Source organism: Balearica regulorum, chromosome 3 (genome assembly GCF_011004875.1).
Source record: "Balearica regulorum gibbericeps isolate bBalReg1 chromosome 3, bBalReg1.pri, whole genome shotgun sequence".
Classification (NCBI taxonomy): Eukaryota; Metazoa; Chordata; class Aves; order Gruiformes; family Gruidae; genus Balearica; species Balearica regulorum.
This window is the reverse complement of record NC_046186.1, coordinates 35,995,644-36,067,732: the sequence shown is the minus strand read 5'-3', so window position 1 is coordinate 36,067,732 and position 72,089 is coordinate 35,995,644. Positions and strand designations below refer to the sequence as shown.

General features: G+C 42.1%; 1 protein-coding gene and 1 long non-coding RNA gene across 2 annotated transcripts; one reads left to right on the top strand and one right to left on the bottom strand.

Annotated features, from left to right (window-relative positions):
- The first annotated feature begins 7,631 nt into the window (after positions 1 to 7,631).
- HTR1B (5-hydroxytryptamine receptor 1B) lies at positions 7,632 to 11,778 on the top strand. The gene is made up of 2 exons (XM_075747542.1): positions 7,632 to 9,610; positions 10,661 to 11,778. The coding sequence occupies exon 1, from the start codon at positions 8,408 to 8,410 to the stop codon at positions 9,545 to 9,547; it is 1,140 nt and encodes a 379-aa protein (XP_075603657.1). The 5' UTR covers positions 7,632 to 8,407; the 3' UTR covers positions 9,548 to 9,610; positions 10,661 to 11,778.
- Positions 11,779 to 33,045: 21,267 nt separating this feature from the next.
- Positions 33,046 to 65,515, bottom strand: LOC142601259 (uncharacterized). Its single transcript, XR_012834862.1, has 7 exons — positions 65,416 to 65,515; positions 59,570 to 59,704; positions 49,661 to 49,705; positions 45,468 to 45,693; positions 40,319 to 40,427; positions 38,706 to 38,881; positions 33,046 to 33,563 (listed from the first exon to the last, which is right to left on the bottom strand). It is a non-coding gene; the product is annotated as an uncharacterized LOC142601259 (long non-coding RNA).
- Positions 65,516 to 72,089: the final 6,574 nt, after the last annotated feature.

The following is a 72,089-nucleotide window of genomic DNA, read 5'->3' as shown; positions in this document are numbered from 1 at the left end:
AAGGCTCTGCAAGCACTCAGAGCACAAACGTAGTCTCTGTTCTAAAGAATTGCAGTCTGAGATTAGTGCTAGCAGAGGCACACAGGTGGGAGAACATCGGCAAACAAAATACTACCAGGAAGAATAATAGGTAGCAGTCATAGCTTAATCAACAGCCTGACTCTTGTCAAGTGTGTTTTGTAGGCATCACAGCAAAGGAGAATTTTTAGGTAAGATAATGAAGATATCCGTGCCTGTTACAGGAAGCTTCTCTCAAGCCTGAGAAGGCATGAAGATGTCTGATTGAAATCAAATAAGACTCTGGGAGGGGCCAGCATCAGAGGCTAGTGGGAGGCAGTAATTGACCTGAATATGTGATGAGAAGCGCATAAACTACCAAAGGCTTTGAAAGACATGTCAAGAAAATTTGCTTATTAGTGAGGTATTACTGGAGGAGTGAGATAAGGGAAGGGATGTGCAAAGAAAGGATGAAAAGAGAAGGGGGTCATGCCCACAACAGCAGGCTATGGAAATGTGTGGTAGCATTTGGGTAGGTATAGTGCAGCTTCCAAGGCTAGAAAAAAGTAACTGAAATATGATAGAAACTTGGCTGGTAGTTTTAGCTGCTAAACTACCCTAGCTCCACTATTAAGCAGAAGCAGCTTGGGAAGCGAGATAATTTCACCTGAGTTTTTTCCAGCATTTTACATGGGGCTTAGGGTTCTGGGGTATCAAAATCCACCATGATTTAGGGCTCTGTTTTAAACCTGAGAGGGGCTGTGAGTCTTGGAGGGATATGCAAGGACATTCTCCCTCCTCCTTGCCAGTGACAGGAGTGTAAGCAGGGTGGAGGAACAGGTTGGGCTCCCTTGCAAAGGTGTGCGCAGCTGCAGGAGCAAGAGATGGAGAAGGCAGCTTGGACATGAGGGGGGGGTGGAAAATTTGTGACTGGGATGAAAACTCATGAACTAAATGGATGTGGGGACTGATCTGGGCCAAGTCCAAAGAATGTTCAAGTGATGAGAAAGCCAAGGAAAACCCAGAGAGAACTGCAGGTTGATTTTTTTCTTTCTTTTTCTTTTTTTTTTTTTTTTAATAATAGTTGCATATTTTTCTTGTACTTGGTAAGAAGAAGACTGCTTCGGTTTGTAAGCCTTGGCTTGCTCTTAAAGAGATGAACTGTACACTTAATGTGCCTTTGCAGACCTCCTGGAGTACAGAGACAGGACTATGAGGAGATTAAGCATTGGAGAAGGGGTGTAACAAGATTTTCCCAAGGACAGAAAAGGAAACCCATGAAATTCGCAACTGAAATGTAAAGCTATAATATAAAATTGTCTGATTCTGCTTCCACAAACACAGACATGATCTTGCAAATGAGGGCAAGACCACATCTCAATTTTTAAAAATCCATTAACATTTTAAAGGCTACACCCAGAAGCAAGGTATTTTGAAGTTCAGCTCAAAACCTTTATCTGGACATGTTCTACCTGAGACCTGACTCCTTTAAGACTGACTTCTTCCTGTAATGAAAAATAAAACTTACCTTTCTAAATAGAGATAACATCTAGGTTTTACAGTTGAGTATTCCCTTCCCCAATGAACACAGATACACACTAGACATGAAGAAACATCATTTTACAGGCTTCTCGGAGACCTGTCAGTTAAACAATCTCTGGATAATGAAAAGATTGGAAAATAAAAACAGGCCACATCCTTTGATGGCATTTTCTACAGCTTCCTTAAATCATTGGTTTGATGCTGATCTGGCTCTGTAGCTTTGCTTGGTTACTTTTCTCAAAGTTAGATGAGATACAGGTCTACTTCCAGCTGGTGGAACGTACCACTGGCTCATATTTGGCAGAAGCTTAAAGTAACACAATTTTATTTATCTATCTCTTCTGAGCCTGCTGTTTCTCAGAGTCTTTGTTGTCTTCCTAAAAGAAAGAGCTATACAAGAGTAGTGGTGATACTGATGGCTTTTGCTGGCTGGTCATTCTCTAGTAGAGTGGTTTTCACACTTTGCAGCATCTAGACCAACAGTTTCGTAACAGTCTCACTCCAAGACCAGATTATGTTGGATTTAATTGGTTTGAAGAAACTCTCACTTGTCACCAGAACAAGATCTTCAGCTGTGCACTACCTTGCAAAGTGCTGCTGAGAGTAACTGCACGTATTCAGATTCCCTCAAAGGGCCTCCTGACCTTGCAAAGCTCTGGCATTTGGACGATGCCCTGGCCATTAGCTACTGCTTCAGTCTTGTTGCCCCACTCTGCTGACGAAAGTAGGCCTATGAGATCTTCGTGGCCTTCAAAATTTCCTCCTTTTCTGAATTTCAGCATGTTGTACTTGTCTCTCTCTAAGCCTCTTGCTAAGCAGAATAGACAACTAAATTTTGCAGTTAAATCTCATACTGCAGAAGAAACTGTCAACTAGTAAACACTGACATCCTAAAAGGACTCAAATTAATGGATAATGTGTTTTATTAAATTAGCAGCCCAGATCTGCATGCCAGCAAAAGCTCCTAGCTTCTGACTACCTCCGGGAACAAAGAAGACTAGAGCATGCTTATAAATAGTGGCAGTGGGCTTAGCATATGTTACCTTCTTTCCTAGATAAATATTAATTAGCCAAGCAGAAGAACCAGATCCTTAGTAGGAAGAAATCTCTGTAGCTCCCCTTAAATCAATGCTGATGTGCTGATTTCACAAGGAAAAGATTTGATTCTTAATTTTCAGCAATTTTACTTTGCTGTGATTCACTGCATTGCACAAGTTTCCACCAAGCTTTCTGTGTTAGTAGCTTGTTGCTTTAAAATGTGTGCAGACTTCTTTTTTTTTAAAACACAGAATTCAGTGTTTCATTTCTGCAAACTTGGTATTTGGGACCCGTTTGAAATCAACCCTGGATCCTGAAAGGAAACCCTTACAGATTTCATCCTCTAAAGCAGAAAGAAAGATCTGAACAGACTGAAGTGGGCCAAAGCTTTAAACCTGATATAGATCCATATCTGAAAGTGGAGGATTTATCTTCTGCCAGGTCTGAGCACAGAACATAAGACTTTTTTCATTTGAATCCCTACCGAGTCTAAACACAGGGTCCTTTGCCTTCGTGCTGAATAGGTGCTCTTCTTTTTTTTTATTTTTATGTGACAGGCAGGAGTTAAAGGTTATGCCACTGACTTTCAGTCCTGGTAGACAGCTGTACCTTGTGTCGTACTATCACAGCTATTTCCTATGGTTCATTCCCCAATAGATCTGCAGGTATTTCATCACAGAAAGATCCCGGTGGGTTAAAAACCCTTCAGGTGTACAGCTGGAGACTGCCTGAACTGTAGGGATGATTGTTCAGCTAGACCCTCTGGCAACAAAACAGACATTTGCACTGATTTTAGTGTGAGTTAGAGGTTCCAGCAGCATCAGATGGAAATCACAATCACCAGGAGGAAACAGCCCTTTTCACACAAGCAATCGTTTCTTCTGCTTTTAACTAAGCAGGAGAATAACAGGCAGTGTGGAAGGAGATGGGGCAGGATTGAAGCAGCTTCCTGTGGAGCATCTCCAGGAACATCATTAAAGGGCAAACCCCTTGTAACTGAATAAGGAACAGTCACCAAGCTCAACTGCTGCCTCCATGAACTGAAATGTGTCAGGATGGGTGCAGTGTCTGGAGATGAAATGGTAGAGACAGTTTAAGGGCAGACAGGAGTTTCTTTTTGCTTGACCTTACTCGCCTTAAAGAGTAATTGAATACTTTTCAGAGGGTATCTGAGCACATTTTTGGGCAACTGTGCCTGACCAGTAAGAAGAAGAATGAGATAACTTGATTTGGGTCAAGAAACTCTGTGTATATGTGTGCCTATTGAGCCCATGCGCTTATTTCTTTTTCTGGGTCCTTAGAGTCAAAATCAAAACCAGGCCCAGCTGTTCCTTATAATTAAATTTCTGTAACTCAAGCTGGGTGTTTTTATTTTGACTAGTGACTTAAAAGTGTTGGCATTTAAATGGCCTCAGCTATATTTCAAAGTTAACATTGAGAAACTTCACACATATATTAGCGTTATTTGTCTGTTGGCAAACTCAACAAAATACCACTGCGTTGATTTACATAGTGAAGGTTATCTTTGCTAACAGAAGGACTCAGAATTTCATTATTGAAAATATGAGGATGAATCTCATCACAGTGCAGGAGGCTACAGATGGCATTACACACAACTTGCCACCTGAGTCAAGGGCAGAGGTGAAGTTTATATTGCGCACTGAGCCTTGTGTTCAAATATACTTAAAAGATCCAAAAGCCAAAACCCACACGATGTACAACATTATCTGTGGCCAGGACAGATCTGACTGTAGGATGAGTACTTTTCCTTTCTGGTAGCTAGGTTTGTTTCTATGTGTCTGTCTTCTCTCTCTAATTTATTTATAAGTCATTGATGCCATTTATGCCATACATGGGCAGTTTGTGATGCAATAGACCAGTAATAGGCTCAGTTTTCATTGCAGTTTCTATATTTGGGTATTTTCGTACATCAAAATCTGGGTATAAGAAGTATTAACAGTTTTATGCCAGCAGAAAGAAATTAATTTTATGCCTGCCTCTGCACAGAAGCCAAAAGCTTCAGGAAATAGGATCTCTTCCCACAAGCATCTTTTCAGATCCAGTTAGGAGAGGGGAAGGTAAACAATGAAATGCAAGCTTCAGGGTGAGAGCACAGCAGTGAGATATGTTCATGTGATAATACATATGATTCACAATATGTTTCTGACTGGCACTCCAAGACTCCAGTACTTATTGATGATCAAGGTAGAACCTGGTTCCTGCTTTCATCAAGCCTTGGCCTGTGGGAGCCCAGCCATGGCACAGGGCTACATGCAGCCTGGCTGGGCAGAGAGGAAGAGTAATTTTTAAAAACCTGAACACTTCTTGCTCTGACACAACTCCTGGGAACCAGCATGCAACAGCCTAAAGAGAGCAGCAGTTCTAGTGCCTGGGTGGGGACATGTCTTCCGCATGCCCCACCAGCAGTGGTGCACAGCACCAGCTCCATGACACAGAAACTATTAGGAAGCTGGCTTTACTTTCTTGCTGCAGCTATTCCTAACCCAAGAAGGAAGCCCCAGAGAGAAGCATGGGGAATGCTTACCGAACCTGCCCAGGAGGACCAGGTGATCCTTGTGGGAAGTCAAGTGAAGTCACCACAGCTAGACCTGGGATGCCCTGGGTGAATGTTTTCCTGACCACTGGCAGCAGTACTACATAACTGAGTAAGAAACAAGTGAGCATAACAAAAGAAAACAAGGGAGGAGAAAAGCATCTTCTTGCCAAGACAGAGGGAATGATGATTACTGATGAATAATAACCCAGAATTAGTGGAGAAGGGCAACAGCAAAAGCTGTGCACAGAACACAAACAGTTTATAATAAGGGTAAACAGTGCAATTGGTAGGGTGGCCAGAACTCATCACCCATTCACATAGTACTCGTCTGCCTTACACAACATAGCTGATGGCAGTGGCTAGGGCTAGAACATTACCCTTGGAGGCTCTATAATTTTATCAGAAAAGCCTTTCCACAAGAGGAAAGCTGTTGTGAAACCAAATGAAGGACTAGGTTTTCCTTTTGTTATTATTGGTGCTTTAAATTTACATCAGTCTCGGATATGTAGCCCTATTTGGGAAGAATGTTGAGCTACAGAGGCTCGAGGGCAGCTGCACAACTAAATTAAGCCAGAAATGGCGAGCAGAAGTGGAAGCAATAGCACACTGTATTAGAAACCAGGATTATAAAATCTCTGCCCATCAAAAAGACCAGAAGTATGTAGATAGCTCTATATTAGTATTTTTAATGCAGTAAAGCCTAGAGGCTCCAACCGATTACCAGGCTCCACTGAGCCCATGGAGGCACCACAAAATAAAAACATGGAAACAGACCAAACTCTACCCCAAGCTCTTTTGGGAAAACAAAAAGGCTTATTGGCATTTTATCTTCCTATCAGTTCATTGAATGTAGGCAAACCTTGACTACCACACTTTGATTGACCCACGGCAATCCCCTCCCTACCTCACTTCTTGAGAGAGCCTAACTAAAGAGTGGATCTGGGACTGATTTTACAAAATCTTGAGCACTGTCACAGGGGACCTGTGAGTGCTTAGCACATCCCAAGACCAGGGCACCTTGCCCAGTACTGAAATAGGGAAGGAAAGGGGTGTCCAGCTTTCCCACGCTGCTGTGCAGCCCTGGCTCTCCTTCAGTTCAATGCTTCTCTTCTTAGAGTTTCCTCATCCCTCTGGGCCACAGTGGGTCCTCTCCAGCTTCCTCTTGCTGTCCTTCCTTGATCTGCATCCTCTCAGGTGTGCCCTTGATCTCAGGTGTGCCAGTCCCTCTTGCTCAAGGAGGTTTCTCACCCTGCCCAAAAGCTCCATGTCCCAGGATGAACAATGCAGTGCCTATCCCTGCGTGGTGCTGAGCATAGCCCAGGAGGAGCACAGGGGAACAGTTTACCTTCCTGCCACAGAGGAAACCAGCCGGGAGAAGACATCCGAGAGGGGAGTGCTGAGAGTTCGCAGGAGCTTAGGCAGGTAGCAGCATGTGCCTGCAAACTTAAACCCTTGCCTCTTCTTTACTGCATTTCTCTTTGGGAAATTTACTTGAGGGCTGAAGCACAGACATTTCACTGAGCTTGGAGTTACCCTGACCCAGCAAAAAGCAAGCTCACACATCCCTTTGTGTGCAAAACTTTCCTGCCGTTGCAGAGAACAAAAGCCCCGAGGAGCTGCAGGACCCGGACAAATGTGTGCTCCTGGTGCACCTCCTGCCCCCGCCTCCCGAGCACTGAAGGATCCTGCAGGGTGCGTCAGGGCTGTTCAATCGTGGATGTGCGTTTCCAAGCACACAGACAAAAAAAAAAAAAAAAAGAAAAAAGAAGAAAAAAAAAAGAAAAAAAAAAGAAAACAAAAGGAAAAAAGAAAAAAAGGGGGGGGGGGGAGAAAAAAAGAAAGAAAAAAATAGAAAAAAGGAAAAAATGTAAGAAAGCCCGAGCCCAGGAGGCGCTGGATTGCTAAAAGTTTAAGTGTAAAGCAGGCGATGTGATCCAGCGGGACGCGCAGCCCCCGCAGCAGCGTGACTCGCCGCGCAGCGCTGCAGAGCCCCTTGCCCGCCGGGCAGGGCGGGTGGAACCGAGCTGCCTGCCCGCTCCGGCTGCGCCCGTCCCGCACCGTCCTGCTCGCTGCGGCCCTTCTCCTCACGCCCGGCTCCGGCACCGAGCGGCACCTGCAACGCCGGCGTGGCATGGGGCGGCGGGGCAGCCACCTCTGCGCGGCCAGCGGGTTCCGTGGGGCGCCAGGCATCGCCCAGCCCCGAGGCGCGGCGGGCACGGTGAGAGAAGGGATGGGGCCAGGCGAAGGGCGAGGGGGGACCCGAATCCCCCGGCGCTGTGGCATCCCCCTGTCGGGCTCCAGGGAGGGGCCTGCCCCCCAAACGCGCTGCGGAGGGGCTGGGTCTGAGGGCGACCCTGGGCTCCTCCCGACGCCTGCGGGGGCAGGGGCAGGGGAACGGCGGTAGGGCGGTGCGAGGGGCCGGGGCGGGCCGGGCTCCCCCCGTCGGACCGCGGGTGGGTGCGGGAGGGAGGGAGGGACGAGAGAGGCGGCGGCTCCTCCTCCACGGCCAGGCGGGCAGCCCGCCCGGGAGCGGCACAGGTTGCTCGGTGCCGGCGGAGCCAAGCCGCGCCGCGCCGCCCGCTATATAAGGGGCGGCGGCTGCTCGCCGCTCCCTCACACCGGCCCCTGCCCGCGGCTGCCGGTGCTGGGCCGAGGCCGGGCCCCGACAGCATGGCCCGCGGCGGGGCGCCATGGGAGGTGGTCTCCCCCCCTGCCGCCCGCGGACCCTCCTCTTCTTCCTCCTCCTCCTGCTCCTCCCGCACCCGCGGCGGCGGCTGCAAAGTTGCTGCGGCGGGCTGCGTGTGAAGGCAGGGCCCGGCGAGGCGGCTCCGCTGCCCTCGCAGCCGCCGCGGCCGCGCCGTCGCGCCCGCAGCCCGGGGGGTGAGGCCGCCGCCCGCGGGCATGCGGCGCCGCCGCTGCGCCCGTCGAGACGCGGTGCGGAGCCGCGGGCGGCGGGGCTGCGCCTAGGGGCGGCCGGGGCCGGAGCCTCATGCCCGGGGTTCGCTGCGCTCCGAGGGGAAGCGGTGGGGCAATGAGCTGGCGGGGCGAGCGGGCACACCTGGCCCCCGGGTTGCCCTGCTCCCTCGCCCGCGGGGAGTGAGGCTCCGCGGAGCCCGCTCGGTGCTCCCGGAAGGGCGGGCGGGCGGGAGGTGGTGCCGGCGCAGGGATGCTGCAGCCCTCCCCCGGCGCCGACGGGGTCCTGCCGGGGTAGCGGTCCCGCCGTGCCGCGCCGCGCCGAGCCCCGCCGTCTGCGGGGGCGGCGGCCGCGGAGGGATGGAGCCGGCCGGCCCCTGCCAGGCTCCGCTGCTTCCCGCCAACGACTCTTACCACGGCCGAAACTGCACCGCCGAGGAAGGGATCTACCAAGATGCCACCCCCCTCTCCGGGAAGATCGTGCTCGCCGTCGTCCTGGCGCTCGTCACCCTGGCCACGGTGCTCTCCAACGCCTTTGTCATCGCCACGGTCTACCAGACGAGGAAACTCCACACGCCGGCCAACTATCTCATCGCCTCTCTGGCCGTCACCGACCTCCTCGTCTCCATCCTCGTCATGCCCATCAGCACCATGTACACTGTGACCGGCAAGTGGACGCTGGGCCAGATCGTCTGCGATATCTGGCTGTCCTCGGACATCACCTGTTGCACGGCGTCCATCCTGCACCTCTGTGTCATCGCCCTGGATCGCTACTGGGCGATCACCGACGCCGTCGAGTACTCCACGAAACGGACTCCCAAGCGGGCAGCGGGCATGATCGCTCTGGTATGGGTCTTCTCCATCTGCATCTCCATGCCCCCTTTGTTTTGGAGGCAGGCGAAGGCTGAGGAAGTCTCTCACTGTGTGGTGAACACGGACCACGTCCTCTACACCGTGTACTCCACTGTGGGAGCCTTCTACTTCCCCACTCTGCTGCTGATAGCTCTCTACGGGAGGATCTACGTGGAAGCCAGATCGCGGATTTTGAAGCAGACGCCAAAGAAAGCAGGTAAAAGACTAACACGGGCTCAGTTAATCACAGACTCCCCGGGGTCGTCCTCCTCCGTCACGTCCATAAACTCCAAGGCCCCCGAGGGATCCAGCGAAACGGGCTCTCCCGTGTACATGAACCAGGTGAAGGTGAAGGTCTCGGATGCCCTGCTGGAGAAAAAGAAGCTCACGGCCGCTAGAGAGCGGAAAGCTACAAAGACTTTAGGGATTATTTTAGGAGCCTTCATCGTCTGTTGGCTGCCCTTTTTCATCATCAGCCTGGTGTTGCCTATTTGCAAGAACGCTTGCTGGTTCCACATGGCCATCTTTGACTTTTTCACGTGGCTTGGATATCTCAACTCCCTCATCAACCCCATCATCTATACTATGTCTAACGAAGACTTCAAACAAGCTTTCCACAAACTCATACGTTTCCGATGCACAAGCTGAAAATTTTGAATGCGATGTGTTCTCCGGGGCTGCCCCCATGCACGCCCGTGCCCGACGCCACAGGTAGGTGCGTTCCCCCGCCGCGGCCAGCGGCGATGCTCGGGGCGGGAAGGCCTGGGGGGGAAAGGGGGCGTATCAGGGATGGGGGAAGGAGGTACCACCCCACAAATAGCTTTTCCATCCCGTCTCGGGCAGGACGGGCTGCTTTCTAGTGCGCTCGGAGGGGTAGGGGCGAGCCCCGCGGGCGAGAGGGGGGAGCGCCGTGCAAGGCTCCCTGCGAGCCGAGCCGAGCCGTGCCGTGTTTCGGGACAGCACGGTACTCCCCTGTGGCTGGTGTTCAGCCCCTTTGCAAGTAGCGGCGAACAGCGACGATGCTGCACGCTCCTGACATTTCTGTGCGTGTGTGTCGTCCCCGTCCCCCCCCGTTGTCCCCCCCCCAGCTCGCAGGGAGTGACTCACGGCAATCTGCTCTTTATTCCACCTATTAAACCAATCTGCCGCCATTTCGTATGCTAATACCCGTATTTAGATCAATTAGCGCTAAACGGCACTTGCTTTCCAACCCGGCTGCAGAGCTCCCCGGGGAGCGGCGGGCCGGGCAGGGCAGGGCCGGGCAGGGCAGGGCAGGCCCCCCCCCGCCGCGGCGGCGTTCCCCGGTGCCGCCTCCCGGCCCCCGCCGGCAGCTGGAGGTATCGCTGGGCGGGCGGGGGATGCAGGGAGTCGGATGCAACCCCGGTGCCAGCGTTGGGTTGGTTTGGGCTTTGGGTTTGGTTTTTTTTTTTGGAAAGGAAGGAAGGTGGGACGGGCCCCACATTAAGGCAGCTCTTAAAGTTCAGCCTACTTTTTGGCCTCCTTACGGCTCCGGCTGCTCCTGCTGGGAGCGGAGCGGGCTGGGAGCAGGCATCCTGAGAGGAAAGCTGCCTTTCAGCCACCGTGAAAGGAAGGACACCTTTGTGTTTCTCTTCACACGCGGAAAAGCTGTGCCTTTCTGCGCCTCTGACAAAAGTGGCTGCCAACTAATAGCTACACTCAGCGCCACGTTCTGCAGAATACATACTTGCCTTTGTTGTGATACTTTAATAATTCTGCCAATCTTTTGCTTTTTGTCTGCAGAATCAAGTTGCTATTGTAAAGACCCACTGCTTGAAACTTCCCCAAGCCCAGTTGCCAGACTCATGATGCTGCAAAAACGTCAATACATACTGCCACCAAACTGCTCAGCTCTGCATTTCAGTGTAATGACTCTGGCAGAGATGCTGTTCCAATAGTCACGCAGATCAGTTGCAAAAAAAGAGGGCAGCCTCGAATCAAGGTCTATAATTCCTCTGGACTGAAGAAAAAGTTTGAGAGTAAACTCCATTTATTTTGCAGGCTTAACTTCTTAATTTGTTCTCCGGCCGGTTGTAGGGGTGTGCACAAGAGCACAGTTGTCTCTGTCTGTGTTGGTAGCATAGTTGTACTTCTGCACACCTGTAATTTCTTTCTTTCAGTGGAAAGAGTTGCTTGCTTCCCTTATGAGGCCAGGAGGAGAAAAAAAAGCAGCATTTAAAATAGGAGCATCACAGTAAATTCTGTAAATGACTCCTTCAGCTGAACATGTGTGAGAAGTGACAGTGTGCAAAAGTTGTATTTGTATTTCAAAACAATAGCAAATGCAAATGCTGTAGAAACAAGAGTTGTAGACCTGTTCAACTGTACTGCAAATCTATAGTCTGTCTTCGTAGTTGCCTTTATACAGTAAATACTTCTTGCTTCTACTCCGTAACTCAAGAGCAGAAAACAAGAAGTCCAATGACCTTTTCCATAAACCAGCTGGGAATAGAAGTAGCAGTTTGATGTTGTAACCATGTTTTCCATTTTGTGTCAGTTGCACACCCTTACCGCATGAACCACTGCAAAATTTAGAATTCTCTAAGTAATTACATTATTTAGTGTATTTTGTAAAGAAGTGAAGCAGTTTGCTCTTTCAGAAGAGCTATATCACCTGCAAAATAAATACCCATGAATCATGAATTAACTGATGTTAGTGAAATTACTCTCCTCCCAACTTCCCCCCTACTTTTTTTCTTTTTTTTTCTTTTCCTAATCAGACCTTAAGACAGGTCTACACATATTCAGCAGTCAAAGTTTCAGGATATGGTCCACCTGCTGTGATAGAACTGCATTGATTGTTCCTCCTATGTGTAAATGAAAATGAGCATAAACAATAAAACGCTTTACTGTGTTCTCAAGAGTGTTTTGTAGCAATTGTGTGACTGAAAGGAGTATTTATTGGTTTACCTGGTTTCTCAATATTGACTTTTTAGGTAACACTGATTTGATGAGTCACTCAAGAAAGCGATTGATGAAGGCTGAAATTGCAAGCTTCAATCAGTGGTCAGATTTTTAACAGGCAGCTTTTCTTTCATCGTAACCAATACTGTTAGGTATAATTCTTACTATTTTCATACAATTGCAGATTAAATTTTTAGGTGTGTTTTTACACATATTTTTCTTACTCCATTAAAAGCAAACAAAACTTATTTTAGCACTTGGTGGATACTGTAATCAATGTCCTTTTAAAACTGTAAGTATGTATTCTAGATGGGGGCTGTTATGAAGGCTGGAAAAATCTTACATGATTTTTCTACCTCTTAGAGAGTCATTGAAGTAATAAGGATTTATTTACCTAATTGAATAGTAAAGAAAGGACCTGACCCTCTGTGCTTCTGAAATTCCCATTAACTGTAAAGAGGAAGATGTGGTCATGGGGAGGAAAGAAGTCTGAAAGATACAAGTTAAAGTAGTGGAAAATAAACATTTTCACTAATTTGAAGAAATCCAGAAGACTTGCCTCAAAATTGCATACCTCTGAAAAAGAGAACTACTATACTGTGCTTCTAGAAAGTACCCTCTTAAATTATCAAAGACAAATGTGATTAGAGGAATTTTCTGAAACATTATCTTATTTGATTAAAGTGCTTATATTCCTTTTAAATTTAATTTTTTTGCATACACAGGGTGATAAAAACAAGGAGGATAGCATCAAACAATGCTTAAACTATTCTCGTTTGTCATTTTCCAATCTTGTAGAATGAATTTTGTTTACCTCAAATTCTCAGTGTAATCACTAGGCTTCTTATAAGTCTAAAAAATGGAAAATGCGACCGTAAAATGAATATTTTCAGCATTTCCACAGAGAGTTGAGTCTTTCGTCAGTTTTACAAAGTTACGTGACTTTAGGAGCATGAGGTTCAGGAGTTGGACTTTCTTGGTCCTCACACTGCTGAAGTATACCTTCATCTGGCAGCAAATAGTCCTGGCTCCCTGTTGCGATGTGAGGATTTTGCTGAGAAGCGGTGAAGCTAATTTTTCAAGAAATTATCCTTCTAAGTTTATACCGAGGCTCTGAACTTTCTGCACAAACATTTCAGATAACCACGTTCGCTGTTGGGAAGACAGTGCGAAAGCTGCGCTGAGTGACTTGAGGCCAGAGGAGAAGAAGGTAACTGGAACCCTCTGAGATACCTGCTAGTTGAAGGCCTTGCACTAGCTGAGCAGCCTCATCTAGTTCAGGAAACCGTTCCTGCAGGGAGATAGGTAGAGTGAGGACATGCATCTGTTCGCAGTGAAAGAGAAGAAATGTAGGGCAAACATCACTCAGTGCTGGAACATATAAATATGTGAAACACTTTCCAAGATTCATGTAGTGTGTTTTAGGACAGGAAGAGTGGTGGCCCACATGAGCTTCACTTCTTTGTGACTGGCAGAGTGTGTCCTGGTTGAACCTAGGTTTTAAAAGATGTTGGGGTTCTGGGATGTGATGGTAAAGTTTTAACTCTCTGAAGAGGTCTATCCTTCTGGTTCTCCACTCCCTTGCTTGTGCCTGATCACTTGTGCTCTGCCTCTGGAAGGCTGGAGCCTCTGGCATTTTCAGTAGGAGAGGCTGTCCTTTCCATTTACTCCACGCAGTACTCCTGTGGAACAAGCTCAGAGGACCTTGCCTCTTGGCGTTATTTTGTCACGAGAGACTCTTCATGACCCTGCAGGTAAACTCCAAAGGTGCTTAAGCCCATGCTGTTTCAGTCTTTCATTACAGAAGCAGCATGCCTCCCCGTTATCTGTTTATTTGTTGCACCGGATTCAAACATTGTCAAATGATGTTGTCAAGGCAAATCTCTGGTGGGCACTAAGGTTTGAAGTTGATCACACGTTTGCAAACCCCATGCTTCCCACGTTTCATGGTAAGGGATATGTGCATGATAGTGCTGCTGACTGCAAGTGCTGTGAGATGTATGACTGTACAAGAGTAGCTGCAGTTGTCAAAGCATCTGTTTGCAGCCCCATAGCTGTACTATTTTCCTAGTATTTCTCATTTCTTAAGAGGCATTTCTCTTCCCACTAATAAAACACAGTTACAGAATATAGAAATTGAGAGGAGGAAATCCCTTGCAGTGAACCTTCATGCAGTTGTGCAGCAGCCTACCAAGTTGTACCTTTTCTGCATGCATGAGAAAAAGAAAATGACTAATGTGCCAAGGCTCCATGGGACAAAAGGGATTTCAACTAATTTTCTGGACATTTATCCCATATTCATTGCCTCATCATTTAAGGAAGACAGCCTGGCCTTCAGCTTTCAGCAGGGCCATGTAGAGTAGGGATGCCAGTTAATACCCTGTTTGGAGCAACCGATTTCCATCCTCTGCCCCTGCCTGCAAAAGGCCAATCTGCTTGCCATTAGCAGAGCACTCCAATGGCTTTCTGATTCATAGTTGCTGCTCCCCTGCTCTCTTGGTCAGAAAGGACTGGATGTTGTCAGAGGTAAGCACTTCTACATGAAAATCCAGATCAGTCTAAAGCTATCCTTTCAGCATATAAAGTGAGAAAAAAAAGAAGCAGTGGTAACATTGGAGAACAAGCATGATGATTTGTAGCGGCAAATAAGGCTGATCAGCATGGCTGAAGGCAATTCTGTATTCAAATGGTGAAATCCCATTCAAATTGAAATGCAGCAGACATTGAAGAACAGGTTTCTCCACCGAAGAGAGCCTGTAGTAAAGAAAGAGGGTAAGGAAGTCTTCCAAAATCTCCAAGCCTTGACCCTGGGGATAAGGAAAAGACCCCAGGGTTACTACTCTTGTGTCTCAGGACCCCAGCAGACAGGTGGGCAGTTTCAGAGAGAAGACCCATACCCAGAAACATGTAGGAAAATTAGAGGTGTGCACTTATTCCATAAAGTAGATGCTAACTTCTTTCCATGAGTTGGGAACATTTTTATCTTGAGGGGAACCACAGGTATTTGAGTATATCCTTAAAAAACTGTGTACATCAGGACAGAAAGGTTTGTAGTTTGTATTAAGAGGTTTTTTTTACATATTTCAACAATTAGTACCTAAACCAAAACACAGATGCAGTTTAAGTAACCTCTCCTACGGCATTGAGTCTGGCTGATAATAATAATGTGCATGAAACATTTAAGCTTAGAATGACCATATAGAAACGCAAGCAGAAAATGCAGCTTTTTAATCAATCACATATTAAGCTTGAAAGATGTAATATAACAGACAACTCAATAGGCGAGGTGAAGAGGAGATCCACAGGATATCAAATTTACAATGTAGAGATCAAAATCTCTTACTGAGTCATTTTCAAGAGCTGGAGAAAGAAAATCTTTGCTGTTCTTCTCAGAGATCAAACTCCTTGCAGTCATCCTTATAAAGGAACAAGACTCTTTTATTGTCTTTATACAAATAATACTTTGAAGGCTACAAAACAGACAGAGTTCATGGCTGCAGGGCTTTCACTGAGTAATCATATGTTCTGTCTTTTAGGCTGAATGGTCATAGAAAAATAGGAAAGACAGGAACAGGGAATGATTATGTAAAATAACCCCTTTTTGGTATTTCTTTCCTTATTCCGAACCAAGGTAAAAACTAGAATAACAGGAAAAAATGAGATCTGGAAAATTTTGTCATTAATGAGGTTACATTAGATTTCAGGAACATGTTTAGCGTAGAATGGGGCAAAAATAATAAACACGTTTCCAGAATTCAGAGAAATGGCAATTAAATTAGATGTTTCCTTCCATCCAGATACCTCAGCGGTCCCACTATCCTAATATTAGTTTCATAATATCATTTCTAAAAATTTCAATATTCCCAGATAAGTTCAAATTAACATTCATTAATATATTCATAACTGCTTTTATATTAAGGCACATACTTCCCAAGCTCATTCACTTTTTTCCCTGTAGTTTTCAAATTTCAATTACTTTGTGCCATTTTCTACCTGCGTGCTGTATTTAGGACATGAATCTCATTTGGCTCCAGCCGTCTAAAATCCAGTCCCTGAAATGATGAGAAACATTGTTTTCAAAAGCAATATTAGGATCAGTATATTTAAGAGAATTAGTGCAAAAGCAAGCAAGGTTCCTATGTACAGGAGAAGGCTGTCCTTCCATGAACTTGGTTCCTACATAAATCTGCTGTAGAGTTGAAGGACGCAGATCTAATGCAAGCCAGCCCATAAACCAGTGCAGACATACAAAACAGCCAGCTGTTTGGGCAGCAGCAGGAAAGCATCAGTGCTAAGCTCATACAGGGATGGGTGTCTCTGACCCACAAGGGACATCCCAAAAGTCTGCATTTAGTTGATTCCACGAAGATTCAAAGGATCCATCAGGAAGTGAAGGGTGGAGAGAGCTTCAGGGGTAATTAATAGGTAAGAGATGGTGAAGGAACCTGGGTGCCTATGGGCTATTTGTCCCTTGGGGCTGGGTGGCCTTGGCTCAGGGCATCCACATGGCTGCAAATTCAGCGACTGGGAGGACTGCATTAGGGGAGCCAAATCCAGCAGCCTGGTAGAGGTGAGGCTGCACAGCTCCATGCCCCAGGTCCAACCAGTAGTGAGCTGAGCATGTATTCTCAGGTACATGCCAGCCACACAGATCTAAAGCACACACACACACTCTCTCTCTCTCTCTCTCTCTCTCTCTCTGTGCTCACACTAACACACACAGCACCAGTGGCCTCATAGTGCTCATCTCTCTGGCTAACCAGGATGGAGGTCCACTAGTAAGAATATATATATGTGTGCATATATATACAGCCCCCAATGCTGTAGCCCCACTCCAGCTGCTGGTACAGACCATCACGCACACACACACACACGCACGCACGTGTGCATGTATGCACAGATAACCATTAAGGATGCCAGAATAGTGCGTGGGCACACACACACCACCCCCCCCACACACACATACCCCTGGCTCCCAGGGCACTTCACCCACTCTCCAGCTACTCTGGCTTGATCTTTGTGAGTGATCACACACTTAGTCATGCTGGTCTCTCCAGTTTTTGCACCACCAACACACAACCCCTCCCATCCATGATCCCACTGCAGTTACTGGCTCTTAGACCTCCAGCTGCACACAGGCACACAAAATAGAGACCCTCACCCAGGAAAAGAGTTAGAAACAGAGTTGAATAAGAAGATATGACAGACTGCACTGATCAGGCACAGGGTATGGCCAGGCAACCATTTATCCCTTCATCACTCCATCATGCTGTTTTTTCCTACAGTTGTTTCTCCCCAAATGACCCAAATGACTCCCTTTCCCCACTTTAGTTCCTCCACTACACATGCCACTGTAAGTCCTGCGTTATCAGCAAATGCTCTTCCTTTGCATCTCATAATGCATCCCATACTCCTAGGCAGTAATCCCCCTCAGTCCAAAAGGTGATCCTGTTGACTCATCGTGATGGGTTTCAAACCTGAACACAGGGGCTGAAACTCCTTTGGGAAGGACCCAGACAGGCTGTACGTTTCTCTGAGTCCTTAATTTGTGTCTCCTAGAACCACCTGCCATTGTGCCCCTGTTCTCTTCTGGTTGTATGGAGATGGGCCTTTGATGGCCCTTTGGCCCCTTCATGATGGGCCTGGGAGGAGCTGAGGGAGGGTATTACTCAGCTCCCCCCACCTGCCACTGTCTCTCTGTGCTCCTTTGTAGGCATGCAGATGAGCTTTTTAACATGTAACCTAACATTTTCTCTCTTTCAGGAAAAAATGAGAAGGGAAATAGCTGGCTGCCACTGTTCCAGATTATCAGAAGGCTAAGTGTCTAATATAGGTTGAACTAATTAGAATGTAAGAAACTACCTACCAGAAATATAGCAAGAGCATAAAAGAATCTGTTGTGAAGTTTAGATTGGTCACTGAGCAATCTTCAACAGCTCACAAATGATTATTTCAGACCTATTCCCTGTTTCAGGCCCTTGAAGAATAACAGTCTTTGTGTGTCAGGTCAGAGCTAGATCTTGCATATCCGAAGTTTAGATCTTACGTATCAGACAGCTAGATCTGAAGTGCCTTTGTGCAAGCTTTCTGCACTTTGATGAATTCCAGAAATGGAAAAGATAATTAAAGGAGTCATCATGATAAGTTAATCAGTCTCTTTCATTTGTATACTTGTGCTTTGGCTAAAATTTTAGCAGGACCTACCATTAGTTCCTTAGGAGATTGTCAATAAGACACTGGACTGTATTGGTGACTGGGTAATGTATTCACACACTTAAATATACTTCTGAGCAGTATATTTTCATGCAACTAAATCAAGAGACCAATAACTTCATTTTTTTTCAAATAAGAATAAGAAGTGATCTCTAAAGTCTGTGATGCAGGGCCTCACAGGAACCTTGGTGAGAGGCACTCTCCTCCTCTTGGGCAACAGCCAAGTCCCACAGATGTGTATGAGACATACACTGTTGTGGTGGGTTGACCCTGGCTGGGGGCCAGGTGCCCACCAGAGCCGCTCTGTCACTGCCCTCCTTCTCTAGACAGGGGAGAAAAAGTACAACGAAAAGCTTATGGGTCGAGATAAGGACAGGGAGAGATCACTCACTAATTATTGTCATGAGCAAAACAGACTGAACTTAGAGAGGGAATTCATCTTATTTATTACTACGCAAAACAGAGTAGAGCAATGAGAAATAAAATCAACTCTTAAAACACCTCCCCCCACCCCTCCCATCTTCCCGGGCTCAACTTCACTCCCAGCTTCAACCTCCGCCCCCCCTCAGCGGCACAGGGGGACGGGGAATGGGGGTTACGGTCAGTTCATCACACGTTGTTTCTGCCGCTTCTTCATCCTCAGGGGGAGGACTCCTCTCATCGTTCCCCTGCTCCAGCATGGAGTCCCTCTCACGGGAGACAGTCCTTCACGACCTTCTCCAACATGAGTCCTTCCCACGGGCTACAGCCCTTCACAAACTGCTCCAGCGTGGGTCTCTCCCATGGGGTGCAGACCTTCAGGAGCAAACTGCTCCAGCGTGGGTCCCCCACGGGGTCACAAGTCCTGCCAGCAAACCTGCTCTGGCGTGGGCTCCTCTCTCCACGGATCCACAGGTCCTGCCAGGAGCTTGTTCCAGCGTGGGCTCCCCACAGGGTCACAGCCTCCTTCAGGTGCCTCCACCTGCTCCGGCATGGGGTCCTCCACGGGCTGCAGGTGGAATCTCTACACCCCCTCATCCTCCCTCCATGGGCTGCAGGGGGACAGCCTGCTTCACCATGGTCTTCACCACAGGCTGCAGGGGGATCTCTGCTCCGGCGCCTGGAGCACCTCCTGCCCCTCCTTCTGCACTGACCTTGGTGTCTGCAGAGTTTCTTACATCTTCTCACTCCTCTCTCTGGCTGCAAAAACTCTCCCTAACTGTTTTTTTTTCTTCTTAAATATGTTCTCACAGAGGTGCTGATTGGCTTGGCCTTGGCCAGCGGCGGGTCCCTCTTGGAGCCGGCTGGCATTGGCTCTGTCAGACACAGGGGAAGCTTCTAGCAGCTTCTCACAGAAGCCACCCCTGTAGCCCCCCACTACCAAAACCTTGCCACGCAAACCCAACACAACTGTTCAACATTTTCACTAGAGAGGCTGCAAAATCAGTGAGCAAAGACGAGTGATGCTGAGAAGGGCAAAATAATGTAACACGGGAAAAAATAATCCTACCTATGAATGCACAGTGAAATCACAAAAAAGCTTCTTTTAGACACACTGGGGACACTGTTTTGTGCAAACAACTGCAGTCAAAAGAGCAGACAAAAGATTGCATGTAGAAAACACGGCAGAAGACAGCGTTGTTTCACCTTGTAAATGCCTGTGTCCTGTATCCTGCATACTATGAGAAGGTCAAACCTAGCTCAGAAATGATGTAGTAGAACTACAAAACATTCAGGAAAACAAAGAGTGTCATCAGGGTGTGTCTGATGGACACAAGCAATCCTGCACTCTAGCTATCAAGATAGCTGAGACTGTGCTCGAGGCTCCCTCTTTGTACCATGCAAGGACGACTCAACAGCAAGGCAAAGGAAAGCAGGCACATTCAGAGTACAACCATTATAACAGGAAACAACACATTTCTAAATGCAGTTCTGCTCAGTCTGATTCCACTGCGCCTGAAAATCTGGAGGAAGCATTTCTGACATTTGTCTCTAGCTGTACCGAGGAATGCTGATTCCCCAGCCCAGCCTGCCCTGCTTCTGCATTAGGCAGAGAGGAATTAAGACCCTTGGCTATTCTGCCAGTTTACCTGCCATGACTTGACTCCTCTATTAGGTGTTAGGTTGCAGCTAAAAATGGACACTGAATGGTACAATAAAGACTGAATTCAAAGGAAACATCACCTTGGGTCTTTCAGACTGGGAATCCAGTGAACAAGATTTCTGGAGCTGGTAGACTGCTTTGAAAATTTAGGGACCAGTTCCTGATGCTCTGAGTTATTAAGTGGGTCTCTACACGTACAGAAGAACTGAATATTTGAAAAAAAAAAATAATCCTGCAATTTCCCAGAACTGGGGACTCCAGGGTGTTATAAGGAAAGAAGGCTCATGCACACTTGTCTGTATTCTTCCTCATCTATAGACAATTAGAGGGCATTAGCTTTCATTTATGAAGGAAGGATTTTATCTCTTCTGTCTTTAATTAAGTCACAGACCTTCTCACTAGTTCATAAATTGGCACTGCTATAGCTCAGCTTCCACAGAAAACTGTTGGATGTCAACATCCTGTATGAAACTCTTGTCCAACTAGTCTTTTAAACAGCAGTGTTTATTTCAGTTAAGTAAGAGTTGGTAGTACTGGGAGTTTTACATTTTGCTATAGGAACAGTGAATTGATTTCTGTCTGAATGACAGATTTCAGTCACACTTCAGTTACAGTACACAAAATATGCTGAGTTTTGTCAGCAGATATAATTGAGTTCCTTTAATCAGGCTTAGGGTAAGATCCTAAAGGGATTCCACCAAGCTTTTTCCAAGCTGCATGGTTACTAGTTCATTTAATAGAAGGAAGTTCTTCACATTCTTTCAACTTCCTTTACATATGGGATTTTTGCCTGAGTAATGTATGGATTAAATCCTTGAATTGGCTAGAGACAATACTCCTGCTTAAAGGATAAGAATTCAGACCCATCGTTAAAAAGACAGTAGAAAGAACAACACAGTGTTTCCTATTGCATTTAATGAAGCAGTTGTTCCTAAGCAGAGGAGCAACACTGGGGTTTGTATAGCTGAAGGTTACTTTTATAAGAAAAAAAGTGGAGATTTTTAATGCTTTTAAAGTAATCATGTGTTCTCTTCAATTGTTGGAAAAGTTGAAGTTTTCAAACCCACATTTTTTCAGTCCCAAGCTTTGTGTCCTTCCCTTTCCGAATGTCTCATATATTCCTAAAAAAAAGACTTACAAACCTGAAAATGATGAGAAAGGAATAGCAAAAAGGAGCATCAATGCTAGCAAGGAAAATTATATATTCTTTAAAAGATTGCCTGAATGTGGCAGTAGCTCTTTATCTGAGGGACCTGCATTTATCAACAGGAGCACTTCTAAGTCCCAAGGAAAACTTTCAGGGCTAAAAGACTCATTTAGCTCAAGACTTCACATTCTCTGATCCACTAGATTAGTAAAATAGAGTTTTCAGTACCGTTACTCAGTTCATGTTGGCAAGTATTGATTTCCTTTAATATCTGAGATTACGGCAATTTTACTTTCACGTAATGCATGAAAGGCTGCTGGAGGCAGTGGAGGCGATACCACTCCCTTCGACTGCGGGAGCATGACTGCCAGCAGACAGTGATATTACCGCTGTAAATCGGTCAGCTCTCTGGCCAGAAAGCTGTGGACTTTCAGGAGCAAACTCCATGTCAATCAGCTATGCTTGGGCTATACATTACACACCGTGGAGGGGATGATGTGATTGCTTGGCCAGCCAGCTCGCTTTGCTGAGTGGCATTGCTGTAGTTCAGGATCTGGCCCACAGAGCCAGGCAGCCCCACGCAAGGCTGGGAAGGTCCTGCGAAATGCTGGCGGGGGCAGGAGTGGGTCTGAGGGGGCTGTTCTCCTGCCCCCTGCCATGGTAGCCCATCTCGGGTCAGCAGGGGTGCCTGAGGTGGCTCCTGCTGCTACTGGGGAAGAGGTACAACCAAGTCCCGTTTCCCAAGAGAGAGGCACAGGGATTTGGGAAAGGACTTGGCGAGCAGCCCAGGAATAAGGAAGGTAGAGAAAAATGCTTTTTCCTTCATTTAGTCAGCATCTGGCAGATGCAGGGCAGAGTGCCTGTCTGAAGGACAGCTTGAGTTTAGTACCAGCCATGTGTTTGAGTGTTTGGAGACTTTTTTCATGATGTTTTGATCAAAAGAAACAATAGATAGATAAATACATTTTTATTGCCTGACCTCTGTGAGCAGCTTAACAGCTCATTTTCCCATTCTCACTGCATATAAGAAGATATTTCATGAATTTCATTTTTCCTTGAAATGCTGAAATTCAGTGCAAGGCAATCTCTCAGCATAACTGCTGAAACCTCCTGCCCCAGAGAAAATAATTTCTGTTCTGCTCCCCATGTTTTACCACTCTTCGCCTTCACAAGGAGACCCGAGGCTTTGCTAGCCCCAGTGGTTGCCCAAGCTGTATTTCACAGTGCTCCTCCCATGCACCAAGTCCCCGTCACCCACCACAGCACCTGTCTCATGGGGATTGCCCCATGCCTTGGATGCCCTGGGCCCCTGTGGCAGTGTGCTGCCCAAGAGGGACCATCAAGTCCATGTGGGAGCAGAAGACTGGGTTGGTTTTGACCTGCTAAGTGTCCCTGAGTAACTCTGTGCCTTAGGTCCCCTCTCTTAAGGAAGACAATGATACCAGTCTTCTTCCTTTGGGGAAATAAGCGTTATTATCATCCTGTATTTTTCAGAACATGTTTGTGCCAGTCCTAGGAGAGCCGATTTCCAAGGGAGTAGGAATTCATCAGAGTACTCACATGATTTGGCCCTTAGTATTTCAGAAACAAAAGTGATGACAGCTGCAGCCTCCCACCCCCTCCACAATTGCAGAAAACGTGATATAGGATGACAGACAGGATTTTTAATCCTTTTGGCTTTGAGATGACGTTGTTTTGTGGCCTGTTGCAGACCAGACCTAAAGGTTCAGAACCCACAGTGCTCTTTTCATTTCCTGCCACATCCCTCTTCTGTGTACCTCAAAGGGAATTCTCTGCCATGAGCTACCTCTTTCTTTTGTTTCAGGATACAATGGAAAATGATGCTGAGAGCATCATTACCTTCAGTCTGCCAGAGAAACAGCAAAATACAGGTGGTATCAGAACCCAAATCTGTGCATAAATTTGTATCTTTACTGCACAAAGTGATGGAAAGTTCAGGCCTGCTTCATTACCAGGCAGAGCAGTCCACTGGTCGTGTAGATTTCATCTCCATAGCACTGCCACTGATCTTCAGGTATGAGTGCCACATTTTATCTCAGGCCTCCTGGGGTCTGTGCATGCTCTCCTCTACCTTGCTGTATGCTACAGAGCTTCCTTAACTATGTTTTCCCTGTTACCAGCACTCAAATAATTCCTAAATTGTCCCAGGATCCTGATTTTGAGGAATGTCAAAGCTGGAAGGATAAAATGTGTTGTCATTAAAGAGTTACCTTTAAGACCTTTTAAGTCAAGTTAGAATAAACGGAAGAATTGTATATATATGTCAACTTTAAACAACAGAGTGGAAGAAGCTTTACAAAAATGCATGTGTGCAGAAGTGCAAGGAAATAGCTCCACACTTACCAGTCACTTCGATTAGCTTTAACACTCTTCCTTACCCTGCATGTTTCAGCCAGGAGACTCACCACCAGCCTTGCTGAGGGCTGGGATCCACTTGCCTTTTGCCAAACTCCAGAAGTGTCAAGTCCCACTCTTCTTTGTATTCTAGATGTGGATCTGGACTTTGCAGTCAGGTCTTTGGAGTTAGATAAGTTCCTGTCATTCCAGCAGTTTTTTCATCCCCAACTCAGTCAGGAAAGAGTCCTGACTCCCTTGTTACTTCCTGACAAAACTGTTATCTGTTCCCGCTAGCTTTGGACATGCTATTCTCCTTTGAGTGCTGAGCTGGTGTAGTTCTTCACTTGGTCTAGGCAGTCAGTAGACAGTTCACTGGGATTTCTGTGCTTGACTAAACCATTAGTGAATCATGAATCCACTGAGAGTATTCCTAGTCAATAGGGCAGTCTAGAGAAGGAAGTCTTTTCATCCGCTGATCTTTATTTTTCATATATATATATACATTAACCATCATACTGTACACAGCAATACAAATACAACTTGATATGGTAGAAGAAAATGCATGCAACCAAAAGCATGCAACTGGATCTGCATTACTCAAATTTCTACCTGTTCATTCAAAATAAGATTAATAGATCTAAAAAAGAAATAGTGCCTATAATATTACCTGTATTCATTAGTTTACATATGTGTTTTAAGATGGTTGTGAAACAGGCAGGCTGAATGTGCTGATTGAGAGATATAGTGGCAAGCTTCATCATGGAAGCTTTGGGAGGAGAGGTGGGGAGAGAGTAAAGTAATTCCTTGTTCTTCAGTAGTATGTGGCATCACTTACAAGCAAAGAGGAGGAAAGCTTTCTTCCAGAGATGAGACATTCTGCTTTGAGATGAGTCAGAAAGGGGTTCTCAGCCTTTGTCCTGTGTTCTTCCATGCCCAAGCGGGTGTAAGTGTGGGGAAGGAAGCTCTGTGGCAGGCACAAGAGCCGTCACGACAAAATCATCCCATCTTAACAGCGGTAGCTAAGTTTCCAACTATATCTAAAAGAAAATGAGGTACAGCATAGCTGCTGTTGAATTCAGTCAGGGAGAACATGCATTGTTAAGTGTAATCCTAATTATGCCATTGTCATTTTATCTTTTGTAACTTTATTCCATGACGGAAAACCTATGCTTCTCAAGTAACTTTCTTTTAACTTGTAATCTTGTCTAGCAATAAATCTGGCTAGTCATCTGACATATAGTAAAGCATTCCTTGCCCCAGCTTGTTACAGTTCTTAGAACTGTGGCACTGGACACCTTGAAAAATTGCTGAGTTACCCAGTACATTACATTTCTCTAATCTAAAGAGCAGTAGGATAAATCCCCATAGATGTTACATGGCAGTTTATCATGAGGTTAAGGAGAGGAAGAAATGTCTTTTTGGGACCAGTGATGATGAGTGAAATTCTCTGACTGGCAGTAAAAGGCTAGGAGTATGACTGGTGGGCTCCTTAATGGCTTTTAATTGAGATCAGACATGACAGTAACCTGTAACTTTGGGGTAATGGTGCATTTGGGGTTAACTGTGCACCCAAACTCATCTTTGAGGAATATTGTAAGAGTCATAATGTCACCTTTGATCTCTATATGTCTTCTTTCTCTCCAACACTTTATTTATTATGACTGCAAAATCTTTTGATGTGTCCAGTCCTCTTCAGTACATTATCACAGAGGTTAGCTCAGCTGGGCATGAAATTTCAACTGGAGATTTTAAGGGCCACAGTAGCACAAGGTCAAAGTTCCATCCATGGAAATGTTGTTGATCTAGTGTGCCAGTTTTTACAGTCAGTAGTGATGACAGAGTGCTATTCCAGTGTCATATTTAGATCCCCCTGCACTGACTGCACAACCTGCATGGCCACATACCTGTTGTCAGCTGGGTGCACAGTGTGCATTCTTGGGAAGAGCCGAACTCATCAATATGGAGCCACAGAAAGAAGCCAAAAGGGCTTTCCCTTCTCATTGATAAAAAAGTAGTGTTAGTAACAATCTGTGCGGAGTATGAACGTTGAAATAAATTAAAAAAAAAAAAAAGATATTTTCTAGCTTTTGGTAAAGAAAAAAAGAATAAATGACAGTTTAAAGAGTTATCCAGGATGTTATCTGAAAATAATTACTTGGACAACAACATATTGCAGCCAGACTACAGATACACACCAAAACCAAAAGAGGAAATATTTTATTAGTGAGCAAAACATCTTGTTTTGGAATTCATTGGTAGAACTCAGATTTTGCTAGATGCTACACCACCCTCAAAAACTATGATAGAAGATCTATGGAAGATAAAAAAACTATAGTGAAGAATTCATGTTCTAGAAGAGCATGATACAGACAGGAAAGGGTGACAACGTTTGCCCGAATGTACCCCTGCCCATGAATCAAACTCTGAGTAGGTGCAGGCAACAGATGGCTTACACAATTTTGTTATTTTTTTTTAGAATCAATACTTACAGTTTACATTTTCTGATCTCTCTTTGATTTCATTTATCCCTGTCCAGTCCTTTCTTTCTGTCTTTGTATGGTCCTTAAATTAAATCTTCCCTTAAATTTATTTAAAACTATGCCTACTAATAAAGAACCCCCTTTCAGTTGAGCTCTTGCTTTTCTTATTTTTTTCCCATCCAATATAAGGTTATTTTAACTTTTTGTCTCATGTTTGCATTCACCATTTGATTTTGTAATTATCAACTAGAGAAACAGCTACTCTCACTGAGTCAATGGAAGGCTTGATTTGTATCATGGGAAAGACGCCATGTGCTTAAACCAGGGAAAATATTGAAAACTGTTAGCTGATGGAGAGAAATGGAATTCTGATGACTGGGATGAATTTGTTCCAATGAAGACAAGTAATAAGAGAAGGCTTGAAGTGTGGGACAATCTGATGGTTATTGGTTCTGGGAGAGGTCTGGACCTCTGTGCCCCAAGGAGTTGAATGTGACAGCTATTATGTGCTATATAATAGAAAATGGCAGTAGAAGAAGATTTATCACTGTCAGGAAGAACCGATTCTAGCAGAAAGGCTACCTCTTCTTGAACAATGTTCTAGGGGTATAGATTCTAATCTTAAACCAAGTTTTAAATCTATAAATCGATTGTAGTCTTCTTGAGGTCAATGGTGAAACTCTCACCCACCTGCATGGTACATAGCAGGCTCCTCAGGTAAGAATATGTCTGACTCTTCTTTAGGCAACAACAAGGAAATGCGTATCACACCTGGAAATATTGGGAATATAGGGTGATTTTTTTTGAGATTAGATCAGCAAATTTATACTGTGGCTGGCCTACTGAAGTATTCATATCATTCATTAATAAACCTCATCACAGCCTGTGGCTTGGGCAGTCTGACGTCACATGGCTTGTAGAAGAGGTGGAAAAGATGATTCCAAACCTCAGCCTGCAGAAAAGACCAAGTAAGCAATCTGGGTTTTGATGTTCAGTCGCTAGCAATCTGGCTGCAGATATCACTCGATATTTGAAATTGATATATTTAAGTGGGGTGTGTGTGGGGGAAATCTGAGCTAAGGTTGTTTACTTGAATGTGGCCTTTAAGTGTGAAAATACAGTAAATGAGAGAGGATAGATCAGTCACCAAGCCTTGAAAGCACTCTGAGTAGCTTATGTTTGTTGTTACAGAATACAAGGAGAAGAATGGCATAGTCAAAACAATGAGCTAAGAAAACTAACTTTGCAGCTGACAGGCTAGAAGCAATGCAAGATGGTATTTGTCAACGCCAGAGAAAAGAATATTGTGGGAAGCAAGTAATGAGATAGTGAGTGATGCGGTTATAAGTTTCAGCTATGAAGTGTTATGCAGAGAGAATTGCAAGGCAGACAAGGATAAGGAGGGCAAATCTAAGATGATTCCTGATCATAAGTCTTTATGGCATTTCCACAGTGGTAAAGCTAAAGGTAATGGGAAGAAAGACAGGATTTTGCTTTGGACATGTTGCACTTTAAGCTTAAAGTCTTAAGTCAAAGCACTAAGAGGAAATGTCAGTGCAACAGTCTATTAATTTAGTTCAAGTTAAATGAGAGACGTCTACGGATGGGTAATAAATCTGCTGGCCACTGACCTATAGAGGGTAGATGATTTTTTTATTTACCAGTATGGCTTATTTACAGGCAAAAAGCACAGAGGGAATAAGAGTGCAAAATTACTGCTGAGTGCTGGGTCATGGAGAAGATGAATAAGCACCTTCAGAGCTCTGCTACAGGAGCAATCATGGAGAAGATCAAGTTACAGACACCAAGTTACAGACACCAATGTCTCTTAAACGGAGATGTTAGATAGTGCTCTAATACACCTAATAGTAAGGTTACTGAAAATCTGTTTCATAACTCAAGAAACTCTCTACCTTATATCCATACGTGCTGTCATCTCACAGAGTAGCCTCAAAATTAAAAAATTACAAAGACATTTCACAGTTTTTTTTTAAATAAATATTTAATTCCTGAAGTTCTGTTATAACATTTCACCAGTGACATCTTCTAGAGGTGGCCTTAATGATGGGTGATGGACATATCGCAGTAGCACCATGGTATCAAAGGCATGGAACTTCAAGCGATACCAGAGCTGTGCGGCAATACTGCTGTGGATTTTGGTATCTGCAATGACAGCCTTGTGCCTATTCTGCACAGACAGACTTTTTCCTATCTTTGCCACTCTCCTGCCCTGTCAGAGACAGTTCAGCAGGATCTGCATGGCCTCTCTGCTCCATGAGGCTACGAGCAAGGGCTGCAAACCGGCCATGCTTCCCTTGCTCCCTGTCTGACAATGCCCCTACCTCTCCCTGCAGAGAGCCCGAGGTATTGCTGAGGAGCAGTGCGCAGAAGGGGAGCAGCTTATGCTGACACAGTGAATCCTAGGGGGATGGGAACAGCAGATTCATTTCTCCTGTTTGTGACCTTCAGCATAGGGTCAAAGGCCTGTGGGAACAGCAGTTCCTCCTACTTCCCCAGTGAGATCAGATTGGCAGGGAAGCTGTCTGAAACCCTATTGATCGCTTGTTCAGAAAGTTCAATAGTGTCAGGAAGGTTGCAATACCTTTTTCTTCTTTTTGGATTGAAGTCATGAAAGAATGAAATGCTTTTCTGCCCTGAGAGGAGTCCTAGCTCAGTGATTCTCAGCTTTTTTTTTTTTTTTCATGGAGACACTATACATTTTCTGGTTTGCGTATACTGAATTTAAACCTATTGGCAACAAGCTTGCCTTTTTTTTTTTTTTTTTTTTTTTTTTTTTGTGAAACCATCAGAAGTAATCACCACAGCTACAAGGATCTACAGCTTAGGGGCTGAACAGCACTAGCTTATCCAAAAAGGTGGTGTTCCTCTTGCAGCTCCTGCCCGTTATGCTCTCTCTTTGGGGATGACATGCATTGCCTGCCAAATGCATCTACTGGGACTGGCAGCACAGACCTACAGCATGATCACCTGGACCACAACATCAGGAGACTCAAGAGAGGTGTAAAGGGCATCATGTGGTGCCTATTTCTGTAAAGTCCCTGGGGAGGATTGCAACCTGGACTGCTGTTGTGTCTGAATGTTCACAGGGGTGAGAGCGGGATTCCTTATGCACCCGCTTCACCACAATTTCTAAACACAATCTGGCATCCCATCTGACATCCAAATGTGCTGCCAGTGCATAAGGAGAAGCAATGAAGTGAATTGGAAACTGGACATCAACTCCATATGCTATGCTAACTCTGACCCACGCTGAACTACAAAGAGCAACTGGCATCCTAAATCAATCTGTTCCCCCTTTAATAACCAATTCCCTGCACATCTCTATAGAATCAGGTCCACAGAAATATAAATGGCCCAATCCTGTTTCTGATTTAAATGAACAGGAGTTTTGTGTATCTGTTCCACTGGGACAAACCAGGTTTATAGCTTAAGTTGATAGTATTTAAAACATCATTAACAAAGATAGTAGAGCTATAAACCAGATTTAGAAGGATTAAAATACTGTTTTTGAGGAACCCACCTTTCAGGCCAAATATTTTCCCAGTACAGATTTTGAATTACTAGATTGTCTGATCCTGTGTGCTTCTGGCCATCAGGTCCTGTGTTTAAGGATCTAGACACAAGATTTTTCAGTGGGGTTTTTTTGTTTGTTTCATTGGTTTTTGCCCTTTTTTTTTTTTAACTGTGATTTTTCATTTAAACAGTGGTTTGTGAAGAGGCTATGACTTTTATCAGAGCACTCAGTGTGGCATTTCTCTTGGGGATCTTTTTGAAGCACTGTAGGAAGTTCTGCCCTCAGGTAAAGTTGACTGTCCTAAAGTCAAGATGCCACAACAGATGATGTGAGTGCCTATTTCAGCAGAAAGACATCTGGGTCAGCTTAAATCACCTAGGAAGGTTATTCTTAAACCAATTCTGTAGGAGGACACCTGCCCAGGCCCTAGGGGTCTGTTCTTAGGCTCATTTTAAATTTAAATTGTTTTCAAGGAGAGCTAATCAGAATTTGAAAATATTTGATGGTGATTTTAAATTTAGAATTCATGGATAAATAGCCTGGAGAGGAAAAAAAAAAGCTATCTGCAGATGCTGAATTCAGCATTTGTCAGTAGAGCTTCAAAAGCACATCCTTCCTATAGTCTTCAGAGCTGCTTTTCTGGGGTTGTCATGCAGTGTTTTGGAAAGACAGTGCCTGAGCACAAAGTAGGGTAGGTAAAGATAAGACAGAACATCAGGGCTCTCCTTAGAGATATCTCATTCCTCTGACCTTGTGAAGCCACCTTCACAGAGCTATTCAACTTTTCAGAAATCCATTCCCAGGTAGAAAAGAGCAGTTCCTACTGGGAGTTTTGCTGTGCTCCAAGAAACTTTTGTCTAGTTCCTGAATAGTGGGGAAGTTCCTAATTGCTTTTAACTACCTCTGTCCTCCCCCCTGCTTTGTTACCTTTTCTCTGCTTTTGACTCCTGAGATATTCTGAAGAGCCTCTCACCTCTCAGAGGAAGCACTGGAGCTTCCAGACAGCACTATTTTCAGTGTACATGCTTTATTGATCTTAACCCAAAGAACCAAGCTACATATTCTCAAGCTCTACCTCCTGGTATCTCATCTCTTAGCTATTTATATAACTACAAATAAAGAGAATTCCTGTCACAGTTCCTCTTTTTGCCCCCACTATAAATGGCTGTAATTTTATTTGGGTGGGATGCAATTCTGACCATACTGTAGTCAGCAAGCAGCAATACAGTAGCTGAAATGCTGTTCTAATGGACACTGTAACGACCTCCCTAACAGGTATAGGTGTTGTGGAGCTACCAGCCCCACTTGGAAGCTGCTGAGCCTTTACACTGCTTCGGTCTTCCCTCTGCAATCTGCTTCTATGTCTCCCTGGTGGAAGGGATCGGCAGCATTAGCTTCACCAGAAGAACCAAACAAAACCAAAAGGGTTTTTAAATAGGATACATCCATATCCCAGATTGATGTGACACTTAAGAAAGTGAGGTATCAATAAATTACCAAAATAAGCATGATTGCCCTGTCTGATACTGAAGAAAAAAGGGTTAATCCTCTTTTAAGGTGAAGGCAAAGGTTCTTTGGTTACGTGGACAGAGGCGAGACAGAGGGGCAGTAATGACCCTGTCTGCAGAATTAGTGATGCTGCTACTGGAAGACTGCCTGTGCTTCAAAAGCACGGTGAAGAACTGAAGAAAATTCAGACAAGAGCTGCATAAATGGTTTGAGATCTGCAAAAGCAGACTTTTTAATGAGAAACTAGGGATGCTTGATACATTTTCAATCACCAGCTCAAGGCTCATTAGTCGAGTAGGCAGACGTTAATTTTGACATCCCAAGGCTGAGCGAGCAGAGCCTGATTTCTTCCACTGTGGAAGTTAGGTGAAGCCTGAGCAGCAACAGCAAGAGAGCTCTGGGGTTTGGGCATGCTGGTCCTCCTGCTCCTGTGGGACAGGAGGAATGGGGCTGATGACTGCTGCTCCAGAAAGGGACCTTTTCTCACCCCACCAGCATTTGTTATCCCACAAATTATTTCTTTTCTCGGGAGAGGCAGAAACCTGGTGGGTTTACGTGGTCCTGGACATGTAAATGCTAATGTCTGTGATGCTGTTGCCTTTTTAGTGAGCTTCTCTGCACTGCCCTCAGAAAGTACTTAATCTGTTTGAGTCTAAGGGGACATCCCCACAGCTCTGAAGAGGACCAGGGTGGTACCTAGGTTTCCCAACACAGAGATGGAAGATGGCCAAGGCATACCCCGCAGAGCAGGCCTGTGGCATACCCTGAGGAGTGAGCTAGTCCTATGGCATATACTTACTTTTTCCTCCCTTGGGACAAAGTTTTATCTAAGAAATTTCTCTTTTGAAAAATTCTAGGGAGCCCAGACAGATCTAATCTTTCTTCCTGAAACTTACTCTTTTGCTTCATTATCTAAGAGACCATCTGACCATTCTTCTCAATTAAAATAGGTGTTTTTACTTCAGCTCCTTGGAGATGCAAATGTCTCTTGGTAGAGCAAAGTCCTTGACTAGCTAATTAATATTTCCCTGCTTCTATGAGTGGGGAAAGCTCACCCTATTCTTCCTCCCTTTTTGACTCTGACATTGTGAAATGTATCTTAAACTTGCTTTATATTCTCTAACACTAGGTATATGACAAACATGTCCGACACAAATATCTAACCATGATAAATAGGCTCCTGACTGAAAGCAGACACAATGGTCATTAATCACTTTGGGGTGATGAAACCCCAACAAGCTTCTACTAAGCATGTGTAGCAGTCTCCCATTGCACAGTTACATCCAAGAAAAATGGAGAGCGGTGATGGACTCAAGAGATTTTGATATTTCAGTGACTCTGTGAAGGCAGACAACTAGCTATTGCTGTGGCATGATAAACAGAGTGGAAAATTCAGAAATAAGGTTATATCATTATGTAAACCATAGCTGGTCTCAGCAAACAGCATTATAGCACCTTACCAAGCTTTGTTAGCTGAGACAATGCCAGGCAAGTATAGAAGCAACTGCTCCTCTGTAAGAGGTTTGGTGTAAACTGTGTACTTTATGTCATGTCTTTTATTCTTGTCTCATATGGATGTGTTTTTCAGAATTAGCAAGCATGCAATTCAGTAAATGTGTTACTGGAACTATCACACTGAATAGTGCTTATTGTTAATAGAGCTGCTGGTTTGTTGGGTTTTTTGTTTGTTTGTTTGTTTGTTTGTTTTTTGTGCTGGGGGTTTAGTGACATTGTTAAGAGCTTTGTACCATCATCTATGTGCTGTTTCTGTCCACGTGGTATGTCATAGGGATATTCAGATTATTAAAGGAATATTAAGATTAATTTTTTTTTTCTCCAGATATTTTTCTGACATCAACGGATAAAATAGATCTTGTCTTAATAAATTCTGTACCCTACCTCATCAGTATTCATCGGTGCTGGTTTTGGATAACAAATTGCTATCACCTCAGGTTTCTCTGGATCTTTCCTGAGCTGAAGCTTCTTAGCTTATATCTTTATAGTCTTACCAACTTCTGCAATGTAAGCAGCACAACAATAGAAATCTTAAAAGAAAGTGGAATATTTGTCTTTGTTTTTCACAGAGTACTGAAGCGATTTCTGCATGAACTAGCAGAACCATGCGGCAAGCTGCCCGGAGTCCCTGTTTGGTGGCAGGGACCACTCTCAGTATAGGCAGAGCTGGCAGTGCCGGGGTACCCAAACAGCCGTGGCCCATCTGTCCCTGTCACCTATCCTTAAGCTTTGCAAAGCCAACTGGCTCCTGCCACCAGGGAAGGGCTGGTGGTGATTTCATGGGACCTCCTTCCTGCAGCTGCAGTCACTCTCCTGTGACAGCAAGCCCAGCTCCTCGCTCTCTGCTTCTTGCAGTGAGGGTGGTCCCGTGCCCCAGCTTCAGAGAAACCAAGTTCTGGGTGCTGAGAAAGTAGAGAAGACACACAGAAAAATCATACACAAACACACAGAGATCAACTTGAAATCCATTTGTGCATATCAGCATATGAACAAATTATAGAAGTATTATACAGCTGTCTAATTATTAAGCAAGATGCATATTTTCAAAGACTGAATCTTATGAAGGTATAAAAGACCCATTGACATTTTTTGTCTTTTTTCTTTTTTTAAAGAGCAGCTAAATTCTGTTGACCTTTTTATGTGATTGAATTAAAATGTTTTAAAGCCCCAGAATTTGTTTTTTAAAGTCAATCAAAATTTTGGCATTTCAGTATATCTGGCATTTCAGTATTCTAATTTTCATCACCATGAAGATCAATATTACCATCCATCTCTGCTTATGGCATTTTATTTTCTCCAGAAGCTGACTGGAGTATCAAAGAAGGTCTCTAGATCTCTGTCAAGCAAGATTTTAATAAGTAACAGTGGAAAATATTTGTTGCGACTGATTATTGGATATCACTGCTTTTGGTGTGACATCCTGACTTCATTTCTCTCAAACCTTTCACAGCCATAGGTACGGGAGCTCATGGGCATAATAGCAAATATAAATTCTGTAGCAGACAAGTTATCTGACTTATTGAGTTTTTAGATGACATAATTCTGAGAGATAGTTTTCTGAAATAAAATGCCATCTGCTTCTACTTAATTTTCTTTGTTTCCCTCTCTAAGAAAACGCCGAGAAAACATGCTTGTTCTGAAAGGTAGTTCTTGTGAGGCCCGTTACTTTCCTCCATCTCTCTAAAAAGACAAGATATGAATTTGTTGGTGAGTTACCAGACAATTCAATATACAGTGCATTCAAGGAGCCAAATAAACACGCTTTCATTTGATACATCTTGACGTAGCTGAAAGTTTGAATTTTGAAGGCAAATTTAACAGAAGGCTTCTGGGACCAGAGCCAGGAGCAGCTAACAGTTGTATTTTCAAATGATCTTCCCTGTTTTCTCCAAGGGAGGTGTGCTCACATTTCGTCACACTACAGTGCGCACTGCAGCCCCCTTGTTAATGTGAATGGGGGGATAAGACATGTCCTGGACTAAAAGAATCAGATTAAAACAAGGCTTTCAAACTTTTCTATGTTCACACCAGAATGGGATAATTTTACAGCATTTCAACGATAGTGGCTGGCAGCCAAAAGATACATACACCAAATCAGCATCAGGGCTTTAATAGCTCATAATATTTTAATGTTTTTAATATATTAGATTATTATAAGGGTACTATAATATACCAACATTGTTCTCAATTAATATAGAAGAAAGCTATTCCCTACAACTTGCTTTTTCCATACTCAGTGGAATTTTCCAGAGTCTATCTTACTCTGAGGGGAAGATTTGATTTTCGAAGGGCATTTGCTATGTGTGCTTTTGGTTGAAAGAGACCTGTAGTATCTGCTCAGAGATCAATAGCCGTGGGACAATATTATCACACAAAGGCAAAGGGATCTGATTAGACAAGGGTTGCCTAATCTATAGTGTAGTTCGAAGTGCAGCTAACATTACAGATGGTTGCAATTTAAAAGATCTTGATTGTATGTTAAGTTCGGATAACCATAGGAAAGCTAGTAAATGGAGATTGGTTATTCATCTCAATTTACCTCTTGATTGCTGAAGTATATTTAAATAAATGCCATTATTATTGTTACTGTTATTGTTATTGTTATAATTGTTATTGAAATTTGGAGTTTTTCCCAAGGACTGAAGGGTTTGCCTTTTAAAAATCTCATGATAAAATTGAAATGAAGGCCATTATTTCAGAATTCAGAGCACAATGACAGAAAAATTTCTATATTCTGTAAAGTTGTTAAGGTCTTTTGATATTCTAATTCAAATTTACTAAAATTCAAATTTACTAAAATCAAAATTAAGGGGCAGACTGTGTGCAAATGCTAGATAATGTTCTCCTAAATGTGAGTATGAATTTCACGTCCCTTACAACTGAGACGCATGAGGTGCAGTCTTCAAGTTACAGGAGAATGAGCCTGGGAAGAAAGGTAGAGTAAGATATGCGGCACTTGTTGTGATACACTTATTTTAGAGAAGGACTGTACTCAGAGGGACATTATGAGGCACCCTGTGTGACAACAGACTTTGCAAGTCCTTGGTTGCAAAGCGTTTGCCTGATGCTGGGCATCCCTTTTGCCTGCTGCTTCATAGGAGCTGAAACCGGAGAGCACTCTGGACATGCTGGGTGAGAAACCCAAGCCTTGCAAGGAGCCCCATGGCTGCAGAAATTGTCTGGAATTTAAGAAGTGGAGGCTGAGGAAGTTCTGCCCACTTCAGGGTCATGAGCACGTGCTCCCCAGCAGCCAAGTGTGGCTGGACAGTCAGTGTCTTGGTCCTGGCTTGGTGGAGACATTCCTTTTCTTAAGAACAAGCAGCACATACTTGTTGGGTCAAAGGACACAATATGGTCTAGCCACTCCAGTGGTGTGTGGGAACTTAAGTTCCTAGCCCATAATGCTAAATATTTAATACCCACTGTCATACTTTGACATTAATGCAAACCCTTGTTGCCAGGCTCAGCAGAAAGGCTGACAGCCAAATGGACATGGAAAAGTGTCCTCTCAAGTCTACCAGTGGTCTGACCAGTTCAAGGGCAAAGAACTTCGATGGGGTTGAAAAGTTTTGTGCTGTGTCTGTGTCTATTCTGGATGCTTTGCAGACAAATAAAGAGTTCAGAATCCAGCTGCTGTCAACAAATTTTTCCAAGTACTAAATCTACAGTGCTACACTTTGAAAAGTGCATTTATCATAGACAAAACTGAGTTTCTGAACAACAACTATTAAAAAAAAGACTGACTACAGCTTTCAGTAGGCTTGACAAGATTTCATATTTCGTTTTTCAACTTTACCAAGTGCATTAATAGCTTTTAAGACTAAATGACATGAGTGCGAGGTATCTCAGCAGTGCATTAGAGATGGAGAAAACAGAATTTTGTGGCTTTGTGTATAAGCCTGATGATCAGGAGAAAAAGCATAGTGAATAGGACTGTTTGAAAAATCAGGATTTTCCCCCCATTCCAAACAGATTCATAAATAAGTTTGTGATTAAACAGCTGGAAGTCAAACTAAATTTGCATTGCCCAGCTGATATTTCTCACTATATCCTAAATATCTGAATGACTGAGTGTTCCTTAAAATATCTTCAAATCAAAAAAACTCAGGAAATCAGTTCTCAGGTTGTATTAGTTAGCATGCATTTGTCACTACCACTTTCACCAGTTCACCATTTTTGCTGTTTAGGATTATTTTTTGCCTCATTAGACAGCAGCAACATACTATGTGGGCAAATATCCAGTAGTGAGCTGCAAAAGTGAACAATCAGTGAATAACTCAAGCTCTGAAAAATCATATGTTTTCACTCACTGGCTTATGAACATTTACAAACAGCAAAACTGAACTTGAATGACTAGATCCAAACCCCTCAAAAGCCCAAAACACCAACAACACATCAAAGCAGCGAAGTAAGTGGCAAAAAAATTACAATCTTTCCTAAATGCTTTTCCACATGCAACCACTATTCAAAACTGATTAATGTTTTTCTTAGGTGAATTTACCTAATTCTAAGCAGCCACTCATGTTTTTCTGCTGTGGCTGTATGATATGATATGGCTGGTTGCCTAACACAACTAAAAGAAATAAAAATAGCTTCAAGTAAAATAATTTTTCCCAGTTGAGCTCCACATGACCTCTGACTGATTTTCTTTCACTCAAGTTAAGATAGTAATTTTAATGCACGTTACATTTTTCATTGAGACACAAGAGACTTGTTTAATGAGTTGCCCAAGGTGAAACATCTTTGCTTTGAAGCAAATTAAGTCCCTTTCTATAACAAAACATAGGGTTAGTTTTATATGTGTGCGTGTGTTTAATTTATTGCCATCATCGCACTATTTTGTGTACTTATCCCACTACAGGCTACTATTCCAAGCCCTGCACCAACATAACTACTGGTACAGGCCAGCAAGGGTGACTCACTTGCTGTAGAAGCTGAGAACATGGGAATGTGCCTGTCTTTCCATATCATCCCATTTAGGGCCAAGGAGCAGGAATTCTGGGCTGAGCATTGGGTATCTGTACACAGAAGATGAAGGACATCTGGGAGTCAGGCAGCATAACTGGTCTTCCAAGCTGAGTACAAGCAAGTTGTTTCTGGGAGGGTGAGCAAGGTATGTGGGTGAGACGGCTTTCAGGGAAAGAGGTAGCTGCTTCCTGGAGCAGCTTGCACCCGAGGTGAGTTATAATTAATTATTTTAGCAGTTTGATTGACTGAACCAGAACAGATTGCCTCCAGCATAGTCTTTAAGTGCTAACCAACAGCCATTTAGTTTCACGTTCTTCAGACCAAGCACACTGCCCCTGCAGAGAGGCAGGACTTCTCACAGCTTGGAGCTAATGTCTGCTTTTGTCCTCTTTCTATGGGAATAAGGGAAATTTGCATCTGATTTTGACAGTGAGCCCTGCCTAAAGGATATGCATAAAGACTACCGGGTTTTCATCAGTGTGCTCAAAGCAGATAAATGAGTGTGTTCTCCAATGTGGCAGATCTGGTCTCAAACAGGGATAAAAGGAGTTTGGTGGACATTCCCCGTAGGGCACGCATTCAGCTTCACAGTGACATAATCATCAATCTCAGCCCACAAGTCACACCTGGTGAGTTGTTCAGAGAGACAACACAAAGGCATTTGCTGAACAGGACTAAAAATCATTTATGCTGTAAGAGAATAAAGTGACCAGTAAGGTTGTACTTGCACATTCCAAATGCCACCTCCTCGCCAACCAGGTACGATGTATTGTGTCCTTCCTTTGTTCTCAATAACATTCTGAATGGCAACTTTTGAGAGGGCAGGCACTTTAGGCAAGCTTTGCAGATGTTTTTCCTTCCTTAAATCTTGCTGAGATAGATTAGGAATACTCTAACTTATGAGCAACTCCCTAAAATACAGGCGAAGCCACGAGACGCTACTATTAAATTAACCTCATTCCTCTCTGTGGAGCCCTTCGCTCCGACCAGTTGAGTACATTTTATTTCTATTATATTAGAATCCGCTGTAATGAGTTATGTTAGAGTGATTTCATTTTTTCAACAAACCTACTCACCATCTGCATTTGGCAAAACTCGTTGACATCAGTCTTTGTTGCTTAGCAATAAATACTTGTGCTGACTCCAGTCACAAAGAGTGTTCATTACTTTGTCATTCAGACATTTTACACAGCCTTTATGGCCTCAGAAATCGTTTATTTACGCTGGCCTTCTTGGAAGAGAGGGGGAAGAGCTGAAAAACAAATGTGTAGAATGAGAGGAAAGGCACACAGATTTTGAAAAGCATTGGACACAAATAGCAAAGAACCTGTAGTAGATCCACAAGCTTGATAAAGAGGAGGAAAATACCTAAAAGAAATCAATGCAATACTATAACTATAAAATATTAAAGCAGTTATAGAGCTTGCCAGACATCAACAATCTTGAACACTATTAAAATATATGTTTTGTAATGGCATCAATGATCATATCCCATTAATATGTGTTAATCAAGATCTACTAATCAGCAAGAATATCTGATATAAGAATGTCCTTTGTGCTTATATTTTGTGGCTGTATGTAATCAGAAGGTGTTTTAATTTGAGCAAAATATCTAAAAAAATTTACATTTCTATAGTCTATGGTAATTGTCTTGCTACTCGTAACTTCAGAATTATTTGAATTTGGGAATAACTTTTATAGTTAGTATTAGCTCAGAATTGAGCTGTATTGAAACCTTTGAGGAAAGTTTTTATTTATAGAAAGTTAGTAGAAGAAATGCTTAAAGCTGCACAATTATAATTGCTTTGCTCACTTAGCAGTCGCTATGGCCCACTTCTGTTTAGATGTCTAATTGTAAGATATTAACCTTTGGCACTCAGACTAGAAAAAAATTGGACTAGAAGACTCCAAAAGGCAAAATCAGAATTGAAAATGAAACGGGTCACTTGTTATAGAGCATGTTACATTTAATAGATGAACAAGCTAACAAATGAATATGACAATGAGTCATCTGAAGTTAGAAAACAGCATACTGTTAGAATGTCAGATGATTTATAAAACACTTAGTTTTTGTTTTTATTTGTGGACACATTATGCAAAATAAGTTGATCATTTTACATGGGTAGCAGCAAAAATGCAGAAAAATTCAGAATACGTGATAACAAATCTAGCATGGACATGGCATGCAAAACATACAAAATACTTGGCATATTTTTCAGGAAATGGCAAAGAAAAATTCCCAAAGCTGAACTTCATTCAAGCATTGAATAGGGGACTCAAAATCTCTTTTTGCTTTAAAGGTCATGACTTTGATTCTGATCTACCAATAGAATTTTTCACTCTCAGTCTTAAGCAAAATAATAATAGAAGCAGTCAAGACCTATGAACTGGGCATTGAGAGTTATGCTGGTGGTGAAGCACGGTGACCTTAATAGATATTCCAGTCACATATAGGAGAGATTGTGCCTAAACAACTGATCAGGCATGTTTAAAGACCACAGCTGCTGTGCAACCTTCAAGATCGGAATGAGAGATTGGAAAGTGAATGTTGTTACAAAAGTCACGCTCTTTCAAAATCTGCAGCAAGCTGAGAAGGAAAAGTGCCTCTTCCATGTCAGCCTCAAGTCAAGACGTAATTCAAGTTCCCCACTTGGAAGGGACAATGCCACCGCGTCAGTACAATCCCAACCTGAATTGCTTTGGAAGAGGCAACATCATGTTGCCTAGACACTGACACCAAAATCCTGACTTTGAGCCTCAAATGGCTGTTCCTTCTCACCGGGATTTGCTTTGGGAATCTGCAAGGCAGCAATGCATTGTGCTGCGTGGCCATGCTCAGTCTGCTGAAACAGGCAACCTTTATAGCCGTCTGAATGGATGTTCAGTTCAAGCATACGCAGCCGTTAAGTGCTGCAAACTTGAAAGTCTGACCCTCAGCCCTTTTGGAAATGTCTCCTATTAAATACAGCACACTGCTGAAATAGAAAGTGAAACATAAAGGGAGCTGTGCTGAAACAACAAGAGAAAACTTTTTACTTCAATATGAAGGAGAAAAATGTAAAAGCAGCTGGACAGAAGGGGAAAAAGCCTTAATCAAAAAGTCACATTCTGACAAAAAAATAATTTGAAAGATGACAGATGACACTCTGAGGAGTCAGAGGCTGGGAATAACAAGAAACCTAAGGCTTCTCTTTTGGCAAGGCTGGTAGTCTTCAATACCCAAGAGCATCTGTAAAAGTTTTCTCAAGGGAAATGCTGACTTTTCTAAAAATGCAGTCAATGTAGGAGGCACAGTCTATTCTCAGTGAATGATGGGTTAGGCTCTGCTCTCCTGACAAATCCAAGATCAAGTTGAATGACCGCTTGCCCTGATACAGGCTTGGAACAGCTCCATCTCTGCAGCGCTGATTATATTGACATTTCCCTTTCCTCCTCTGCTCCTTCCCCCTCTCTCTCTCCAGAACGTGTTTTTCTTTTTGCCTGTTTCTAGTTACTTTTTCACTATTTTTCTGTGGTAAAAGAAGACTCAAGCAGAAACATTAAACTCTCTTTTAAGGAAGAAATAAACCCCATGTCAAATTTTGAATCCTTCATCACTCTGAAATCACACAGAAAAATACCACCCAACTCAGCCTGAAGTGGGCCAGAAACTGGTTGGTTTTTTTTTTGTTTTGTTTTGTTTTGTTCAATGGCCTGAGAAAGGTCAAATTGGATAATCTAGTGGCTTGGTCTGGATTTCAAGGCTGCTAGTAAGATTAATGAAATATTAGTGGGACCCCAGGTTGCGGAGACAGGGCTAGTACAGCCCCTTTTCAGCCACCTGGAGGAAGGGGTACCATGCAGGTCCAAGAGGAGGTCAGGGAGTCACCTTTCCTTACTTCTGTGGGAAACATCACCTGCAGCGGTCCCTCTCCCTCATTGGGGGTCCTTGGTGCAAACCCATGGCACGAGGGAGCAGGTTGGGTCCTGATGTCCCCTCTTTTAGCCGTAAACTTGTCATCAGCAGGCCCACAGTTGAGCTCCTTGAGTAGGAAGCACTACCTGAGGGTAGCAGGCTGTGTTAGGGGATTCAAGTAACGGCAAGAAAAACACATAAGAAGCATCTTTGCATGCAAGCAGCAGGAAACCATGCCTATAACTTTTTATATTTCTAAAAGATAAAGTATTCAGCAAATATTTGCAGCACTCAGTGGAATGAGTCTGTGAAATCAGAAGACCATATGCTGCCTTTAGTAGTAACACCAAATCAGGCACCACAAAGATAAAGTAAAAGAGGCTATTGGGAAAATGGAGTTGATTAACTGTCATTCCTTGACTATTTGTTTTCCATCATGTACTTAAATTCATAATTTTTACAGAGGTTCACATGGTGAGGTGCAACAATAAAACTGTAGAAAAAGAAGTTTGCCCCAGATGAGGGTAAAGCTCTGAATTCAACAGTTTATTTCTTTCTTGAGGGATACTTTTTCCATACTTTTATCAACAAAATGGATCAATGACTCACTGCTTGCCAATACAACTCACACTACGTTTGCTCATTTCCCTAGAACCGAGACACTCAGAATAAAAATAAATGTCTGTTCTCACTGCTTCCTGTCCTGCTCTCAAAAAGAAGTGTTTCACGGATTTAATTTCTCATCCCTGGCTTTCCCAATCTCTCTCTATTTATTGATGGGAGTGTCCTGCGACAGGAAATGGGCCTGTCACGTAAGCTGCACTGTGTTAAGGACTTCTTCCAGCTAAAAATAAGTATCAGAGCTATCTTCTAGTTTGTTCCTGTTGTTTTGTGTTAAATTTGAAATGTCAAACATAATATAGAGCTTAGAATAAACTCAACCTTTTATGCCATTTAAATGCAACAAACTGCTTCTAACAGCCTGCTTTGCAAATGTACTTGAAACCCTATTAAGTATTTGCCATGGGGTTCATGATGTGTCCACGCTTCAGAAAGAATTTGTATGTGATGCATCTGCTGACTTGTTTTAGAGATTAATATTTGCATTATGGAAGTATTTGGGTGACAATCAAGAATGAGGCCATGCTAGGATCAGTGTATGTACTCATCGCCTTAGGTCTTCAGTAGGGAAATACCTTTGAGTTAATGGTTCACTGTCCCAAAGCCTCAGTGGGTTAATGGAAAACATTGTGCATCATTAGTGTTGTTACCAGTAAAGTGCAAATCCAAAATGTATAATTGTACATTTAACCACTGTTAATCACCATAACATTCAACGCCATGTGTCTGGGTTCAGATAGTGCATATTCATCCTGTACATGAAAAATATGGTCTAATTAGCTTCTTCTAATAGAGATGTAAGATATGCCAACAAAGCACAATGCTTGCATTTATTGTGTAAAATATTATGTAATTAGATAACCCCTGATAGTGAATGGCTTGCGAAAAAGACTCAGAACTAAGGAAGTCATAGATTCTGATTTCATCAGCATCTAATTTTATTTGGACATAGTTGTTACTTGACCTTTCTTCTCTATCCATTAGTCAATACAACTGGAAAACCCATTAAAAGCAGAGCTCTTCAGAATGGTTTGTTCAACTCAAAGATAAAAAGTTCTGGTTAAAGACATCCAAGTGTGACACTGAAAACAGTCTCTCTCTCCTTTCTAGCAGTTCCTTAGTCATCAGAGCTAAAGCTGTGAAAAAAATAATGCATGACACCAATGCCTTTTGTAAAAAAAAAAACTATTAATAATTACAGCTTTAATGAATGGTGTGCTGAACATTTCAAATCCAAACTCAGTGGGGCAGCAGTAACAGTTTCTTCCTAGCACCACCACCATTAGCAGGTCAAGGCTGCAGAGAGGGAGAAAGGTTTAATTTTTGGAAGCGAGTGGGAGTGGAGTTTCTGACTGCATGATCCTGCATGCCTGACACTCTCGAGTTTTCACTGAGAGTGCAACTGAGGAAGACGGCCTGTTTCAGAGGATGGCTGTGACAGTGATGAAAAGCAAAAAAAAGCACTTAAGGGAGAAGGGAAGGTAAGTTTGACAGAGTGGGACACCTTTGCCAGTTTCAACAACACCTGCCACAGCCGATGAGCATCAGCTGGCCAATATGACAGAAACTTCTATGGCAGCATCTCAGTTCAAGCCATTCATTACCAGTACAGCTGCTGGGCTTGGCTTTGTAAAGAGCAAGTCAATTTTGACAGGATTTTACTGGAAGATTTCCTTTTAACTTTTGATCTACTGTGGCTGAGCTCTGTGAATTTTTTATGACAGTTGTCTAAATTTGCCCCTCCTCATGTTGGCAGGACTCCCAGTGTGCCCTCCAAAACATCTCTTTGTTTCCTGCTTGTATTCTTCCCTTTTTTTGTCTGTCCAGCCCTTATTTTTAGAACTGCTTATTCAACTTTGCATGTCAGATGTCCATATCTTTCATTCAACTTTTTCTTACAGTTCACTTCTGTCAAAAGCCTATAAATCTAACAAAGACAGGAGACTATTATCCATTTTTACTTCTAATTTTTAATTCTATTTATTACTTTGGTGTGATTTTGATAATCCTACATGTAAGCTGCAAAAATCAAAATGGAAATAAGTTAAAAAAATGATTTGTTAAACCATAACTTGCATATTTTGATTTAAAAGATCAGGCAAATGATCTGAAGCTATATTATAGTTTCCAGTGAATGTTAGACAAATTGCTTAATGACTTGCTTCTAGGAATATACAAATTTTACTGCATTAATGGAGGATTTTCACCTTCTTGACTTTGTGAATAAGCTGATATAGGCACAAGTACGTCTCAGTCTGAAGATAATAAAAAATGTGGTGGGGTGAAATTTGCTTACCTCCTGCTATGCTATACCTAGCGATGTTAAATTCAGAATTAAGATGCATGTCTGCACAGTTCCTTTGCAGATATTTTCTTTCATTGAATGCTAAAATGGTTCCGTGGCATGAGGTTGAAAATTTGTGGTACAAAAGATCTTGAGAAAATAATTGACTCAGTGAATAATTTATTGAATTCACTGAAAATATTGACCTAGATTTAATGCTTCCACATTCAGAATACGGAAAATAAGTTAAATTGGTATGTTGAGTTAGCCTAGATTGAGACTGTTGCAGCATGATTAATTTACAAGTATGAGTTGTTAGTTAAGAAAAGCCATTTAGCTATTAAACGCTCTGCTTGGGTTATGCTGACATTTTCTTCACACTAAGTTGATGACCTATGGTCTGATCTTGCCAACCATTAGTGAAGACAAAAGCTGTGGAAAAAAGAAATTGGAAGTGATTAGCAGGCTTGGGGATAGGTAAGGATTGCAATTCTGGATCTTCTGACTCTTCACTTTTTCTCCATCACCTTTGAACCAATCTGATATTGGGTCCCAGCAGCCTGGTAGCTTGTCTTAACCACTTCTTCTGTATTCAAATTGCAGAGGCCATTAGAGAGTCTGGTGCACTGAAGTTTAATTGAGTGCTAGCACCTTAATTGAGTGCTAGCCTACTTCTCAGAAGAGTGGCTGCTAGACCTGCTTATGCTTTTGACAAAGCATCGAATAGCAGAGAAAGTTCAGAATGGAAAATCTTATTGAAACCCAGCAAGGAAAGCAAGAGCTGGAGATGGACAACAGGACAGTGGGTAATAAAGACAGAATATGAAATAAAAATGACACTAAGATGAGTGTAGTTTTCTATTCATTGTATAGACTGATGTAGTTTGCTTTGACAGAAACCCCTTCCTTTAGTGGACATCAAATAACCAAGCTGACACGGTCAGGCCTTCCTAAGAAGCGGAATATATCAGGCAGAGTACAAAGCTTCCACACTAGAGATGTACCTGTAGGCATCTGCTTGTGTAGACATATCGTTACCAGAAAGCGTTTTGCCCTGCCTGATTTACATGAATCAGGCAGTTCTTGGATATGTATAGCAGCCATTGAGCCAGCCTTGCCCAGCCCCAGGCACTTGAGCGTGACTGTTGGCAAAAATCTCCAGAGAAAGAAGCTACTTGCTGCAATCTGTCAGCTGGTTGAAGCTTTTCACAAATATTATTTTGCAGAAATGTTCTCTGTAGGAAGAAGTTCACAAATGGGTCACCTATTTTCAAGAAAAAGAAAAACTGTGTCAGCAAATGCTAGCTACAAGGGAAGGGTTTTAAGGAGTAGGGAATTTGAAGATGGGTCGTGGTAGTCATGAAGGGAAGCATGGAAGTGGGTAAGATGAAGGAAGAAGTTAAAGGGAGATAGATATCACAGAAGTGGTGGGGGAAGCAGTGAGGACCTCCAGGAACGTAGAGGGATGGGAAGTCAGGCTTGGATGCTTGCCGAAAAGGGGTGTGATTGGAGTCCAGGCTACAATACCACTGTGTTTTCTGTCACCTTCTTTCTGCTACTTGCAACACACAAGTCCATAAGTAGACAAGGAAAAACAACTCCATATTCTAGCAGCTTCAAAATGATAATGATGTAAAGAGAAAGAGAGGATGGTAGAAAGGGTTATGTGTTGTAACAGGATCATGGGAAAGAGAAAGGAAAAAGCATTTTCTTCTTCTTTGCTTCTTAAATAAGTGACCAGGAGTGGGAAGAAGGGTTTAGAAATCCCAAAGTGTCCCCTATTTTGCACAACTGTACCCCAAGCACTCATGTACAGCACCATTAAGTCCTACAAAAGCAGGTCCCTTTCAGGACAATGATAACAGGAGATTCAGGGAGGTGTTCAATTTGCAGTTGAAGAAAACCAGTCCTAGTCATCTACTTATAGATGTTATTATTTCAGAGGCAGGTGTCTGACCTCTCTTCAGAGTCAGTGGAGAGAGCCCAGGGTGTGAATCTCTACCTCAGCGTGAGCCGAGTCACTTACTAGACTCATTGGTTTTGTAGGTTGGATCTCATTGACTATTATGGGAGACTGGACACCTAATTTGCTTGTAGACATAAATTAAAGATCTTAATGATTCTCAATGTAAAAAATACATTATCAAGTTAAGACTCAAGATATCTATTTCTTGGGGGATGTTGAAATCTGTTAGAATGTCTGCACAACTTATCAAAAGCAGGAAAGCAGGTGTTAAGCTAGTCTCCAAGCTCCTTTAACTCTGCCTTCTTTGTGCAATGGGGCCATGCACCAGCAACCTGCATATTTTGTGTCTGAACTCTTCTGAATAGGGACTACCACCTGTAGGCAAATACAGTCTCCTCCAGACAATACAGACAGAATACCAACCTCTGCTGCAGAACTGCAGACCCTGTTTCACTCTTACCTGTATGACTAAACCTGTCACAAGCTGAACATACTCATGGAGACAGTCCCCACTGTCAGAGTCTTGGCCCTTGTAACCAGGAAGAGCTGCAAAAAGTACTGGAAACAGGCCTACTGGGTCCTTTCAATGTGTAAGAATCTCTTTTCTTTGATTGTATGTAGGGCAGTCAGCCTGAGAGGATCCTTACAAACCAAAGGAAATGGCATGCCCGGACTGATCGTTTCCATAACCAGACCTCTGACACTCAGCATCTTTTGTACCACAGAAATGCTGCTGGCGTGTCAGCCAAGTTGCAACACCTAGAAAATTTCAGCAGTGGCTGAGAAGCCTATGGCTGAGCACCAGCCACTGAATCTCTTTTGGAAAGCACATACTTTTTAGTTCACAGGTGGCATGCAGAGAAAGAATTGACTTGGAAGTTACAGCAGTTCTGCAATTTCTTCAAATTAACATAATTCAAGGAATGACTGCTTAAAATAACCAACTCCTTACTCCAGTACATGATGAGAACTAGAAAATAATGTTGAAGCTGGGGAGATGAAGAGATGCTTGGAAATGCTGCGATCACAGTTTTCAGTGATAAGCATAGGAGTGTGCACTCTGAGAATGGAGCAGATGCTTCCAATTATCTGCAATAAGGAGAAGAAGGGACATTTGAAAATGTAGCTGGTATTAGGTGGCTGTCAGAACACTCTTGGATAAGGAGGAAAAGCATGCAAAGTGTAACAAAGTCATTTTAATTTCACAACACATTAATTTTGAGACACTGTTCTACAAGTTGAAAAACTCATGTCTTCTGATGATTGAAAGCAAAACAATCAAACTGGAAATCTTACTGTAGACTTTTTTCCTATTTTAAACCATGACAAACTTTACTTATGAAATATTATTTCCTTTGATGTTCTAAAATGTTCAAATTTAAATACATTCACATGCTTAACTGTGGCTACTGCTTGCACATACAGTGCCTGTATATGAACTGAAAATAGGATTCCCATAGAAAAGAGCAGCTTCTAAAATACAGAACCGTACAATGTGGAAGACACATAAATGTAGCCCTTTTATTCACCCTTTTGTAATTACTGCATGCCAGTATCCTGAGGCATGTTTCTGATTTGCTATGTGCTTAGCAGGGTGATGTTCAGCAAGTCTGAATGGCCTGCCCAAACCATGCATGTGCTGACCGGCAAATTCATATCTTGACATTTGTTTCTTAATCTATACTAGCTCAGGCTGCCTGCGCTCTCTGCTGATGGCATGCCTGTTTTTTTTTCTCTTGAGCCTTGTGAAGAAGACAAGAACCACAGACAATCTTTCTCACCAGTGAGCTAACTTGTATTAAGCATGTGTTCCAGCCGGACCTTCACACTTTCCCACCACTCTGCTAGTTTGGCTATGGTAAGCTTGTCCATGTGACACACAGACGTGTGAGGTGCTATCAGAAGGCACAATGGTAAATGCAGACGTATGGGTTTTGGATAAGGGTGCCCTGGACAAGCCAGCGCTGAGCTCAGGATCTGTTCACGTCCCCCCATGTAGCCAAGCACTTTGACCATATCAACAGAATGTGCCACATGAGCCAACAATGAAGCCACAGTTGTGAGTTGGTTCTCTTAGACAATCCCAAATACATTCTCATCGGTTCCGTTCCAGCACTCTTCTTTGTTTCTTTAATTGCCTGGGGGGGGGGGGGGGGGGGAAGAAAAAAAAAAGTAAAAAAAAAAGTTAAAAAAAAAAGTGCAAGCAACTAGCTGCATGTGAAACCAGCAAGCTACGTCTAATTTCCTGGGAGTGGTTCACCTGGCAATAAACACATTGCAGCTTATCTGTCTTTATACTTATTTTGCTACATCTGGGACATCTTGAAATGCATAATGGCCAATAAAACAGAAACAAGCTTTCAGCAAAAGTTTCATACTCTTAGCCTTGCTCTTACTTAAAATGTATCCATCTTGGCTGTATGGAAGGAACTCTCATTTCAATTTTCCTCTGCAAAAAGTACGAGAAAAATACAACAAAGATAAAACTATTAGTAAAAATATGAACCTATTGACAATTGAGATAACACTTTCCTGATAAAATAAATATCACTTTTTAATAGGTCGTCTTTCACTCCACTGTTTTTAGATGTGGTTGCTAATTTATATGCAGTACCTGCAGGCACTAGAGCTTATCCACACTTCAAGGGCAACTTAAAAATCCTGTAGGAAAATACTCTTTTCTTGGCAGCTTGTGCAAAACATCAAATACTAATGACTGAAATTAATTTGAAAATCATTGTTTTGTGACTATATGCACTCACTAGTACTACCTAAAATTCTATCTACAGACAGGAGTGTTGAAATTGATTTAATGTAATACGTTCTTTATTCAGCAAACATCTTGCTGATTACTCCAAGTCAGTTATTGTTCTTACTCTTGGTGTTCTTTTGAGTTCCCCAGATGATTTGACATTGGCCTTTCCTCGCTAATTTGTGATGGTCTGTAGAAAGAGCAGATAATGAATTCTCCACTGCAATTAGATGCCTCATTTCATTATTCCTCAAGAACCACAGGAAACTTCTCAAAAATGATAGGGAATTAAAGGAATTCCAAGCAGCTGGGTATCACCTCTTCCTTTAAACACTGATCCACTATGGGCAATCAAGGAAAGGTAACTGCTTGCTGATTCGGATGGATGGACAGAAGTCTTGGGACTTATTAATACTTCACTATTTGGTAACAATGTCACTTTATAAAGAAAGTGAGTTCGAGTCAGTAGATTGAGTACACCGTAAACAAGTAAGATCCTATGTCCTCACTTACCTGCTTGGGGAAAAAAGGCAAGCAGTTCAATTCAAGGAAGCAAATCTGAAAAGATATGATTAAAAATGTGTAAAGCTTCTTAAAAAACTTTGCAATAGGCCTTTTAAAATATATCCTGATGTCTGGATCAACAAAACAAAATAAAGTTCAACAATGGTTACTGCAAGAAGCTAGGAATTCAAATACATGGTCTACTGAAAGTGCTGCCAGTGTTACACCCTAGCTCTGTGGGCTTCACACACCAGTCTCTTCTGCCTTACCAGTGTACATGATGTACACATGAATCTTTTTTTTTTCCCTAAATTACTGTCTCTCAAGAAGCTTAAAATAACAAAATCTCATGAGAAAATGAAGACAAAAATTAAAATATAACTAAAGATATTATTTTAATTTATATTTCAATTAAAACTTAATAGTGTTGTGGTATAATATCAAGAGTTCAAGGGGCACTTGGAGTTGAATTCATAGGCATTTAGTGGCATTTCAGACATCTTGGAGAATCTGAGACACCTGTGCATGGTTTACCAGATAATATAGGACCTATGGGAGACTTCTGTCCTTCTGGAGCAAGGAGGTAGGAAGGATGACCTAGGATGTCTAAAATGATGCTAAATATAATTTTGGCTAGTATATCTCACCCCTTTTGTCTAGGATTACCTTTGAAAGGCAACTACAAATAAAACTCTTCTGTATATCTGTTCATGTCTGGTTTCTACCATACATAGCTGCTAAGTAACTTTACTAGTATAGATTAGTAAAACAGTGGAAACAGAAGTATCAGATTTTCTTTTCATTTTCAGAATTGGCAGGAGGTACATTATCTTCTGAAACTCTGTGTAAGGATATTGCATAGTTAATATTCTTTAATGGCAATTCTGCATGTTAAATAGAATTGCTGAGTGATTCACTATATAAGTGTATATAAGGTAATTTTAATCTCAGCTGGGCACCATCCACATCTACTATCATGTGACAGACAAAATGAAAGATCTAGGGAGGATCCAGCTGGGACTCCTCAGCAAAAATGCCAGTTATGTGGAGACTGTAACCTTCTCGTTCTTTCAGGGCAAGGCTAAAGTAAATCAGGAGAAGAAAAAAGTAACATTAGTGATATCATATACATTTGGCATAGAGATTAAGGGAGTTTCATAGAATCATAGAATCATTTAGGTTGGAAAGGATCTTTGAGATCATTGAGTTCTCTGCTGTTATGCACATACTTTCTTTAAGATGACATCATGAATATATCATCTCAGGTAGAGAGATACAGGAAAGAGCACCTTATAGAATATTTGCATATTGGAGAACATCAGCATTTTAAAGGCCATTTCAATCTAGTGCAGGTGTTTCACTGTGGTTTGTCAATGTTTGCATCAAATATGTATCAACCAATCTGTTAAGAGAAAAATTATTCTCCTACAAATTTGGCCTTGATGAAGATACCACAAATCCATATCCAAACTAAGAAGTAAAGATCCAAATGTAGATAGGATTATCAAAAGCAAGAAATAATAGCAAATTAAAAATTAGCAAGTGAGCAGATTTCCTCTGACTGGAGTGTAAGTGGGACACAGTGCAAGCTGACAGGCAACCGATGTTTGAACATGACACCTCGTTGCTCTATTCAGTCACTCAAGCAGAGGAAGTGTTGAGGCTTGTTTTCCCGCTTTACTGACTACTGCTAACTTTCTAAATCAGATGTTCATATTCAGGTGCATAGGTCATTTCTACTGCATGGGACACAGGGTAAAGAGCAGTAAATCCTGTTAAGCACAGGCCTAGGCTCTGTTGCCATAGCTGACTTAGACCATAACACAGCTTGCTACATAAAATTGTTAATAGAATCAGACACACACATAGTACTATCCAAATTCAAGAGTTAAAAAAAAAAAAAGAAAAGAGTCTTCTAGAGCCTTCTAGAGGACAGAGACTGATTTCTGACAGTGCCTGAAGGACCAAGATATATTTTGGATAAGATATGAAGAAACTAAAAATGGTATGAGAGGATTAACAGACAAACTGGAAACTAAAATAATGAGATGAAAATTTTCTTTGTGACAGCAGCCATTTGTATTAAGCATTTTGTTAGTCTGCACTCATCTTCAATGTGCAGATTAATATCCATGGTGGAGAATCTGGCTATCCCAGAGACTACCCAGGTGGTTCAAGATAAGATACTTGGCAATAGTCAGTAGAAACTGTTCCTTCAGGTGTTGAAATGATTGTGTAGGGCAATCTTATGCACATAGTTAAGATAGTTAGGATATGCTTTTTTTTTAGTTTAAGGTACTCAATAGTGATGGGTCATGCATATCGGGGAGTGGTCACGCAGGACCATGGTTCAATTGGCTCTAAGAATTGAACAGAACAGAGTTTGGGGAGTGTCTCCTGATCCAGTTGGAGGTCCTGCTTGCAACAGAGACTCTCATTACCACCCAGACTGCAAACGGCCTGCTCATTTGTGAAATTTGTTTTTCCCACTCATTTACCCTATTCCAAAGGTTTTTCAACAGTCAGTCCATGAGCCTGCATTTGTTCTTCTCTAACAGGAAGACAAAGTCAGTCTAAGCCTAGATTGTGTAATATGTCATCTAAATATGAACAGGCTAGCTCAGGCACTGGATAAGTACAGTTGTATTAATAGGGTGCTCTCCCTGGGCTAATGGTACTCCTCAGCCAGATGAATAGACCTAGGAGAGTACCATGCTAACACGATTAAAGCACTTCTAGCATCCTGTGCTGGCTGCTCAGAGGTAGCCTGAGATTTTTTCTTAAATGCAGATATTCTCCCTGAGACACTAGAAAAGATGGGTTACATTTTCTTCCTTTGCAGATATTTTTTCTTTTCTTTTGTGTGTAGAGTTTTATTGCTTTGGTTTCAAAGAAACAGGACATGACTACAAGAGCAAAAGACGACAGCAGCTTTAGTCTATCTAAATTAGCTTTATTCCTTTTTCTCCATAAAAGGGCAATTATTATCTTCCTAACACCATCTGGAAACCACCAAATGGTTTCTTTTGATAAACCTTTTTTTTTTTGTGTAAAGGCATAAAGGCAGAGGGAATTAGCAATACTGGTGAAATTAAAGCCTTACATTTCAAATATTTTGATTGATATGTTTCTTCTAATTCTGTATCTTGAACTACACGTTACTCCCAGTAGTAGCTTGCCAAAGGAAGAAGCAGGTGAAGATCTCAGTGTTTACAGCCAGGAATCTTGGTTAACTTGGAGCAATGATAGACTCACATAAGGATCGTTTATTCTTTAGAGCCATCTTCTTCCACCAAAATTAAGACTGCAGCATGCCATGGTCGGGGTTGGTTTTATGGACAACTATGAACATCTTTCTGTGATGTTACCATTAATGTGTTTAAATACCATGTAAACTTGCTATGAGTGAGAAGGGACACTCCTCTTATTTTACACTTTCTGTGGTATAACAAGCAGTGAAACTCTACCCTTAGTTGGAACCTCCAAATATTATTGTAATAGCCATAAAAAAATAGGGATGATGAAACCACAACAGTAATCAGGTCAAGTTAATATGCCTTAGGAAATCTTAGCTCCCTGCCTCTGTTACAGCATCTATTTTCTGTTGTGTTACCTACCTTATGCTATTTATCAAACGACCTTTTTTAACAAAGGGGAAAAGAGATCCTTATGATACAACTATATTCTAAATGACCTCCGGTTCCACTCCACTGCTTTCTCATGTGAGAAAGTAATTTTTGGTCTGGATTCATGCAAGAACAAAACATCCTGCTGATTTCCTATCTTTAGGCAGATGTTCCAAAAATAGCCTTGAGTTAGCTAGGCCAGAGTCTCTACCCTGCCTTTCTCACTAAACAAAGAGCATGAAACAAAAGGGAACGGCAAAAGAGACTCTGGCCTTATAGGAGAAAAAGCAGTTTTGCTATCAGGTAATAAAGTTTCTCCATCCAATTGGAAAGATGTGACCCAAAAGGAGAATTGGAATTGGGGTGAAAGATATTGAAAGGTGAGTCCTTGCCCTCAAGGAGCTGGTCTATATGGAAAAGCTTAACAGTGGCGGATCTCTTCCTTTTCTAAGAAATTTAGCCTTATGCAATCTTTATGCAAAAGGAAAAGCCCCAAATGATTTCCCAAAAAAAAGACAGCACAGACCAGAATCAGCCAATGAGTTCATGAATCAGAAACTTTATGCTGAGATAAGTTTCATGCCAAGAAGATGATGGTGAGGAGCTCCATTATCTAAGGCTCTTGGGACACTCCAGCTCCTTGTAAGACCATGATGGATACAGAGAGAGAGAGGGTGGTGTGGAGTTCCATTGGTCCGGGTTTGCAAAGACTTTCCAGGTGCCTATAGGACCATGATAGTGTACAGGCTGTGGCTATGTGTGTTGTGTTATCCTTAGGTCAATGTCCTTGCAGAAAGTTGCAACATTCTCCATCAGAGTGTGAGAGGAGGGAGAGGATAGGAGCATGCCATGGTCTGGTCACATCCCTGTGCAAGCATCCATCTGTAATAGACAGGAGAAGCAACAAAGGAGGAGCAGCCACCGCCCCTTGCCATGGGCAGCAGCCTCTGCCCTCCCCTCCCTGCCCTCTCCTCTCAGCCCCTGCTCACCTGGATGTTTGCCTGCAGCCTGAGATGTTGCAGCCTTTTTTTATACCCATCCTGGGCCTCATGTGTCACCAACCTCCCTGTGACATGGCCACCACTGGTGTTGTACCATGACACAGCCATGAGATCACAAGGGCTGGTGCCTGGAGTTAGTGCTGCATCACTCTGACATGGCTATTATCTTCCACTATTCAAGTGAGAAGAAAAAATTGATGAATAATAATGATAATAAAACCTGAACAACTGGTAATGCTGGGGAGGAAAATTAAGTAGCTGTAGCAGCAATTTAAAGGACAGCAGCTCAGCAAATGTTGAAAGAGAATTAAAAGCAACAGGTTCTACTTACTGCCCAGTTTTAAAGATTTATGTGGTACTTGCTGCTGAGATTTGTGGGTTTAAAGGCTGAATGCTGAAGAAAAGATGCTTGTCAAGTTGACTGAAGGTAGTATTTCACACCTTTTGAATTAAAGACATGTCCAATGCCAAACCCTGCATCCTGAGTGGCTGACAGTGCTGTGGAAGTTTCATCGTGCAATTTAAGTTCTTTCCCAGAAATGAACCAAGGATTTTGCCAGAGACTCTCACGTGCTACATTCTTTAGTTGGACACTAGAATGAAATACATGAAGTAGCTTCCATCTACTTGGTTCACTGCAGGCTATTACATCCTCTTTAACTGACACAACAAGAGGCAATGGGCACAAACTGAAACACAGAAGATTTCATCTACACTTCAGGAAACACTTTTTCACTGTGAGGGTGACTGCACTGGCACAGGTTGCCCAGGGATGTTGTGGAGTCTCCATCCTTGGAAATAGTCAAGAGCTGTCTGGACATGATCCTCGCAACCTTGTCTAAGTGGACCTGCATGAGCAGGGGGTTGGACGGGGTGATCTCCAGAGGTCCCTTCTGACCCCAACCGTTCAGTGATTCTGTGATCTTTGGTGCATGAAAGTCATTGCTTTCCCAGTACTTAATTTCTCATTAATTATTTTAGTTTGGTGGATGTTAAAGTAAAAATAGAAGCAAATAAAACTGATTATGTGCAGAAAAAAGGTGACCTTTAAATAATCAAGCACACCTACAAATAATAATAAACTTTTTCCAGTGAATTATTGCAGATTCTTTAAATGCTTCAGTTGCTGTGTGTGTCAACTTTACCTACTGTTGACATTCGGAGAAAGGCAAGCAGGGAAGTGGTTGGAAATTACAGGATCCTGTTGGTTAGAGATAGGGTAGAGGAGTATTTAAAACATGTCCCAGGACTTCCCCTGGGATGCAGTATCCAGCTCACTCAGCTGGCATGCAGAATATTGCTAACTGGCCTCTGTTCCCTTTCCTGCTGTGTTTAACATTGACCTGAGAGGAGACACTGGGTGTCAAGGACATCCCAGCTTCTCCTTTCATGATTCTTCTGCATCCTTTGCTTCTAGGATCCCTTCTCCAATGGTGTCCAAACAATTGCTGGGTTTCAAGAAGCTCCAGGTATTTTGCCTGCTATCGACTGCACTGTACCTTGTACACGCTACACTAGATAAGGCAAAAAAGGCATTAAGAAAATCACTTGTTGCTGTTGGCTACCAAGTAATGGTTTCACAGTAGATCCAGGGAGCAGGTGTGATTAGGTCATGAAGTGTGGTGCTTCACTTCCAATAGCTGTGATGATCTTGTGATGATCACTGTCTCCTCAGCCCATTGTCAGCATAAATAATCAGGTCCTTTATCTCCCAGCAAGTATCACACATTTTCATTTTCTGTTTTAGTGAGGTTGTTGGTATTTTTTTTTTCTGGCAGGATGGAGGAGCAAACAAAAATAAAAATGAGTGAGCAAGCACCATCTAGTGCATTAACCCCACTCCTTAGCTGCTTTAGTTGCTTAACATGTTAACTTTATCTGCTGCTGGCATATGCAAACAGTCTCTGGAAATGTGGTTACTGTTCAGGAAGCAAGGGTTGTGTAAAAATAGTCACTGTAGTAATAAAGTATGGTAGATGTCAACCAAGAAAGACAGAAATAAGTATCTGCTATCCAGAGAAACTTATGGTCCTACACAGTTGATCCCCACAGAGCTGTATTGATTTGAGAGACTTTTAGAACTTGCTTATCAGTGTACCAAAATAAGAGAGAAATAACAATGTCTCCAGAAGGGCAAGGGTGGGACAGGATATAAGCAAGAACAAAACAAAACAGAAACCACAGAAACCTACTGAACAAACTATAAGTCTGGTTTGTTTCTTTTGGCTTTAATCGGATTCTTATTTTCCTCCCCGTTTATGGATGATTTAGCTCTTGAGGCAGTTTGAGAGGACTAGCATGGTGATGTCACCAAAGGCTGTGACCTACTTCAGTCCTCTCTCCTTCCTCTCTTATAGAAACTGGTATTCTTTCAAAAGGAAACAGGAGAGAAATGGGCTTGTCGAGTTTTAATGATGCAGAAAACAATAAGGAAAACATGTTTTAATGTGCTAGTCTTTGTATTTTACACAGGAAATACAAAAAGGCAAAAAGGGATTTAAAAGATCACCTTTAAGGCATCCAATTCTAAGATTTCAATAAACAAGTACACTGCTCACTGAAAAACAAGCTCTTTGATTATTTTTCTAGCCCCCAGAGAAGCAGCAGTAAAATCATGAGGACCATTATAAGATGTGAGTAAGAAGCAGCACCCAAGGAAATGAAAAAAATATTAGAATTGTTATTATCTATGCTTACAATAGAAGTATTGCATAGCAGATAAGAACATTGGAAGGATGCTTTTTTCCCTATCTTGCATTATATCTTTCTGAACAAAACCCCTGCGTAGACAACAGAAGCTTGTTCTAATAACAAAAATGTTGCCTGAAATGAAATTCTTGACATACCAATCATTCTCAGTAGCAAAGCCATTTTTCATATAAAACATGTTTTGGAGTAAGCTTTAATGAATGTCTCAAACCAACTCATCTAGCTTATTTTCTCAAGAATGGAGGTATTTAAATAACTTTAATAGAAAATCTACCACAGAGGCACCACAAACGTGCCCTGCCAGATCAGATTATGTATCTTTTAAGGACAAAAGGGTGCATGCTTTCTTCACAACTACTTGAACATGCATAGTTCTTAGCTAAAATGGATGATGGTTTTGGTTAAACTTTATTGCCCACTGTGAAAACTCCTCCCATTGCACCACAACCAGGGAGAGAGTTTCCAAAGTAAACACGCTTCAATGCTGTGAAAGGAGAAACTTTTTCTGCTATAGCTACAGCTTCTCTCTCACTCTGAAGGAACCCTTATAGACTAATAGAACATAGTTGAATAACTCCTTATATAATCTGTTATCTCAGTCTGTGAATTCATTTGCTATTATAACTCCATGGAAAATTTAAAGCGATAACTTAGGAGTGAATTTACTCAGATCTGCAGTGCTCTTCATTTTAGCATTGCTAAAAGTGAGTTTGGCACGTGGTCTGTGATACATCCCCAGGGTATTCGTTTGCAAATGCATAGTCTGCTTATCTGTGTGGTAATGAAATCAAACCTTGTAACCCAGCAGTGGACAGCAAGGGTAAAAGATCATGTTAAGGATCTTGTCTTAGGGTAAAAAATCATCGATAGATGACAATGATTCAGTTTCCACTTCTGTAAGTGCTATTTTAGATGCACACATACACACACGCACATGTGTGTGCGCACATGCATATATTTATTTGTTGGTCAACAGTGCTGTTATTCACTCCACCCCAAAATGGTCCATTCTGTGTTACCAGAATTGTATGCAACACCACTTTTTCCATAATTCGTTAAGAAAGAAAGAAAGAAACAAAGAAAGAAAGAAAGAAAGAAACAAACCCTAACACATACAAAACCTAGTTTGATTTTTACATGGAGAAACAGAATGCCAGATTATACCTCCTAAAAATTCAGGAGAAAAATATATGTTATCTCACTAGAAAAATTAACGAACAAGTAGTAAAGAGTGATCTTTAGGTTCAGCTTCATTTTCTCCCAGTGAGTGTGTCATGAAACATTTGAAAACAGGAAAAGGAAAATAGAAAATGGAAGTGGAAGGTTTTTTGACTTTTCAGCTAGCTCAGTTGTTTTCAGAAAGACAGAAGTGAATTCTATTAATCTCGTATTAGAAAGGAAATCGTATTTCCTATACTCCTTAAAAAAGAAAGAAGAATTTTATCTTGTGAGCTATAGCTTTGTTGTACTGTGTGTCTCGGACAAATGAATGCCTCCATGCTGTCTTTCTCGACACTTCAGCATTCCTCAGGAGGGTGAGAAATCAGCAGTTATAAAGAAAACTGCCCTATGACTTGAGGCTAGCAGAGGGCACCAGGAGACAGCACTGACAGGCAGTGGTGGCTGCAGCCTCCTGGCTCCGCAGCGTTCAGATGGCTGTAGATGGCTCGTAAAGCAACATTTCACATGATCTTTCCCTGGCCGGTGTTAAATAGTAGAAGCACCATTAAGGCAAAGTAGTGGGCCTTTTAAAGGCAGGGAATCTATGCCAAATACAATGATCAGGCCAGCCTGACTAGTAGATTGGGGGCAAATAGGAAGGGCAGCTGAAAACAGTGGCAGAAGGAGAGGTTTCTGTGGTAGAAATTAAAAACAAAAACCCAAAAACCAACTAAAGCCTTAAAAATTCTAGGCACTTTAAAAAGGGAAATTGCTTTGTGTCACATTGCACTTACATTTTATTCTGGAAAATAAAACAGGTCCCTGAAACACAACAGTTGGCTGTAGCAGCAAATTCTTTGTGAGCTGAGGAAAAAAGCCAGATGTCTTATAGGCAGGCAAGCAGCTGCTTTCCAGCCATTTAATTGCTATTTTTTATCAAATATCTAGCTCAAATGTGCCACTCAGCTATGATTTATTTATATCACATGGCTCTTAGTTACAGGTTGAAATCTGACTTTCAAGTTATTGTTATAAATTTGTGTTCAAGCCTCCTTCACTTGCCCTGTTTTACACTCCATCTGTCCTCCTAAACCAGAGAACAAAACAATTACGTTTCTCTATTTAATCAAAAATGTAACTCAAGTTCTTATTCATCTTTATCAAAAGGACAAAAATAGTCAGGCCTCTCTTGACAAATGAAATTGTTATTATAACTTCCATCATCACTGGAATAACAACATATTACTTTTTATTGGTTTTGACTCTTGGCAACCTGTCCCAAAAATGTAAAAATACCTCAGTGTAGTTTTTCCTTAAGCAAGTTAGTTCAGTCCCATACACCATATTCAATTATTAATTATCCTTTTAGTTGGAGATATGCACAGAAACACACTGGGAAAAAGCAGAAAGAAGGTTCAAACCTGTTGCACAAATCTTTACGTTGGCCCTAGGTGGCAGGTTCATTACAAGGACTCCACCTCAGTGACCAGCCTGGCAGGCTGCAGATTCTTGGAGGCTGGGAGAGTTTTGGTGGGTGTGCTGCTTCCAAGCACCTGCTGAAACAATACACGGATTTTCACAGTCGTGACAAATTATAAAAGTCCTCAAAGATATTCATACAGTTACTGAATGCTTCTGATTACTCTTCTACAAATACAACATTGAAACTAAGAAGAAAATTATATTATATCACATGCTTCCTTTAGAAATACTGGTTTATATGTATGTCTTTTAGATATACTGACTACACAATTCGATGTTACCTTAAATTTCAGGGTCGCATGAAAACAATTCATGATAGCACTTGATCTCATCTGCCCACTAATCCATCATGTCTGATTAATTTAATGTCTCAACCTCTTAAGTAGTTTCCAAATGCTTCCAGATTTAAAATGATACTAATAAGACAAACGTAGAGGAGTAGTTTGCCAGAAAATATATTTCTCATTTTCTTATCAAATATACATTTTTTTCCAAAGACATGACATCGGCTTGAGGACTTGAAATGGAGGATTTAATGTGATTTATTATTGCAAAATCCATTTGTAAGGCCTTAATTCCTCAGTTTTAGAAGCCAGATCCATTTCTGTAGTAGGCCTTAGCACTGACTGTTAAGGTCGGGGATGTATAAGGTAATGCATAATACAGTGCCTTGGTCACATATTAGACGTGCTTTCTATCATTCCAACACTTTCATATTTCCCCTTCAAAGACTGACTTGTTTAGCTGCACTGCAACTAAACCATCTTTTTGAGAGATGGAAAAGAAATCCAAAATAATTCCAATGTAATTCATACATACATTTGAGATTTTCCTGAAACCATTTACTGCACATAGTATTTCACAAACAGAACATGTGCCAGACAGGTTTGGTACAGTAACCCTCCAGATATCAGCAGAACTGTGAAAGCTTATCTCGCTTCTGTTACTATGATATAGATGGGAAATGACAGGGGCAGAATCCATCAAAATCTCTCATATTTTTTAAGTGTATCTACCTGGTGAAAGGCTTTGCTGGAGTTTAGAGCAGTCTGCCCCAGCGACAGCTTGGCTATCTGTTATTGAATTGCTCTGTAACACAATTATCAGCTCTTCCACCCTCTCCTTGAAAATAACATTCAGCCATGGTGGCATTTTGGGGACTGAAATATCTGGGAATAGTCTTTGAGCCAGGAACTGTTGGGCAGTTCTGGATAATGAATATAGCTATGGGGGTGAGGGTAATCAACTGCTCAAGAACAAGTCTTAAACAGAAAAAAAAGTAAACTCCCTATGAAATGTTTTAGGTAGTTCTAAAAGTGAAATTATACACTTTTTACAAAATGCTATGTGCTTTTCAGCAAATCTGAATCCAATTCTAAAGCCTTCTTTGTCACATAGATGTTTTGTCACACATGCTAGTGGTGTTGCTACTCAGTAGGACAGTTACAGGATTCACTCCTAGGCAGGAAAAAGCTACTGCATAAATATACGATGGCATATTTTCCATTGAGTTAGCAGTTTTAAAATAAAAAAATTCAGGACTTTAGTAGATCAGAAGCAAAAGGAACTAAATGTACAGGTCGCTCATGAGGATACCTACAACCTGAGGTGTCACAAGATCCCACCAATGCCCAGCACCAAACTGAAGGGGCAGCGGGAGGTTGGGTCATATCAGGGCAGTCAGGGAGCTCAGGAAGCTGGAGACTGATTTCTTTTCCTCCAGGATTATCACCACAATGCCGAACAGCAAATGCTTTTTCACAGCTGCATGGCCTTACTCCCATTCATTTCATGATCTTCTATAAGTTCCTCATTCCTTTCCTGGAAAAAACCCCAAACAAACAGCTACATCGGCACCCTTGTGCCTGTGCTTGGGTAAATGGTTATTGTTGTCTAAGTAAGATCATGGAGAAAATCCTCCTGGAAACTATGCTCAGGCACATGGAAAATAAGGAGGTGATCACTGACAGCCAACATGGCTTCACTAAGGGCAAATGGTGCCTAACAGATTTGGTGGCCTTCTACGATGGGGTTACAGCATTTGTGGATAAGGGAAGAGCAACTGACATCATCTATCTGGACTTGTGCAAAGCATTTGACAGTGTCCTGCATGACATCCTTCTCTCTAAATTGGAGAGACATGGATTTGATGGATGGACCACTCAGTGGATAAGGAATTGGTTGGATGGTCACGCTCAAAGAGTTGCAGTCAATGCCTCGATGTCCAAGTGGAGATCAGTGACGAGTGGCATTCCTCAGGGGTTGGTATTGGGACCGGCACTGTTTAACATCTTTGTTGGCAACATGGACAGTGGGATCGAGTGCACCCTCAGCAAGTTTGCCAACGACATCAGGCTGCATGGTGTAGTTGGAGGAAAGGAATGCCATCTAGAGGGACCTTGACAGGCTGGAGAGGTGGGCCCGTGCGAAGCTCCTGAAGTTCAACAAGGCCAAGTGCAAGGTCTTGCACATAGTTGGGGCAATCCCAAGCACAACTACAGGCTGGGTGGAGAATGGATTGAAAGCAGCCCTGAGGAGAAGGACTTGGGGGTGTTGGTGGATGAAAAGCTTAAGGTGAGCCGACAGTGTGCGCTTGCAGCCCAGAAAGCCAACTATATCCTGGGCTGCATCAAAAGAGGCATGACCAGCAGGTCGAGGGAGGTGATTCTACCCCTCTACTCTGCTCTCATGAGACCCCACCTGGAGTACTGCATCCAGTTCTGGATTCCCCAACATAAGAAGGACATGGGCCTGTTGGAGCGAGTCCAGAGGAGGGCCACAAAGATGATCGGAGGGCTGGAGCACCTCTTCTATGAAGACAGGTTGAGACAGTTGGGGTCATTCAGCCTGGAGAAGAGAAGACTCCGGGGAGATCTTATTGCCGCCTTCTAGTACCTGAAGGGGCCTACAGGAAGGCTGGAGAGGGACTGTTTACAAGGGCTTGTAATGATAGGACAAGGGTCCTTAAAGTAAAAGAGAATAGATTTAAATTAGCTATAAGGAAGAAATTCTTTCCTGTGAGGGTGGTGAAGCATTGGAACAGGTTGCCCAGAGAAGTTGTGGATGCCCCATCCCTGGAAGTGTTCAAGGCCAGGTTGGATGGGGCTTTGGGCAACCTGGTCTAGTGGAGGGTGTCCCTGCCCATGGCAGGGGTGTTGGAACTAGATGATCTTTGAGGTCCCTTCCAACCCAAACCATTCTAGGATCCTGTGACTCTCTGATTCTCCAATTCTCTGATTCTCCGAAGACCAGAGCCACACAATTTTTCTTATTGAATTACATCCTGGTTTGTCTCAGTTTTTTTCTCTAAATTATCAGAAGTATTTTGAGTTTTAATCTTCTATCTGCATTTCCTCCTAACCAGGTATCATTTGCAAATATAATAAGCACCCTTACTTTTCTGTCAGCCAAGTCATTGAAGAAAATACAAACTAATTCTGGAACAAGGACAGATTCCTGAAAAAAACCCCACTCTACGTATTGCTGTAGTTTGATTTCTTTCCCTTTCAGCGTTTTCATCTAGTCCATATGTTCCTAGCTTGCTTACGAGAGTGTTCTAGACGACCATGTCCAGAGATTTACTAAAATCAAGATGTATCATCAACTGGTTTTCTGTAGCCACATGAAGTGTTATCCCATGACAGAATGGAATTATTTTGGCTTGACGTGGCTTTTATTGACCACTCCTTTCTTTTTATGTGCTATTTTCTAAATGTTCACAAACAGTATGTTAATTATTTTTTCCACTATTTCTACAGGAATTTAAATTAGCTATATCTAGCTTATAATTTTAACATCTTGTTTCTATTTCTTTTTAAAGCTAGGCATTCTTTCTACCCTTTTCTAGACTTTTGGAATGTTATTTTGGACTAGCTGATCAGAAAATATCTCATTTACCTGTATAACTTTGAATGTTTTCTTTCCCCTTTCAAGTTCTCGCCGTTCTTGTCATAATGCTGGTTTCATGATACCATCTGCTCATGACTGACCTTTTGGGTAAAACAAAGAAGGAACTAAACCTACTAGCTTTCCAGGCATTGCTTGTCAATAACTTCTACTCTGCAGATAAGTGGATTGAGTCTTTCCTTATCTTCCTCTACCTGTTAGTGCACTAACATGCTGAGAAGAAAATGTCACCTATGTATCACATGGTTTCACTCTCTGCTTTTGACTTTCTCTCTTTGGCCTCAAATGTTCATCCATTCATCTTAAAAGTCTTTTCCTTGGTGAGTGATCTACAGCTCCTATCCTTCCTCCGCACTGTCATAGCTTGCAATTTTGCATAGTTTCTTTTGCATAGTTTTGCATAAACTTGCATTTAACATAGTTCCTTTAAAGAACTGCCTACTGTGCTTAACTCTCTCAGAATTGTCTCCCACAGGATCTCACTTACTAGTTCTCTGAATTTCTATAATCTGCTCTGCTGAAGCACATTGCAGCTCTTACTGTTTGTCATGAATTCTGCTGCTTCATGATCACTCATGAAGTGCCCGAGTTGTTTTTAACTGTTACTTTTTCCCTCATACTATACCCAAGTATGAGGATCAAATCTGGAAAATGTCATCTCTCTTTGCTTTCTCCAACTTCTGTAACAAAAAATTTCCACTAAAATTTTTCAGAAATCAGCCACACTGCCTTGAGGGCAGCTGTATTCCTTCTCCAATGTGGAAATTTTTGAAATCAAAGTATGATGATGGCAATGAGTACTGAGGTTTGGATAATTCTGCTCACAAAAGACTCATCACATGATTTCCTTGATAGGTGGCCCACTATTGATTCCCATCAGAATGTCAGTACTTTTTCTCCTTTAACTGTTACTCAGGAACTATGAAGCAGCCTATGTCCCTCTTTATTCTTAACCTCAGAGCAAGTGACGCCTGCCTGTAAGGTAACACCTACATCCTTTCCTGTGTCTACTTGTCCTGAAGAAGTTATACTGTTTATACTAATGTTCCTAGTAGATGAATCAGCCCATTAGGTCTTTATTAGGTCTATTAAGTCATAGTTTTGAAATGTATTTATACTGCTACTTCCTCTTGCTTGTTCCCCATGCAACTGGTGTTCAGACATCCCAGGGACAGAAAAATGAACCTGATTACAGAAGGCAGATGGAGACTCCTAGAGAACAGTAGACATCTGGCTCTAAGAGACACACAGAAGAATAAGAATGTCTGGTAGGACTCCCTTGTATTCAGCATATGTGGAAGAAACCACCATTCAGGCTTCTGGACGGTCTCCACTCATTCAGTCTAAGCAGAACCCAGCCTGGCTGCAGCCAAATGGCAGCACCTGAAGCAGAACCTGTTACAACCAGCTCCACATACAGATTCAATCCCTATTGCCATATTTTATGGCAAGAACAATGTGGAACATCTCCTGGAGACCAACATTACAAAACTAGCCCCAAATCCCTGAAAGTGTTGGACCATCTGGTAACCTGAAAAGGTCTCTGGTGTTATCTTATAATAAGTCCCAGAATATCAGATAAATCACAAAGATTCAGAGTATTAATATTGCACAAGAAAGATTAGTGAGATGACAACAATATTTACAGGTTAACAGTTTGCAACTGGTATAATAATGGAGAAGAAGCAGGATTAAAAAATGGATAGAAAATCAACTATAGCACTGACTGTTAGATGTTTCTCATACGTATATGTCTGAAAAAGAAACATTAATGACCAGAACACTCTTGTAAATCAAAAGAGGGTTCTACCAGATCAATCCTAGATTCACAACATGATCACTGCGAGCAGAAGCTGACCAACCATTTGATTTCACTTACTGGCATAATCTGGTGTAATCTGGGAGTCATTCCAGTGACATTAATAGTGTGAAGAGATCCAACAGCACAAAACCACGCTGAGACTGAAATCAGATCTAGACTGTGCAAATCAGACTTGCAGATCAGTATCGCAGTTAGAGCACTTAATGTCACATGATGATCCTTAGCACTGAGGGAAAGGGAGGTTATTGGCTTGACAAACAGACAGTGACTCAGGGATACAGAGAGATTTCATTTCCCTTAAAGGATCTTTGGAGAGGAATCCCTTTGCAAAGCTCAGTCTCCAACAGCTGAGAAAGGACTCACCTTCCATTCTGGAATACTGGAATATCACCAATCCACGTACCAAAAGAAATACATGCTATAACTGTTTTTAAATACTGAGTTTGCTTACATGTTTGTCAGATTTTATATACTTTCTTGGAATACATTATTTGGAATATTTTGCATGAGAAACTGCTACAAATCACTTTCTCTTAAAGGTAAATTTGAGAATTCTTTTCATTCTTAAAGAAATAAATATATGTACACAGAAAAGCATGCATTGTGTCTTCCAGTGACAGTTTTTAAAATTCTTTAGTGTTTTGGAAAGCAAATAAGTGCTCTTCATTCTTTGACAGTACTGATTTTAAAATAATACATTTTAAGAAAATTTATAATTTTGCCATGTTGATAATAATTCAATACTCATATCTGGCAAAATGCAAATAAAGTCTTCTATAAACTAGAGATTTTTCATAGCTTGAAATTGCTGCTCACAAATCTTACTGTATCTTTCCAAACTATCTACCAGAAACAACCCAAAACCTACTAGCATACTGGATTGAATTATTTATTTTAGAGATAAATTTGAAATATAAATATCACTAAAATAGCCTCAGAAGATTCAATGCACATTTTGTTCACTAGATACTAGGAATTACATTAAAAATACAGTAAGCAGAAAGAAATCAAATGTTCTAAAAGTAAACTGTGTCTTTCCACATTCAAGATATTTGAAGTACCTGATTAGTTATAAAAGGCTTCTGGTGAAGCCCAGTTTCAGACTGTGCTGTGCCTGCTCACCTCAATTTATAAGTTACAATGCATCACCTTCCTTGCACTCTCTTACTTGTGTTGGACAGCTAGTAAGCAGAGCAAACATACCAAAGAGGTATGTGCTGCTGACGTATCTCCCACGAATTTGCTGTCAGCTTGTGGAGGTGGCCTCGCACTTTGGATGCCTCTGAATGCGATGCTGCTGGATGCTTCTGTAGCAAATATACAAAAAATATGCCAGCTTCCATCTTAGGCAAAACAGAAAATAGTGCTTTGTCCTATCAGACCTGGCCACAGCCATTGTGCTTTTGTCATTTTTTTATATATATATTTTTTATATATATATATATATATATTTAGCATATGTATCTTTTATTTTTGCACGTCTTCAGTAACCTGTTCACACACACACAATTCACACAGGCAGAAGGATACAAATCAACATTACAAACATCACCACTTCATGAAACAACACTTGTCATGTTTTTATATGCAAATAAAATCAACATTTTGCAGGCAGCTCTATGACAAAAATAAAAGCATGCACAACCTAACAGATGCTATGCCAATTTGAGTAGTGTTGTCCTTCTCAATAGCTGACGTGCAGCAATACTAACAACTTTGTTCGATAAACAACTCGTAACACACGCTCATGAGGAGGTGAATGTACTGGAAAATTTATTTCTATCCATCAATCACATTTGGAATTGGTGTAGATAGCAGAACAGTCTCTTTTCTAAAAGCTTTATGAAATTCATTGATGATCCCCATTCTCAGTAGATGCAAATTAAAGCCATTAAGATACTCAGCACCAGAAGACATCTGACCTTGTCTAATAAGGCAGTAATTCAATGAAAGCAATAGAAAGGGAATTTATCTCTGGGGCACTGCAAAGAAGTCTGAATGACCATCTTCCAGATATGACTTTTCTTTGGGTAGTCAAACATGTCAGTCTGGATTTCATTCTGGCATAATGCACAAGCACCTATTTCACTGTCATGATGAATTCAAGATTTGGTCCATTACAGAAGCTCATGCCACTCTGAGATTTAATTTTGATCACCAGCGAACATTTAAACATATAGATAAACATATAAACCTTTCAAGTGCTCTGATATCTCTTTTTTTTTTTTTTTTTTTTTTTTTTTTTAAGAAAAGAAACTGTTTCAGAACTACAGATTCATTTCTTATACTGTGACAACAGAGGGCTTTTGGCTTTCACAAAATGTCTGCTTTTGAACTCTTCTCTTGTAACAATGTTGTATTGAAGTTCAGTAAGTCCTGTAGGACTGTAAATACAACTTAACGTTGGCTACTCTAAAAATAAATTGTTTAAAGTTTCTTAGGTTTGCTCTCCAGTATTCCATGCAGAATATCCATTATTTATTACAAAGACTAGTCAAATTCTTGAGGAATATCATATGAGCTGGTCATCTCCTCTGACTCACTCCCGCTAAACCCCGTAAGTGTTCGTTGGAGTGAAGATTTCAAGATTCCATTTGTAGACTGGTCTTCCTACAGACTGTATTGCAATTTACAGTAATATATAGTAATATTATAATAAGGGTATAAAATTAAGCTTGAAAAGACAACCTTTGGAGCAAAAGACAGATTTGAAACTAGCCACAACCTTGACCAAAGCTTTTTTTATCCATAAGCTGTCATGATCATTTGATAGCTGTGACGTACAGTAGTTTTTGAAAAATGAGACAACACAGCACTATACTGTTGATAAATTGTATGTGGGTTGGTGATTCACATGTATTTGGATATCACCTTGCTTTTAGAAGGTATTTGGTAATTATCACCATACATCTCAGCCGATATACAGCAGAAGCTGAGAAAGAAAATGCAGCAGTCATCTGACACTTTAAATGCCATTAACACTTCACAAAATCCATCATTCCCACTAAAAAGGAGAATATGTCTGAACACTTGGAGTTTACCTACTTTTCTAAGGTTTCTCGAACAGCCATCTAAAGTGGGAACCCTAATTTTCAAATCTGAAACCTATGCCTGATCCACTGAACCTCAGTGTGGAATTGATTTATCCAGCCCAAACCTGAATATCTCCACTGCTTTAGATGTCCCTTTGCTGTCTGTAATTCTGCCATTTCTAGGAATCTGCTCCACTGTCGTCTTTGGCTAAGTCTGTACTAATAAACAAGACCAGGAGATCAGGAGATCTGCCTGAGCATTGGCATGTAATTGTTCACACCATTCATTTGTTAATGGTTTTGTCCCAGGCCTACTAGTGGTCCTCCCAGGCATGATTTTGGTTTCGCATGAGCCAGTGACCACGTCCTGTAAAGGGTAAGGGTGCTGCCACTTTGTTTTGGGATGTAAGAGAATTCAGTCCTCTGGAAGTTCATGAAGTTCAATAAGGCCAAGTGCAAGGTCCTGCACGTGGGTCGGCACAATCCCAAGCACGACTATAGGCTGGGTGAAGAATGGATTGAAAGCAGCCCTGAGGAGAAGGACTTGGGGGTATTGATTGAGGAGAAGCTCAACATGAGCCGGCAGTGTGTGCTTGCAGCCCAGAAAGCCAACTATATCCTGGGCTGCATCAAAAGAAGCGTGACCAGCAGGTCGAGGGAGGTGATCCTACCCCTCTACTCTGCTCTCGTGAGACCCCACCTGGAGTACTGTGTCCAGCTCTGGGGGCCCCAGTACAGGAGAGTCATGGAGCTGTTGGAGAGAGTCCAGAGGAGGGCCACGAAGCTGATCAGAAGGCTGGAGCACCTCTACTATGAGGACAGGCTGAGAGAGCTGGGGTTGTTCAGCCTGGAGAAAAGGCGGCTCCGGGGAGATCTAATTGCGGCGTTCCAGTACCTGAAGGGGCCTACAGGAAAGCTGGTGAGGGACTGTTTATCAGGGAGTGTAGTGACAGGACAAGGGGTAATGGGTTCAAGCTGAAGGAGGGTTGATTTAGATCAGATATCAGAAAGAAATTCTTTACTGTTAGAGTGGTGAGGCACTGGAACAGGTTGCCCAGAGAAGTTGTGGAGGCCCCATCCCTGGAAGTGTTCAAGGCCAGGCTGGATGAGGCTTTGGGCAACCTGGTCTAGTGGAGGGTGTCCCTGCCCATAGCAGGGGGGTTGGAACTAGATGATCTTTGAGGTCCCTTCCAACCCAAACCATTCTATGATTCTATGATTCTATGAATCTATGACATGCTGTGCCAGGTGGCTTCAGGGACAGAGAGCAGCCCTTGGACTGCTTTATTTACTACTGGAGGTGTCGCCACATTTTTAGGCAGTTCTTACACTTCCACAAATCCATCAAAGTTCATCCCTTCCAGGAATTACCCTTCCAGGTATGTAAACTATCTTCCATCCTCGGTACAGCACATCCCTCAGCCTAGTACCTCTTTGCTAAGAGTCTTTAGCTCTGCAATGTCTACTGCAGCAGAGCTCCAAACCATCTTCTCTGGGAAAGCTGGTTAAGAAGGACTTGTAAATTAATGACACAATCCTTACAAAGGGTTAACTCCTTTATGCGAACTCCTAACTTGTGCTTTTGAAGGTTCTCCCTATTACCAGTGCACTACAAATCACTTCCAAAAATGTACCCTGCAAGCCTAGCACTATTTCTAAAGGGACTATCTTTTGAGACCTGGCTACCTAGCTTAAGGTTTTCACTGTCTGAAGCACTGATTGCCCTAAGTTGTATACATGTAAAGCATTCTCCACTGCTTATAGCCAGAACTGATGAGGTGAATTGAACCTCAGTGCACCAAATTAGTCAATGGCTCTAAATACTCTAAACCATTAGGCCCATAGATAGGGCACTCATGCCTGCTGCTTCTTTATTTTTAAGAATGCACCAGATTATCAGAAGCTATTTGATAAGATTTACTAGTCCTGAGGAGTCCTTCCACAGTTACCAGAGACCTACCTCACTTCTGTGTTTGTTATGAAGTCATTTTAAAATGAGCAGAAAAAAAAATGCCTAATGCACTACTGCAATACTCCTCAAAACCTCCAGCCTCTAGTTTAAGCAAAGAAAACTAACAAACTCCAACCTACTCAGGGTGATAAAATGTGCCAAAGCTACTAAGACCAGAAGAGGATGTAATTTACATAAAACAGAGACTTAGAAATCATTTTTTCAAGAAGTTATAACCTGGATTGTCAAATTCCTGTAATGTACAGACCGGGGAGTTATAATTTCAGAAAGCAATTTTAAGATGCTGTAGTTACACTTCATTTCTAATATAATTCTATTTCTTTGTTCATTTCCTGCATGACATTTACCACACACAAAGTCATCACGGGATATATAGTTATAATTATGTATCTACTGGTGAATTGCATGCAGTTAGACTCACAGAACTGTTTATCCAAAAGAAGTGACTGTTTATAAAGGATGATTTTAAGTATTACTCACAGAATTGTTCTTTTTAAGAGACAGTGAGTCTGATAACTGTTCCCTGGCTTCCTGAATAAGTGTTTTAAAGAGATCTTGTGTCTTGCTCATACCAAGTCCAGTACTGAAATTCCTGTCATCTCCAACCTCTGCATGAAACTGCACTTTGTAAATAATTCTCAAGCAGATGAAGAAATAGCTAAAATTGAATGCCAGAGACATTCATTATTTGATTAACAGTAAATGTACTTCTGTGTAAAATGCACTGATGCTAATTATACATACACAAGATACTATCCAATTTCTACTGACACTATCTGTATCTGGAATCTTCAAGGCATCTTTTTCAATTGCTACTTTTTCATTCAGTTTTCTAGAAGGATATATAATTTATATGTGCCATAAATACTGTATACACTGATGTATCCTATTTTCTGGCAATGATTTAATATTTCATTAGCATTTCCTTTACTCACTCTGTAGAGCACCATTTTACTCCATTTGCTGCCAAAGTAGGCCTTAACTAACCTCTATCACACCCTTTTCCCCATAAATAAGGAGTTTTCTGCGGACTGTCCTACTCTACTGCTCCCTCAGCCCCCAGATACCTTTCCATCCAAACAGTTCAATTACACCTCAAGCTGTAGCTTCACAAGTATTTCTTGAAGCAGCAGTCTCATTTAAGCAGCTATTGTTCCGTCCCCTTCCTTCACTTATTCCTACTCCAGCTTTTTGTGCAGCCACACAGTGAAACAGTTCAGCAAATGCATTCACATTTTCCCATGTTCTTTTAGCCCTGCTCAGCCCCCAGCCTGAGTCACTGCGCAGCCTCCCATAAGCTAGGCCAGCGTAAACTGCAGCAACATGTGAGCAAGAGCTAGCGACCAAGGACCAAGGTTTTGTAAAAGCTAGCTCTCTTACGAAAAGAAATGCTCATCAAAGAGCACCCTTCACTACTCATACTTTACTCACATTTTAAATATTACCATATGGAATACTTTAGTATTACTAGGGCATTTCCCACAATAGCAACAACAACAACAACAACAACAAAGTGAAATAGGTCTCTGATTCATTGTGTAGGAGAAGAGAAACTCACAGGGAATAAAGATTTTTCCTAAGTATTTAGAAATCAAGGACTGGAAAGACATCTTATCAAGTTGTGATGGTGGCAAACTCCTCATGGTGACCTCTGAGTTTCTACCCAGCATGAGGCTGGGTTAGAGTCATAGAAAATACATATGATCTGGGATGGGGATAGGAATATC

Coding starts and splice junctions, on each gene's coding strand:
- HTR1B (XM_075747542.1), top strand. CDS start 8,408: ATGGAGCCGGCCGGCCCCTGCCAGGCTCCGCTGCTTCCCGCCAACGAC.